This window comes from Acartia tonsa, chromosome 7, assembly GCF_053477335.1.
Source record: "Acartia tonsa isolate MP-2025a chromosome 7, ASM5347733v1, whole genome shotgun sequence".
In the NCBI taxonomy this organism is placed as follows: Eukaryota; Metazoa; Arthropoda; class Copepoda; order Calanoida; family Acartiidae; genus Acartia; species Acartia tonsa.
Genome location: NC_137266.1, coordinates 28,097,096 through 28,169,184, shown reverse-complemented (window position 1 = coordinate 28,169,184; position 72,089 = coordinate 28,097,096). Strand labels below are relative to the sequence as shown.

The window sequence follows — 72,089 nt, the reverse complement described above, 5'->3', positions numbered from 1 at the left end:
CGTAAATTTAGGCATATTAGAATTGTCATATCAATTTTAAACTTTTCATGGTGATTCCTGTAATAGTTCGGTACGATTTAGAAAGCTTAGCAACTCTATAATCGTTGCCAGAATGTCCGTACGTCCATTTTAAACACTTTAATTCTTAACTTTAAAAAAAAAGGTCGTGATTTAATTGTTCGATTGGCGTACTGAAAAACAAATCAACATGTTTAAAATGGACATACGGACATTTTGGTAATGATTATAGAGTTGCTACGCTTTCTAAATCGTACCGAACTACTAAAGGAATCCCCATGCAAAATTTGAAATCGATAGGACAATTCTAACATGCCTAAATTAACGGAAAAAGCAATCCGTTACGGACGTACGGACGGACCGACCCTAATTATAGAAAAGCTTCGCTTTTAAAAAGCTAAAAAGAAAGTAAGCTAACTAACATTGACAATTAACAAGTACGTAGTTTTATACAGTGCCTATAACATCATAATGACCTTCCAGTGGTCAATTAGAATGTTTACTGGCCTGTCTTTGGTAATTTAATCTTTTTATTGGCCTATCACTGGCCATCTGTATTGTATGACGTCATTTTTTTTAGAGGCACTATAAAGAGGTTTAACAAATTCTAAAATAATCAATCTAAAAATAGCAAAATTAAAAGCATTAAAGAACAAGTCAATTAAAAAACTAGGGACAATCTGGGAAAGTTTAGTTTGCCTAACAAAAAAATATCTAGGTATGCCTAATTTTCCCCCTAGAAATACCATGCCTAATGGTTTAGAAAAAAAAAGCTGGTTGTCATACATAACAGCAGAGTAATTAAATGTATTTTCATAAAAGTGCAGCTTCTATATTGCTTTAAGATTTATCTATTTATCTCTCTTGAAAGTTATAATAATCTAATCTAAACAGTTACCCAAAGTTTAATGAACTCTTTCTTTTATTTATTGGCTCAAAAACTTTTAGTAAATTATGAATGGTTGGTTCCTATTAGCATGCAGTTTCTAAACTTTCCAATTGAAATTTTCTACAGAAGTGGTAATTCTATAAATCATTAATAGGGATGTAAATCAATTTATCGTCCATTGTTTTATTCCTTCAGATACTTAATTCTTAATCCATCTACGCTTTTTCTTAATTTTATTTATTTTTGTATAAACAAAAATTCAGGCCTATACCTAAAGCTACTTAACATTACATAAGTCGGTTTTTAAAGACATTTTCACAGCAATTTACTGCATGACATCTATCTATATCTTACTACAATTAAATGGTAAACTTATTGATTTAAATGTCTTAAGCACTGTCCAAAAAAGTTTGTTATCTATGACATTAAAGTTCCATGTAAAATTCTTTAAAACTTGTTTTTATTTTCGTTTAATAAGCCAGACATTTTACTTCAAGGTTTGAAAATAAAGTATGTAAAATAATACACACACCTGTAGAGTCCAGTAACACTCGCAAAAACACAAACTTTAAAATTCATATTTATTGATTACTGAATTTGCAATGATATAAACTTTATCGTTATTGCATTACAGATTATTACTTTTTTGTATATGAAAAATGTCCTTTTTTATTTATTACCGACTTTCATGCTTTTTTGTATACAGACATTCGAAAAGCAGTGAATAGTTTATCGTAACTATGTTTTACTTTGTCTTACCGCCGTATTCAAATTAGTAGAACAGCTTCTTTTAAATTAGAGTAGATATTTACGTCTGTTTGTTGGTAGAAACAAAATCAACAGTTAACACTTCTTTTTATTATAGTTTTACCACTGTAAAATAATTTACTGTTCTTATTAGGATAATCTACTATATAAATATAGCGTGTAAATGAGTCAGAATGACCGTAAGCTTCCGAAAATTTGATTGAGTAGATTTTGACAAAATTCAATTATATCTTTAATATTAATCATAATATTTTTTTCTTTTTAAGTTTGTTTCTATTTAGCTTCTTATAGACACGACTGGTTTTGTTTTGTCTTAATACTGTAGTCTTGTTATTGCTGCTCTTCTTATTTCATTTTTTTCTACTCCCCTAAAACAAAATCTCTTATTTTCATGTTTTTCAATTCATAACAACAAATCTCACAATCTCTATCTCTATCAATATTCTTTCTTTCTAAATCTTAGATATGTATGATTAAGTTTCTCCCTTTAACATAATCTTGATTATTTATCTCACCCTCTTATTCTTCACATCATGATTAAATAACCCTTTATATGCATGGATTGGAATCTAATTTATTAAGAATGATTCCCCATAAAATTTTTTAAAAACAGTAATTAGTCAGGAAAGGCGGGGACTTCAGATTTTAATTATACTTGTACTTAAAGTTCTATAAACTAATTGGCTTGGAATCTTTGAGTAATTTCACAAAGCATTGTTTGGTTTATTCAAACTAGAAGTGTCCAAACTTTCAAACCAATAATTTTACCAAGCAGTTGGGGTTCATTTGATATTTAGGGGATATATACAATTTATCGTTCATTAATCCTAAATATACATAGGAAGAGCTGAAGAAAAAAGTAAATTTAAGTTTAATGACCGTCAAAATAAATTATTACTGAGGCAAAAATAAACCTTCCGTAGATTAAAATTAATATAAATTAAACAAGATTAAAATCTATTAAAATAAGTCCCTGTCTCTAACATCTGATTTGTATGATTAAGATTAAGTACATGAGAACATCATACTTATTATTTATTAACTACATAACATTTATTGTGCCTCAGTAGAGTTCTCAAATTACAGCATAATTATTTATGATAGAATGGATATAGTTATTTAAAACTATCATGATTAATAAACTACTATGAATTGAACAAATATACTTAAGAGTATTTTAGGTAATTTTCACATAGGTCCTGTGATGGTTTAAGACTATTTTGTTTTCAGATTAAAGTCTTGGGATGGTTAAAGGTTTTTCACCCTCCATTAACTTTCAAATACAAAGTCCCTAGATGGCAGGCGGGAGCGTAGTCTCTAGTATAAAAAAAACACAAAGTCCTATATTTTAGAATATAATACTTAAACAACAGAAAGTCAAGTAATAACGAACGAAGCTTCTTAAACAATATTTACAATGACAATTTTACTGTAGAATAGCGGGGCTATGGAATGACTAATTCAACCAAACTGACTTTATTTAAGGTGGAAAAAAATTTTACTGAACTAATGGAACATCATTCATGCCTAAAAGTAGACAAAGAGAGGAATAAATTGTTGGAAAGAGAGAGAGAGATAAAGAGAGAGAGAGAGAGAGAGAGAGAGTGAGAGAGAGAGAGAGAGAGAGAGAGAGAGAGAGAGAGAGAGAGAGAGAGAGAGAGGAGAGAGAGATAAAGAGAGAGAGAGAGAGAGACAGACAGAGAGAAAAAGTGAAATTAAGAAGAAAGAAAGAGAGAAAATTAAGATTTGAAAGGACACTCTTTATATGATTGATTTCTTTAAGATTTGAAATAAAATCACTCTGTAATTTTGTAAGCTTAACTTACAAGCAATCAACAAAGACAATTCATTCCATAAGTAACACAGAAAGAAAAAAAATACATCAAATAAAAAGATCAATTTGTCTCCTATATATTAATATTTACTAATTTTTTGTAGCTTCGCTATTTAAAAATAAGTATAGAGGTTCAATTTCAAGTAATTGTGTTAACAAAAACTTTATAAACATTTTAAAACCATTGAGTGTCCTTTTGAGTACATACAAGGGACATTATTTGTTAACTAGATTGACAATAAGATACTGAATTGGAGGGAGGGAGGAAGGGGGAGATGAGATACAGAATCACATATAATCTATTATTCCATTCATCTAAGTAACTTCAAAATATGAGGTGAATAGTTGGGTGGGAGGGGGGGGGGGTATACAAAAGTCATGTAAGTAATCTCAAATCATTGGAGGGGTACTTTAGGCTAGGCATATATCAATGGGAGGAGAGTGGGGCGGGAGGGTCATATACCATTGAGTGTGTGTTACTTTAAGACTTGGGGTCAGGTCATCTAATACCATGCATAAAGGTTATGTTCGCTGTTAAAATTTTATACTGTAATTATATCATTTTAGGAATGTTTTTAATAAAGGCATGATTAGAATAGGTAGATATTTTTAAAATTATTTAGGAGTTGCTTTTAATGCCTAATAAAAAATGACGTCATACAATACAAATGACCAAATGATACAAATGTAATTGACCATTAGTAGAATGTATACTGGCCTATTATTGGTCATTTGTATTGTATGAGGTCATTTCTTATTAGGCACTATAAGCTGCTTGATTAATTAGTAAAGATGGCTGATCCATTATCAAACATATTTTCAACGTGTTCCTTAAATCCCTGTGAAAGGAATGCAAAAAAAATACTGGAGAAAATGAGCTTGATTTACTAGCTGAAAAAAACGTCAATTGGACTCTTTTATGTAAAGACGATGTCTATTATATCCAAGGAGCGTAGCTGTTATACATTTTAAAAAATTCGTGCGTCGGAATATTGCTTTTCTGTTTTAAGGTTAGTAATGTACATATTTAGGTCCCATGTTTATTTCCTTGTGATTTACTAGTAACTACGCCCCTCTGGGCACTAGAAGTTGAGGTTGGGGAGGGGAATCGTGAGTGGGAGTCCAACCCTCAAGTTAAATTTTGGTATTAGAAGGGAAAACAATATTTTTTTTTCTTGGGAGGGTAGTTGTACCCTCCCCCAAATTAATTTTAAACCTTCCCAGGACCTATGAGAATATTTACTATAAAGGTGAACCATATCGGTTCAGCTGTCAGCATGATCTTTCGGTGCAGACAGACAAAAATCCTGTACTTTTATATAAGGTTAAATCAACAAATGAAATGTATGAATAAAAACTTTTTTTTAAAGCTCTACTCATTATGAATAATCTCATTCTTGCTAATAGAATCTTTGAGAAAACAAAATGATATTTGCTTCGCTACTTCTGGATAATATTCTTCTTGTGATCTAGAATCTATGAAAAACATCTTGTTTTCAAAGTTCTCAGGATTAAATCATTGAAACTTTTGATAAGATATGATCCGGTATTCGCATTCAAAAATAGAAATATAATAAGTAAGGAAGAAAGAATAGAAAACTGGATAAAAAGACATAAAAAGATAAAGAAGATCAATTCAAAAGGAAAAAGGTTAAAAATAAAATGTCTATAAAAATTAAAAGTTTTGAAATATTATGTTTTATCCTTCGAATTCTAACATATAAAAATAACTTATAAATGTATGTGTTTTAGATATTTTTCTTAAATTGTAAATGTTTATTGAGATATGGCAGAAAAAAAGAATACATACAAATCTCACATGATTAAAATTATTGAAAATAATTCCCTATTCCCAACATACACAATAACATAACCGATACACTTAACTTTTAAATCAGATTAAAAAGAAATTCAAAGAAAGAGAAGTGTATTTTGAAAAAATTAAAACTTTTTTAATGTGCCAATTTTTAGTTTAAGAACGACTATTGTTTTAATGTTTTCCGCCAGTTAAAAATTGTGATTTACTTGTCCAAATATATTGCTAATTTACATAAAAACGTGCAAAATTATGCAAAATAGTTTTATCTTGAAATAATGGAATAATCCTATCTTAAACGACCAAGCTAATATTGCTTGATTCACTCCTACAAGAGAAAAAAGGAATTGTAAGTGAATGTTAAAATCGAATATATCTTTATATCTTAGAATAGTGTATTTAAAAAAAAAATTAGGTTGAAAAACATACTAACTTTATGTTATGTTATGCCGTGTCCTAGTATGAAATCAGCCATTTAAATCAATGTGTTTTTGACACTTTAAAACGTGTTGTCTGATGGAAAATTTCTGATTTACTGATTTTATGAGAGATAGATTTTAAAGAGAAATTGTAGGGTAGCGATCAATTCATTTTAAGCAGGAATAGTTCAATAGAAAAAAGTTATTAGATATGGCTCTATAATTTAATAAGTATTAAATATTTTATTACGCATAGGACAAATTAAATAATCTTTAGCTTCTGAAAGACAAAATAACAAGGATGACAACATTCACAAAGCGAAGCTCCTAAAGCAAATGGTAGAACAAACGAACAAGAACACTTTAGTGTCAAAACTTAATTAAGATATGAAAACAATATTGCAAATTGCAATCAACTTGAGAATTTTCACTATAATAAATGGGGTATTCCATTAAAGTAATATATATAGAGTGATAAATAGCTATGAAACCATTTTCTTTTTTCAAAGACCTATGAAATTGCAGAAAGTTGTTTATCAGAAGAAATTTTGCTTTCTCACTTAGCTGCTAGAAAGCTCATAAGCTGTCATTGGAATAAGGTTTGAAGGAACTTTACTAATTAATCAAAATCACCAAACATTTTGGTATAAGGATTTGGGGGACCTTTATTATTAATTAAAGTCACGTGACCTAATGTGCAAGAGTTAAAACAATTAAATCAAAAGATTTAGTGTAAAATTATTTTTAAATAAGACTATAAGAATAAGATATTGTTATCAACGACAAAAAATAAATGTTTTGCCTAGTTTTTGTAAAAAATTAGAGCATATTTATCATTTAAAATCAATGCTATCTTTTCAAATGTGTTTCCATTGATTTGTTTGTGTTTTGTAAGCAAAGCCTGTTTTATTATTATTTGTACTGTGTTATAAATACTATAGTACATTCTAACAAGGATGATTTTATCAAGTGTAGCAACATTTAACAAATATGTCTTTCAAAAATCAGTTGAAACTGTATTTAGCAATTTACAGATTTTTCTGATTTTCAGGAATTTAAAATAATTACATTTATTTGGTAGCTGTAAAAGCAGAGTATAGCATGTATAGTGTCATAAATGAGCTACAATTTAAAATAATTCACATATATTTATCAGGACGTAAAATCCTTTCATAAAAGGCAAATACAGATTAATTTTAATTACAAATTCATTGAAAAAAAATCCGGACTGACTAATGAATAGACAAAGTGAATTATAGAGTAGCTTCGCTACTAAATATAACATATAAACAGACCTGTGCACTGGTTCAGTTCACATTGCTACGGACAGTTAAAACATTTAGGAAAGTTGTAAGGAAGAAAGTTATCTATATAGTACTAAGATTAAGATTTAAAAGCCTCCTCAAAAAAGATATATATTTTTAAAAACAAATTAAATCTATAATGCTGTTAACATAAACTTTTATATTGTTATTATAAAAAATGGTATAATAATGTCTACTTTCCGAAATGATTGTACTCAAGACAGCTTGTAATGAAATTATTATCCAGATTTTTACAATTTTATAATTTTTTGACAATGTCAAAATTGTTTTTTTTTACTTTATTAATTTTAAGATATATGCATTATTTCTAAAGGACAAACACAAATACATAATAAATTTTGTAGTTATGGCATTGTTTCTAAAAATGAAAAACCCTGTATAAAACTCAGTCATTTTTCGGTCTAAGCTGTCAAATTTCTTGAGCAATGAGATTGTGTTGATAGGTCTTTGCGATAGTTCTATATAGTCATGTACCCTTGCTCCCTCTATTCTCTAACTTTGTTGGTATTCCTGTCCAGTTTTTTGTTTAGGAATGAATATTTCTTATTCCTAAACAAAAAACTGGACAGGAATATCATTCTCATTTAAACAAAAACTCTTTTTATGCTAGTAAAATGTGGTTTAATTTTGGTTTTTAAATTTCATTTATTTCCCTGGTATAATTTTTCTTTCTTTTAGTAATTAATAAAAATTCTAAAATCTTCCAAAAAAAATAAAAAATCTTCTAAAAATGATACCCGGGATATAAATGATCATACCCGGGAAATAAATGAATATTTACATCTACTATTTAAGGGGTCGTTTATATGGGAATGAAAATTTCTTTTTTCTTGCAGAAACTAAATCTAAATAAAAAAGCAAATAAGGATAAGAAGAGTTTTTATTATCATTATTAATAAAATCTTTACATATTATATGCGTCATATTCATATGAAATATATTTCCTTCATTCATTCAGGAATAGAGGAATGGGTCAATTAAAGATAAAAATCTGAAAAACTATTATCTTAACAAGAAGTGTCTATATAAAATGACAACATACAATACAAATGACCCAATGATAGGCCAGTATACATTTTAATTGACCAATGGTAAAATGTATACTTACCTAACATTGATCTAATATGTATGACGTCATCTAATTATCAAATTCTCAAATAGTCGCCTTAATAAAGAAAACCTTGTCTTAAATTTTATTTGTGCTCCACCTTTAGTTGGAAGTAAATGGTAGGAGAATATTAATTAAACTGCCATTGACCAATCTTTGTTTCCCTGATTTTATTGCAGTAATATTTAATAATTTCTGACATATTAAAAATTAATAATTTCTGTAATAAAAGATGTAACATATCCATATAACATTTATTAGATTACAAGGATTATCGTGTCCATTAGTAGCACAGCAATAACAATAGAATAACATTATACATATATGACAAGAATAGTATACTATAAAACGATAAAAAGTCTTGATAAAATAATCAGAATATGACCAAAAGGATCGCACCAAAAAGCATATAACATCTTTTTCTACAAAAAAAAACAGTAAACTGTAAAAATGTTAAAATATTCAGTATGTTTAATGATTAAGATTTATGTGAATATATTAGCGAGTCTTTGCTATGAATTACTAATTTTACTGTAAATGTTATCAGGTTGACTACTGACTGAACCACAGACATGTAAATGTACACATTTTTAAATATTTGTATATAATTCGGATTTTAAAAAAGTTTATAAAAAAGTTATAAACAGACGGATAAATTATTACAAAACTTCTTAACACTTTATTATAGAAATGCTATGCTGCCTCTAAGTATTTTGCGTAATTTGGATATGAATCATTTGTACGATCGTTTTATTCATGCTTAAGGCTGAGAATATTAAATCTTATTAGAGAGTTCTGATATTTCTTACAGTTATACTTTTCAAATAGAACTTGATCTAGCGGATATAACTGACATATAGAGAACCTACGTTTTTTAGTTTATAGAAAGATGCCTAAAAAGCAGAATAGACACCTCGATTTAATTAAGATTAATCTTTTTAAGGTAAAAATATTACCAGAAAATCTGCTTTTTATTATTCTCATATTTTAGCTTCTTTTTCAATAATCAAGGATAACAACATCCAAAAAAGTAAATAACATAAGGGGCTTTTAAAAGTAGAAAAATCAACGTTTGATTTAATTAAGATTAATCTTTTTAAGATAAAAGTAGTACTTGGAAAACTGCTTTTGATTATTCTTATATTTTAGCTTCTTTTTCAATAATCAAGGATAATAACACCCAAAATATTATATACATGACACCCGATTGGTGGGGGTAATCACACTTCCCCCCCACCCTCCAATCCCACTTTCCTTCAAAGGCGGCATTTTATAAAAATATTTTGAAGCCTAAAGATTTAGGTTTTTATTATGGATCAACAAATATAAATACCTTTATTTACCAATTAATTGATGTTCTGTACAAACTGACCCTGATTATAGAAAATCTTCGCCTTAAAGAATCATGCCTTAAAAGAAATTATCTGTAAAAATATAATCTCCTTTTATAAATTGATCAAAGAAATAGCGTTAATTCATTAAAACTAATTCTTCTATCTATAATACAAAGTAGAACGATGTCTGTCTGTTTGTTTGTCTGTCTGTTTGTTTGTAGCGAAGAATCTCGCTAACCGCTGAACCGATCGGGTTCTCCTTTACAGGGTAGCTTCTCATCCCTTACTAATTCTCCAAGGAAATGTTCACAAGAAACTTGGTAATGCCAACCTCATATAGAAGACGAGTAAATAAATATTATCAGACTTAGTTACTAAATGTTTAAAATACGCTCAGTAGTTAAAGAATCATCATAAAAACTTTATAGTTGTATCTATCTTATATACAAACGAAATTAAGACTTTAATGACAAATGGAGAAATTTATATTTTTACAATAGTAGCTAAGCATATGTATTATCAACAACAATTTTATTCTTGGTATCACAATATTGACAATGTAGATTGCTGTGTTGCTATATTGGGTCAATCTTTTGCTGTTTTTGAGAACTACCTATCAAAGACTTTGTCTATCTTCTGAATATCTTAATTGGGTGAAACGTTCTAATTATGTTTTGTCTAGATTCCTAGTTAATAGTGTGCACACGATTCACCAAATAAATTTATGCTAATTACTAATTATTTCTTATGAAAAGTCATTTAAAACACGCGACTGTTGTGTAACACGTAGTATCTGCTAGTTGGGATGTAATTGGTTCGAATCTCTGCCCATTACTAAAGGGGGGAAGCCTTGGTCCTTATAAACAAATCTATAAATGTCTTGCATATCTTGTTATCCGTCCCGAAAGGTATTAATCAGATATAATTTTTTTAAAAGCCTGACGAAGTAAATTAATTGATCAAATGTTTCCTGTACTCTAGCCTCTTGGTTTTCTATAGCCTTGTGCTCTCTCTGTGTTTCTTATGCTAATGGTGTTTTAAAGGTATTATTGGCTGAAACTCATAAACACTATAAGCGTGGTTAGTTAATTTATCCACTTAAACCCGATACATGAAAAGGTAGATAATTTTAACGGCTATACAAATTACACTATATTATAGGTAGCACATCTACTATATAATTAAATTATAGTTTGTTAGACCAAACGTATATACAAATCAAACTTTATTACAAAATAACATTTTCGCCCTTAGCCTCTACGGGATTTGCACTCACAATCAAACAGTGGCGTGCAGTACAGAGGGGTGTCAACATCCCCCGTAAAATTAAAATTGGAAAGCTTCTTTCCTTTTCCCTACAATCAAACTTGTAAAAATCAACTAAGATTTTAAGCATTATAAAATGAGCAGTACAAATAAATCAAACTTATTTAAAACTTTTAAAAGTATCTCTAAATAGACTAATTCTATAAGTATTTGGCTATTTTGAGATATTAATGAACACATACACAAACATTTAACTACATTAGTAAAAAAGGATAAACATCTGTCTAGAAGGGAACAGACAATGGAATTTAAATAATCCAAATACTTAATGGCCCTAATAATAAATTTTTAGGTTTGAATATTTGGGTCAAGACTTTCATACAATTTTCTATCCCTGCGAATTTTTGGGAAACGCTTAGTGACAATAATCGGTCAATGACTGAAAAAAGAATCCCAAACAAAAATTGCTGAAATGGCAATAAATTTTATTTTTGGGTCCTTTCAAGGATTAAAGGATAGGTCAATGAAATAATAATATTTCCCTTAAAAAAATATTAATACTTGAATTGTTAATGTATTTTAAACCAACTTCCAAATTCCTAGAGTTGAATTTATATTGACTCAACATTTGAAAAACTATTATTAATTTTCTGTTGTCATTTCCCTGTTTCCCTGATACCTATCTAGATTTGTAGTTCCAGGGGCTTAGAGGCAAGTGCATCAGGACAGAAATAAGTTTATGCTATTTCATAACAATAATGTTCTTTTTTTTCATGAAACATAGCTTTTACCCCTTCTGTAGATTAAAATTATTGGAAGAAAAGTTTGGACACTGAATGTTGGCATCAACTAATCAAGTTTTGATAAATTTACCCAAATTTTTAATCTAACGAATGCGAGATCGTGTTTGGAAAACTTTAGAGACAAGTAAGTATTAATTGGAGTACTATTTATATATGGAAGGTGGTGGGACCCTGTTCCAATTTACTGGACCTATAAGAAGCTACATTGTTAAGGAGAACCTATTGTTTCAGCAGTTAGCGAGATCCTTCGATACAGACAGACAGACATGCTGTTACTTTCATAAGGTAGTAGGTAATTAGAAAATTCGATTGAGTTCTACTGAACCCAACTGAACCTAACACATCCCAACATTTTATGTAAATTAAAAGTCAATAGTAGTCAGAATATGTAAGAAATGCGCCTTTTAATAAGGGCAAACAGTGAAATAGTAGACACAAGAAGAGAAATTAAGGGATAGGACAATGGAAGTTTTATCTCTTTTCAAATGTTGAATATACAAAATGATGACTGCTGTTTTCTTGTTAGAAATGTCTTTTAAAATCATTTGTACATATAATAACGTCATTCTGATAATTTATCGACAATTCAAATGTCATTAGCATTTCATGTCAGCCATTACCATTCATTCAATGTCTAATAGTCGACACGAACGATGAATTTAAGATATGTGCCTTTTTTGGGGGGAGGACAAAACTATTCTCAATTGTACTATCCATGTAACCGTGAAGGAATCTCCTAGATTGACAGAAAGATATACAACTAAAGATGGATGGCTAGGAAAAGTGGTTAGGATAGGTTAATAGATAGATACGTAAATATACATGTATTTATTTACTTTGTATGCTTCCTATAAGCTGCTCCTCTAGCCTCTAGAGACTTCGGTCCATGAGTTAAGAAATGAGGGAAATAAACAACATATTTTAGGTGTTTGGGTGTCTAACTCTCCACAAGAAAATAGCTTAAAACCACAACAAGACCAGTATCTATATTCCCTGAAAAGCATAAACATGTCGGTCCAGCGGTTTCCGAGATCTTAAGCTTGAGATAGACGGACAGGTGGACGCACAGCCAGACATGTATTGTTCTACTTTGTATTTTAGACACCTAGCTCTTGGCTTGCCACGAGGGGGTTTCACTCAAAAGCTAAAGGTTTTTTAGCTAAATTAATTGCAATTATAATTAGATTGGTTAAGTGGATTACACAATCTCTCGGGACACAATTTAGTTTTAATATAAGTTATCTACAACATCATGATGCGCCTCTAGTCTTCATGGAGCCATTATTTCTCTTGGAAGGTTTGACCTATTCAACCCTAAAAAAAAACAGAGAACATGCTTCCCAGCTTATACATGTTATCATTCTTGTTTTTTCTTTTGTGTCTTTATTTTCATTTCTTCAATAATCTTTTTATAACTACCTTTTTATTTTATCCTCAAAAAAGGTTTGATTATTACTGTAAAACATATCTATTTGGCAAGTTTATATAATCTTACATACCTGATTAATTATCTGTGGCGAAGATTTATATATATAGGATTGCTGTTGGTTCATTCCTTTACAAAAATAACAGGAGGTCTGTCTATACAGAAGGATCTCTTTTTACTTTATCCACAAAAAAAGGCTAGATTATTATTGTAAAACATTTTATTTTGGCAATTGTATAGAATCTTACATACCTCATTAATTATCTGAAGCGTAGATAATTTTGATTATGTTTTGTATGTTAGTTCATCTCTGTCTGTCTTTCAGTACAGAAGGATCTCACTAACCGCTGAACTAATATCGTTATCCTTTACAATGTAGCTTCTAATAAGTCCTGGGACGGTTTATAAATATTTTTAGGAAGGGAAACTCCACCCTCCAAAGAGATATCGCCCTGAAAAATTCCTCCCACCCAAAATTTTTTTTATTTAAATTTTTTCATCTTCTAAAATTGAAAATGAGGAGTCCGGGGGGATTAAAATAATTATATGAGCTATTTCGATGTTAATTATTTTGATACATAATACTAGAATCATATATCTACTAAAAGAGACACAAATAAATAGTTTTTAATATTTACAGTTATGTCTTTATCTACTTATTTCTTTAATGTAAAACAATATGCAAGAATATAAATGTATTTTAAAAATAGAATATTAAATTGTTTGGCTATAATTTTAAATAAATAGAACGATTCCACTATATTCCTGAAATGCATTTACAAACGTATATAGAGGTGTATTAATGTTTCTAAAGTTGTAGGATTCAGTGATGTTACAGTTGCATAAAATAAATCCCTGTGCTGCTAAGTCAGATTAGGAAATGTCCCATGGCCATAATCAAGTGCAATTATTGTATCAAAAGGTTGGGATTCATAGTATCATGGGTTCTGTTTTATAGGATGTTTCTTATATAATTTTTATTTTATGGGGAAAAGAGTTGATAACACTAGACAAAGAAACAGCCAATGTAATAGTTATTTATCGCACCAAATTATAGACAGCTCTCAGCTTATATTAGAACAAAAAAATATAAGCTAAACACTGGTATTAATCTCATGATTTTTATTTTAATATTAATGAAAAATTGTCTGTAATACGGTGCTATACATCTTGATTTATTAGTATGGGCTTGGTTTCTAATCCAGCGGATATTAATCGGTTTCAAAGCCATACTAGAAGAAGTTCACTCTCACTCCGAAGGAAGAGTAGAGAGCTAATTTATTTTTGGTTATAATCAAGGCTGGTCAATTTATTGTCGAATAACTTTTTTTACGAATAGCATAGATATAAAATTCATACTTATTTTTACTCTGTGTTCGAATTTCCTAGTATATATTTGGAAGACAATATTTTCATAGGAATGGCTTGAAAGAACAGGTATAAGTCTGCCTGTCTATATAATAATCCTGCAGACTTAAGACTAGACAATATGAGAATATAGAAAAAGGAAAATATAAATAATAATGCATTCTAGAAGGATATTTTTAGTGACACTGATTCTTTATAATAACACTTGTCCGTTTGTTCATTTGTTTGTATGTCATATTTAACTCCGTGTTTTCTTATTTTATGTTCGCTAATTATGGTTTAATTTGTCCTTGTTTTCGTTTATTTTCATAAAATATTTTATATTTGTGACTGAATGATTTATTCAAAACTAAAAGTACAACTGTAATAAATCTACCAAAATGTATAGGTTTTTTTATGATTATGTACGCTTTGGCATGACAATGCTAGATATGTGACGGCAGTTCAACTTGGAATTCTAAAATATTTGATCTATGCACAGTGGTGTAAAATTTTGCAAAACATCTCAAATAGAAATGCTAACGGTATTTATCGCATCGTAAATATAGACAGCTTTCTGCGGATATCAGAATTAAAAATCATAAGATTAAAACCTGTTTTGATAGCCCCGATTGTTATACAATGCTATACATGATTTTTCAGTTTGGCTGTAAACCAGTTCTAATCCAGTGGATATTGAATATTTGGCATTACCCCTTTGAAGAATTTTGCCAATTTTGAGGGAGGGGGTTGAGGTAAAACACACTTTATCCCTCTTCCCCAACCCTGCCATTCAAAGATTTAACTTTATTTATTCTGCACCAATAGAAGCAGACAAAGTGTAGTTTGGTATTGGCACTACTTAAAAACTAACTAGATTTTAAAAAGCAAATATCCTTATTGAAAATGTCTCAAACATTTATTGATGTGATTTAATTTTAAACTTTCAAGTAATTTCAACAATTTCTGTATTGGAAGTTTGCATAATGAAGTGGCTAAATGCATGAATGATTTATTTCAAAAACATGAAAGGAAAACATTAGATTTCAATATAATGTTTTGCTCCACAAATGGCAAGCATGGCAGTTTTTCCTTAGAAATAAGATACAATTTTTATGAAAAATAAACAAATAACTTTTTTCTCTAGTTTTGAATTGCCCCTTAAAAACAGTAAAATCTTTTGGGAAATGAGCTCAAATGATTAATATTGTAGTTGAAAAAGGAACCCAGTATTAGTGTCGGACTGATTATGACGTAACAAAAAAAATAGCCAATGAGAGGCCACTATGAATTTTACCATTGGTCAATAATGTCCTCTCATTGGCTAATTTTTTTTGTTACGTCATAATCAGTCGGACACTATTACTGGGTTCTTGAAAAAGTTAAAAAAGCTAAAAGTGTTTACATTGTGTATTACTTTCAATATAAGACTTTTTATTGGTGGCAAAGCTACTCTATAATTCACTTTGTCTGTCTATTGATCAAGCTCTTCACATAAGTCTGTAACATCATGGGGGAAATATGATTTTCTTGGTTGCTATTCAAGAAAGACAGCTCATTTTTTAAAGAATATTCCCTACACCAATGAGCATCCAGTATATAATTTACTTGGTCATTCAGTCTGTCAGTCATAATACAAAATTATACATATTTAAGCATATAAATGCACATATGAAAGGTTTTATGAATTTTGGAATAATTTTTTTCATGATTTATGATCACATGCACATCTAAAAATCTGCTCTAAAACTAATTTGTCTGTATTTTTAGTAACAATTATTTCATGCTCTAATACTGATTTAGTTTTTCATCCTTGATTTTTAACTCAATTGGCTTTGTTTGTTAAAAATCAAATATCTCGTATACTAAACATGAAATGGCAAACACTAGTTATTTTTGTTTTATTTTGCATCTAAATGAACCATTGTGTTTAACAACAAGCGCTCTTTGAGTGTGCACCATAGCAAATTGCAACCTTTTCAGACCTAAAATTGATTGGGGGGAAGAGAACCTTAAAAAAGTTTTTTGGACACATTAACAATTGTTTAGTATTGATTAACGCAGATTGTGTTCTATAGCTGGCTCTCACCATGCATAATTTAGCTTCTTAACGGTTTGTAAACATTTTTTTAATAAAAGAGGGAAAGTTAGGGAAATAATAAATAAGATAGATTACCTTAACTAAATATTTTTCAAAGCAAAGCTTTTCTATAATAAGGGTCGGTCCATCCATCCGTCTGTACGTAACGAATATCTCTTATCGTTAACTTTTTAGGCATGTTAGAATTGTCCTATTCATTTAAGACTCTCTTTAAAATAAAGGGTATATAAGATTTAAACATTTTTACTTAAAGTAAAATAATGTACACAGTGGCATGCACAGAATTTTGTAAGGGGGGGGGGGGGGGCAGGGGGGTTCTCCTTTTTGCATTCAAATAAAATTAGAATGTCACGCATATAGTAAGAATTGATGGAAGATTAAAACGGGAAACATCAATATCTATTTTGTAATAAAATATTGTGTTACTAATTTTTAATAAGTAATAAAATCAGTTGTTCAGTCAATTTAGCAATTTTATCAGTGCTTAAACAGATATAACCATCTGTAATGCACAATTAAGACTTCAAGCTTCAAGGAGAGCAACGTGCAATCAAGGGCCCGGTTGGCTCGTTTTGATATCATGAGAGTATTGCTGAAAAACGAAGTTAATAATTATTGTCCTTTTTAAGACATACAGATCACTTTTAATTTCATTGAAAGACCACTAATCCATTTGTATGCTTTTGGGATCTAAAGCAACAAAAAAATGTAAAGATAAACGCAAGAACATCTTACTATTTTGAAAGAACATAAAATTATTGGTTTGTTAACCCGATGCTATCTTTATATTGGGATCATCTTCTACTTTCAAATGTTACATTTAAGATGCAACTTATAAAATGAATATTTTTGAGCGTTATGATGTAAAAAGCGTAGCAACTATATGACTAGGTAATATCCATACGTCAAGCTTTCTTACTACCTTTAAAGAAAGATTACGTGTATTATATGCTATTTTACATTATTTATTGATCTTTAAACTAGTTGCTTCTACCCTAGTCTCTAGGGGAAGGCGGAATGTTAAAGAAAATAGCCTTGAACCATACAAAGACATTTATTGGGCTTCGGACAACATCTTCCGACATCTTTAGCAACAGACAAAAAACCTTACATCTTTGTATTATAGGATTGTCTAGTGACTACATATTCACTTTAGATTTTCATCTAGAAAGTTGTTTGTTTCTTATTGCTACTCAAGGATAAATTCAGGACGAAGACAGGTTTATCTAGTATTGTCTTTTCCCTTCCTGAAAAAATATTTTACCATTGAATCCCTAAAAGCCCGACCATGTATACAATAAACCTAAGCCTGTAAAATTCGCTATCTCTTGATTAAATCTCGGTTTTACATAATAAACATTGAGGTATTTGAACACACTGCTGTGTATTTAAGTAGCTAATTCATTAGATTTTGAAAGGTATATGATTGTATAACAGATCTTTACAAATTTTTATTTCTTGTTTAAATATCAGGCATTAAACAAAAGTTACTTATTATTATCACATTATTAATCTAACTGCTAACTATGTTTTTTACTATAACTCTTTACAGGGAAAGCTTACTAAGCTGTTATGGTAGAAAAACCGCTAAAGCAGACACTAATTATTTGATATTACACAATAAAAAAAATATTCCTTGAACCGTATTATTTCATATCTTTGCTAGAGTTTCTGCTTTTAAATATGCTGTTACTTAAGATAGACAGCTGCGTCCCTACCGTATTATGGAAAGTTTTCCCCGGATATTAAATTTAAAAATTGTAAGAAAAAAACAGTTTTGGTGCCGAAGGCATTTGTACCATTTTTAACGTCTTTAAATGTTTTTTCATGTCCCCCCCCCCCCCCTATTTAACCTCCACCTTTTTTTTAATTTTCATTTTTGCTTCATTAAATGTGCACCCATAAAAGACTATTTCACAGTTTGAATTGAAAATTGAACAATCAACGTTTTATTTATACTGCTCTTTCAGTTTATTTTCTTGATAACAAAAAACAGATAATTAAATGAGCCTCAGTTAGATTGAATTTTTCTTTTAAAGCTCTTAAACCGCTGCATTTACGTTGTATATAAACATGTTTGAACCGTCAATAAAGAATCAAATCAACCTAATTTTGATAAATGCTCAATTAATAGTTTTCCAGACCAATTAAAAAGTTGTCAGCTTAATATTTTCTTTCATTAAAATATCTACAAAAACATCAGTAAACAAGTGAACGCCGCTACTTGTTGTGTTTAGTTATCCTTGTTTTCAAACAGTTAACTATAAACTATTTGACATTTTCCAAGAAAGTCTGTTTCATATCCAAAACGTTGAAAAGTATTTAACAGTTAGGAATTTGCGTTGATTACAGTGATACATTCTTATATTCCTATAATTTAAAGTAGTAAGGCTCTCTGTTTGTCAGTAAAGATCTCACTAAACCACTGAACTTTTAAGTTCTTCAGTATAGTTAGGCCTAAAAGATCTCGCTTACAACTTAATTTTTTGAGTTCTTTAGTAAAGAGGACCTGAATTGATTATTTTGATATCATTTTGTTTTCATCCTTTCTTCTCTAGAGCTCGGGGGAAGAAGAAAAATTTACCCGATTTGTAAAAACAAATATGTTTTATTGGACAGGAGGAGGGAGAGGGGGGAAATACCAAACAATTGTATATAAAAATTATCTACTGCCTTCTAATATGAGAAACATATTATAACATTTTTAAAAAACCTTTTGAACCACATTTTGGGTGGGGTGTATTATTGAATCATATTGCTTTTGTTATAAAAATTTCAAATAAAATAGTTAAAATAATAATTTAGCTATGTCAAGTCTTTTAGAACCTTTTAGTGTAGATGCTACTCTGTAACTTAATTTGTTTAACATTTAATTTTGTAACTTATTCTGGTACTTTTTAGTTTGGCTTCGAAACCGCTGGATAATAACCGGTTCTCGACCATACAATATAATCATGTATTGCAAGCAATTTTCCACGAATAAAATCATAAAACTAATACCAATTTTGTTAGCCCCTCAGGGATAAAAAATGGTTTTAATCTTTTAATTTTATATTTTAATATATGTGGAAAGCTGTCTGTAATACGATGCGACAAAAATTATTCTTGGTTACCATTTTCAATTTGGACTTTGTTCGTCTGTATATACCTTATATGATTATGTGCTGTGCTGCGAATTGATGTTGCCATCCTTGTTTTAATTATATCTGCTATTCAAAACAATTTTTTTGTGATATTGTTAGAACTCTGGATTTCTTTATATTTAGCGTGAAATTGATTTTAAATCAATTTTCATCTTTTGTCTTTTGTAGTGCGATATTTTCAAGGATAGTAGGATGGGCCAATGGCTAGTAAATGAATCTTCCCCTCAAAGTATGTGAGTTAAGTATTATTTATGTCATTTTTTGATGGGGGGGGGGGGGGATAGTATTTTTTATTTTTAAAATCATTCTAGCATTGTCCCCTTCCTGCCTAGTTATTGCACTTCTTCCTTTACACCCTCAAAAATATTTTTACAATTTGTTCTTTTGTTTCAAATTTATTGTTTTATCTTGTAATTATAATTTCAAAACAGTGCTTCTCTATAATTACTACGTTTACCCGTCTGGTCGTAAGCAAAGTTTAAGAGGAAACGTAAAATTCTCTGCTGCTATTAGAGATACATAAACCCCATAAACTATCTTCTTTTGTATTTTATTTCTGTGACTTTGTTAGAAGCAAAGGAGCTACTTAACACTTATAAATAACTTTATTTTAACATCCTTAGTAGGAGATAAAACTCCACCCTCCCCCCCCCAAAAAAAATCATGTAAATAGCTATAGCTAATACAAAGCTATTATTAAAATTATAAAAAAGTAGAAAATATCAAAATTTCCCTATATATTTGATAAAAAAAGAATAATTGTCCAAAAAATGTTTTATCAACAAAAAAGATCATCCATACATCTGTTTATCTCATAATAAATCACAATAAAACCATTTGGTAACCAAAAACACAAAAAGAAAAAAAACAAGGAATAATTTATCCCAAAAAGTGAAAGACTTTATTTTAAAAAGTCTACCCTCAAATTTGAATTTTATTTTGAGGAAAAAATATTAAAATACTTTTTTGTGTTTTTTTTTTCTTGGGGTGATTTAACGTGAGAGGGTTGAAGGTATAAACCACTCCTGGACCTATAATAGCTTCATTTTAAAGTCAAGCGGTTACCCAGATCATTAACTACACACAGAATGAAAAAAACTTTTTTTTACATTTTTTGATGTAAGGACAAGCTAAAACTAAAGATTTAAGTATAAAAATACATTAAAGGGATACTGGTTTTCCAAAAATCCTTGTGATCAATTGATATGATCCATAGATTAGTTACCAAACTAATATCAATGCAAGGAATTAGGGATAGGATGACGAATTTAAAAAATCTTCCTCAAACCTTACCGCTGAAATATTTCTATGGTGGATATTGGGGAAAAGTATTGATTAACTTTTGAGTAAGAATTATTTTATCGTCATTGACCTCTCCCACCCTGTGCATCACTGTGATATCAATACGTGTTAATCCATTTAATGGCTTTTAAAGCAAAGGGAATATTTTAAGCGGTTAGCTACTCTAAAAGTCATCCTTTTTGTATCCTTCGCATAGTCTTTTTTTTTAGTTTTGGATGTACTTTAATTTTTCGCCCCTTGTCCCTGTTAATACAGTAGGCGTTCAGTTGATTTTAATAGTCTATTTCGTGTATATGGCTTTAATAAAAGTTGTCTTAGCTGACATAATTTTGACATAACCAAGTTTTTACGAATTTCTGACTAGATACTCATGTAGAAATTTGACATTGTAACTACACACTTTGACAGGGTATACAGTTAGGACTTTCAATCTAATGTCGTGCAATTAAAAGTATAATTTTAAAAGATTCTCGTCGCATTGTAGAACTTTTGAAGAAGTCAACCCTCTACTTATAAGTTTAAATAATAAGAAAGGAGGGAACAAAAATGGTTTAATTATATCAAAGCTTACCAACTACTAAAGACAGAATTTTACACACAAGGCTCTATGGACAAGATACTTACGCAACTTATTGTCTATTATCCTATTTTTTTAATCCCTCGAACTATAAAAGGAACTTTTACTTACAGTTATAAAGTTATGTTTATTTTTCAAAGAAAAAAGAAATAAGTAAATATATCTCCTTAGTTTCAGACTATTTCAATATTTTTATACAAACATAATAATGTTTTGAAATATGTATCACTATATATGTATCTAATTATACAATAAGTATTAGAAAGCTGAACCAATACCATAGTAACTTAAAATTGGGTTTTAATAAAAATAATAAGGCAAAAAATATAAATATATTGATTAGTTTGTAGAGAAAGCTTGTAATTGTAGTTGGCGGAAAAAATACGCAAATCTATAAAAATGTTTTATATGTGAAACAAATTAATCTTGTATTCATAAAAGTAAAACGATTATATTTAGCTTTTTATGTTATTATTTAAGGAAGTTATATAGTGAAGGGGGGGGTGGGGCGGGGGGGGGGGGGCATTAAAAAAAACACACCCTAAACAAAAAATAATAAAAAGATGGATGTATATAATTTCTGCAGTATCCACAAAAATATTAAATATCGTACTATATAAAGTAGTAAGTAATTTTTGTCTGTAGATTAAGATTTCAATCTACTAAGCTAGTAAACCGATACTATAATTTAGGAAAGCTTCACATAGGTTCTGGGATGGTTAGGGCTATTTTAATTATTATTGAACCTTGGGATGGTTTTAGGCTATTATTCTGCCCCTTTCTTCAACCTATGAATTTAGAGTCCCTAGTTGCTAGGGACACAGCTGCTAGTACTAAGTAAAATTAGTAAAGGAGAAAACAATTTTTCATTTCAATAAACTTCGTCTATGGCAAATAGTTAAATTTAGGGGCGAAGCATCTATTATTAGCAAAATATTAGACAACATAATTAATAAAAAATTATATTCTAATGACAGATAAACATGCGAGAACCAAGTGAATTATTGATAATTTCAAGCAGAGCAAGGAAGGCCAAAGCAGCAATAGGTACTGCATCTATCTATCTATCTATCTAACCCACGATCGTGGCTCAACATGTAGCGTATCCGCTCGTCGAAGGGAAGGTGATAGGTTAGAATTTCGTTCCGAGACCGCGTCATAACTGAAGACGTTAAAATTGGTTCCTACTGCTGCTATGTCAGGTGCGCGACATAAATAGTTAGAGTAGGGGAATGCCTTAACCCATAAACAGGCGAAACTCATCAACCATGCACAGTTAGGACTTTTCAGACAAAGGTCGTGCAATCAAAGGATTGGTTGTCTGATGAATGTTACTTAACCTAATATCCACCATTGGGCGTTAGAGTATTCAATCCCATTACAAGCGAATGATGCCCTTGGGTTCTCTAAATGATAACTTGAAAACGAAGAAGAATCCCGCCCCAAAAAGGTAATTGGTAATCTATCTTTCTAACTATCCATCTAGATTCCTTGCTACCTGGAGTATTAATGTTGAAATACAGCTATGAGAGTTGTAGCCTCCAAGATATTTGGGGCCTGATTCAAGAAAAAGCTGGAGCAAGAAAGTTTCAAAATATTGCCTTTCTACTGCATGGCTCTGAAAAGGTAAATAATTAACTTAGATTTTTTATTCTGGGTTAAATAACAGATCTAATGCATGATGGTTCTCCTTTACAGAACATATAAACCCAGGGAAGGTTTGTAAGTATGTTATGGGAAGTGCAAAACGAAATAGAAATTATCTTATAAAATAGCTGTATGTTTTATTGTTTTTAGGAGTTATTTTTGACGGAAATTGGAGCGAAAAGAATAAACTTACAGGTAAAACTTCATTTTTATAGCTGTGTATACAAAATCTGACTCATACAGTTTTTAATAAAAAAATGAAACAATATTTCTTTAGACTTTAGTATCAGATAAACAAGTACAAAACTTTTTTGGTGTTTTATCCAGGTAAATTTATTTACATAAAATAACAAAATTCTACCCAAAAATTCAATAATAATTCAGAAAAATACTTATTTCCAAAAATATGTACATTCTTGAAAATTAAATTTTCATTCCTAATATTTTCTAATTTTAGAGATATATTGACTGATGAAAGTAGGATAGATTTTCTTGGCTGCTACGCTGCAGGTATTGTAATTAATTTCAAATACAACACATTTTATTTGTCAGTTAAGGTCTTGCTAACTACTGAACCGATTTAAATTCTCAATTTTAGAATCTTCACATAGGCTACATTTTTGCTATTTATTTGTACGTTTAAGTAATTGTGCTTTTCAGAGAAGCTTTATTATTATTTCTTCACTAATAATTTCAGATCATGTGGACGGTGGTTTGATTGCTAGAGAGCTACAACTTATTGTACAATGTCAAGTTGGAGTTCATAGGTATGATCTATAGAATCAAATTTGCTATCTGTCTATCTACTTGAAACCATTTTGAAACAGAAATATCTATCAATGTATCTATTTATGTATCTATAGATTAATCTATTGATGTTTCTATCAATGTATCTATTAATGTATTTATTAATGTATCTATCGATGTATCTATCAATGTATCTATCAATGTATCTATCAATGTATCTATCAATGTATCTATCAATGTATCTATCAATGTATCTATCAATGTATCTATCAATGTATCTATCAATGTATCTATCAATGTATCTATCAATGTATCTATTGATATATCTATCAATGTTTCTATTAATGTATCTATCAATGTATATATCGATGTATCTATCGATGTATATATCAATGTATCTATTGATATATCTATCGATGTAGCTATCGGTTTATCTATCGATGTATCTATCAATGTATCTATTGATGTATCTATTGATGTATCTATTAATGTATCTTTCAATGTATCTATCAATGTATCTATATGTATCTATCAATGTATCTATAGTTGTATCTATCAATGAACCTATCAATGTATCTATCAATGTATCTATCAATTTATCTATCAATTCATTGATCAAAGTATCTATCAATTTATTGATCATAGCATCTATAAATTCATCTATTAATGTATCTTTTGATTTATCTATCGCTCTATCTTTCTATCAATGTATTGTTATTTATCTATCTCCATACATATCCATGTATTTATTTATCTAATATTATATCTATCTATCTGATTAATAAATTTTTTAAAAATCCTCTAAAACATTTGTAAAAAATTTGTTTTACTTTTAAGTATCTGATTATCTATATATCTATCTAGAACCCTTATTGGAGCAGAGATAGATAAAGAAGAGAAGATATGTGTTGGCCATCTTTTCTTTGATCCTGATAAATTGGCTACAAATGAAAATGACCTTCTCAAGGTAAGGGACAAGAAATTAGATTAGAATTCAGGGATACGTCAATGGAAGATTTATCTGATGTTGTTCTATTCCTATAAATATAAAAGCCTACATAGAACAAAACAGACATGAAATTGATATAGGTAATCTTTTTATGCTTTAAATTTGTAAATATGTCAGTTTCTTAATTAAAGTAAAACAACAATAAAGGGGGAATGGGTTAAATAACTGTCCCCACCCAGTGGACCCTTTGCCGACTTTCAATTGAGTCTTTGAATATCAGCCAATAGCGTCGGGAATATTAACACAGCCAAGTCGCTACAAAAGAGCAGAAAGTAATTTGCTAGCAGTATAGAAAGGTCTCCAACCCTGGATCCAGGTAGTTATCGAAATTATAAATCTATACTATTACTCATACTTTATTGCTTTTTCACATTTAACATTGTTTGTTACTGTGTAATAGTTTACTTTTATTGTTTACGCCTAAAACATGATATTGCTGCACTTTTTATGGAAATAATTGTGTTTGTTGTACTTGTATTTGTTACGCCTTTCCGGATGCAATCACCCTTGTATAATATAATAATCTGATAAATAAAAACTATTATTTTGTTCCACATAGAAAACTAGAGTTGGGCTCGCTATAATTATCTCGCTATTGGCTAGGTTTATTCAATGTTTTATTTACTTTTTTTTGGTTATCTGAATTCTGACTATTAACCCTATTCTATCATTATCTTCTCCCTGACGATTTCTTTCTTTAAACTATTTCAGGATTTTAATATTTTTTATTTCAAATTATCGCCCTGAAAGGGTTAAAATGTTTAGTTAACTGATAAATTTTAGTTCAATATCTGACCACATTACGTATGTATCGCTAGTATAAAATTATTTTAAAACTAAGTTTTCTTTTATTTACTACATTATAATTTTAAATTTTCTGTTTTATGGATAGAAATTTAATACTTCAATATAATTCAAATAGCAACATGAAATAAAAATAATGAATTTATTCTTCATACAGTAAAATAATGGGTCTTATTGTTCTGGTCAATGAGATTTTATTACGGATAATTGGAGCACTATGAGTTTTAAACATATATTGCTTGGAAAACTTGAGCTCATATATAGACATTTATTTCCTATTTAGATCTGTCATTGATCTTGATGCAATAAAGTAGGCTGTTTTGTAAATGTTAAAAATTGGAAGATTTCATTAAACAAAAGTTCCCGCAAATATAAGTATTAAATAATCAAATTTACTGCATATATTTTCTTTTTTATTTCTTTACATCTATGGATGTTTAATGTATATAGTAGGGTTCTCTAGCACTTTATGTTAGATTAAAAAAGTATGCGGAGTGCTGCGGTTATATTTTTCAAACTATTATTATCCATATTTAGACATGCCATTTGCATTTAAGCGTGCCAAAAAAGAGTGGTATTTAAATTCAAAGATCGTTAAATGAACTAAAATTATTACCTATATCAATAGAAAACCTTTCGAAATTGGGTTTTTCACATTAATCTTAATTAGAAATAAGATAATATAAAGTAGCTGCGCTACTAAATATCACAGTAGAGCATATAATTGAATGTATTGGTCATATTTTCTACAGTAATACAATTATTTTCATACTTATTGGACTAAATTGTACATAATTGTATAGGAATAGATAGATTAAAGGATGGCTAGATGGGGTGATCACTAGAATTTTCGAACGTATAGAAATTTCGTACGAAAGTTTTTTCGTCGTGATCTATTCATGATAGTTCAAATAATATGATACGCAAATAGATCAAAAATATCTAAATAATGTACCAAAGTAAATTGCAATTTTCATTAAAGAATAAATGATACTGTCAATCATAGATGGATAGAAAGATAGATACGTTAATTAAATTAAATGTATAAGTGTAGTGTAGATGAATAATCCTGACAACTACCTGCCCAAGTGGCAGAGACCCTTCCCTCTGCTACCAAATTGCTTCTTTTCTTTTGTAGGGTTTTGGCTGTGTTTATATTTCCGACGATATTAGCTGATTTCAAAGACCCAATACAAAATCTGTACGTACAGGGTACCCGCCCTGAGAAAAGAATTACATATAGCTAATGCCCTCTCTATTCTTTTACTTTAATGGTAATATGATAAGTAGAAATGTATTTAGATGGAAAGATGATCGAGAGTCAAATATGAGCTAGAGGCGTAGCCAATATTTGGAAATACAATGATATAAATAATTGTAGGACAGAACTGACCATAATAGTACAAAGCCTTTTCTTAACAATAAACAATCGAAAATATTTATATTGGAATAACATTCATTTTTATGATTATTCTTATTTCTACTATACATATGTTTCGTGTAGAATTATCACTACATATATCTTTACATTTATAAATCTATAATAAATACCTAATTTAAATAACTGGGTTTTTTTCACTCTATTCTATTTATCAATTTATCCACTATTATATTAATGCGTCTATTAATTCATAAATTCATCAATCTACCCATACATTTATCCATCAATCTATCCATTATTATATCCACCAATCTACCTACCCATAAATTTATCCACCTACTTATACATCAATCTATCCATCAATCTATACCTTAATCTATCCATCAATCCATACATCAATCTAACTATCAATCTAACCAGTAACCATCAATCTATTAATTTCTTATTGCATTCATCTACCAGTCAATGTTTTTATTTATTCATTTATCAGGCAATCTATCATTCTATTAATCAATCTATCCATCCATCTATTTAATAATCTATCCAATATACTATGTTTCTATCTGTCCATCTAGGTAAACAAGGACAAAGTGAAAAAGTTGGCAGGCTATGAAAAGCTAAGAACTGTCGGCAAAGGTGCTTTTGGAGCGGCTGTGCTATTCAGGTTATTAAAGAATTGAGTAAAAAATACATATCATTTTGAAAATAACTTTTTCTAAATGTCAAAACTCTTATTGTATTGGATATACTGCTATAAGTAAAAAATGGCATATTATAGTACTATAAAAAGTACTCTGTGTGCAAAGTTGAGTTATTGCTCATGGATTGGGTATGTTGACTGATCTCTAACAATCCTTCACAGGCACTCTCAGTTAAGAATTAGTAGCAAAATAAATTTTTTAGATTTGATTTTTAAATTTTTTAGGAAAAAAGATGACGGATTATTAGTTATAATAAAGGTATAGTATTATTTTATTATTTTTTTCTTCGGCATGGACATTTAATATAAAGATACTCGATATATTCATTCATGATTGAACATGTTAGCAATGTCAAAACTTCTTACACATTCAATTTAAACGTGGACTGAAGGCTTTAAGGCAATAGTAAAAGGGATAATGGATGACATTTGTTACATTTAGGAAATAAATATGATGGATCTAAATGCTGGCGAAAGACAAATGGCTCTGAATGAGGTATACATTTATTTTCAATGAGCAGCTATTCTATATCTATGGCTTTTCTTATCCAAACTTTTAAACTTTTTGTATTAGTATTTGTATTCATATATCTTTCTTTGCTTTTAAAAATCTATCTCAAATATCCAAGGAGGGTAAATACTTGTCCCCAAAGTTCTTAAAGTACGTTCACTCATTCATTGGCTAAAATTGTTGGTTTCTTTGATTAAATTTTGATTGAGTCGCACAAACTACGAGTGTTCAAACCTTTCCCCTTATAATTTCAATCTATAAATTTATTAATCCATAGGTTCGAGTGCTAGCAACACTGGACCATCCGAATATTATTGGTTACTATGACAGCTTTGAGAAAGATGGAGTTCTTATGATAGGTAAATAATTCCCTGTTTGAAATGTTGACATTCTGTAGATGTCCGTTTTTAATGGATTTTGTAGACTAAATGGGAATATATATGAAACTAGTCATAATTTTCTAACAATAGCCAAAAACATTCCCAAGAGACAAATATATAATTTCACTAAATTAAAGAACGAGTTGCATTATCTTTATAAACAAAATACATACATAATGACATCCTGTTACTTTAGTATAATTGAAATCAATGTGCAAATTTGCTTCAACAAGTATTGGTTCAAGAAAAGAACACTATAAAATTTTGTTTTAGAAATGGAATTTGCAGATGGGGGAAATCTGGCTGAATTATTGGCCAAGAAAACATCCAGGTAGGACTGTGTTGGTTGGGTTGATTTACCCTCCTTAAAAAAGTATTTTTATTAAACTTGCCAATAAAGCTTCCCTGAAAGATCTAGTTAAATCTTTTGATATTGCGAGACTTATACTTCCAGCCAAATATGAATTATTATTGGCTATTATATTCTTTAGCATATATACATTTTTAATCGAATCTAACTTTACTCTAATTAATATGGCATGTGTCCTACTTTAATACAACCTTTTAATAAATATACCAACCACCCATTGAATCAAATTCTATTTTTCACTTTTCAAAATCATCTTTCTTAGGATGGAAGAATATGAGATATTGGATATTTTCAGGAAACAATCAAATCAAATTTACTAAGAAAAAAAAACATACCAAAATATAAATACAGACGCTGCCCTATTTATTTTGTAGCAATTTAGTATAGGAAGTTGGGGTCAAAATAGCTATAAAATTTCTTGTTTGAAGTTTACCTTCTTATAAAATCAACAATTGAACCATAAAATCATAGTGAGGGATGTACCTTATACATGAAAAAGTTTATTACAATAGTTTTTTTTTACTTATTGATTGATTGCTCACTAGTCAAATGTGCTCCGCAATAAGATACATGCATGATAACAACGTTCTACACAGGTAAGATTATCTATCTACAATCTATCAATCCAGGGATCTAAAGGGATAACACAGTGGCTGATAAATTTATGCACATTACTGATGATTGATGATACACAAAATTACCCCTCCCCTTCACATAAAAATTTTACTCCTAAGTTTAGAGTTTAATAAGAAAACTCAAAAATCAACCTACAGACTTTCTGTAAATGAATGTGTTGATTATAGAATTGGTACGCTCCATAAAATATACCGAACTGTTACAGGAATTATTTCGTTAAGTTTAAAAACATTGTTGCTTTCCGTTACGAACGGTTAGAGCTATTCGTTAAGAACGAGCAGAGAGACGGACTGACGACCGTAAATCTAGAAAGACTTTTTTTTTTTTAGAGACCTGAAAACTGCCAACATTTTCCTGACCAAAGATAGTCTTGTAAAGGTTGGAGACTTTGGTATATCAAAAATGCTTTCAACTAGACAAGGTTTATATAATTTACACTAAAACAAGGAAGGCAAGATATATAAAAGCAAAGCTCTGAAATCAAACAGTAATACAAACGAACATGAACACTTCAAGAGTCATATCTTAACAAGCAGACTTTTAATTTAAAACTGTAAAGATTGTTGCAAACTGCATAAATACAGGATTCTGTTTAAGAACATACTTAAATCTTTTAAGATTAAATTTTTTAGAAGATGATTATTTTAGATTAGGTTCTGTTTAGTAAAGGTTCTACAGGACTAACTAAGAAATATGCTTTAAAATTAAAAATAGGGGGGAATTGGTTAGGTAGTCAAAAAATAGGTTTTTTTTGTGAAAGCTTCAAAAATGTTTTTTTTTCTGATTTAGGATATGCATAAATTATTTTCTAAATATTTAAGGTTATGCCAATACTGTCCTTGGAACACCTTATTACATCAGTCCGGAGATGTGTGAGGGAAAGGTAAAACGAACAGGTTGAGATATCCCCCCCCCCCTTATCTATTAAGAACCCGTTAAGGACCCGAACTGTTGGGGTTAACTAGTGGCCTTTAGGGGGAGTAAGGGGCAATTTATCTCGGGTGGGTTGAAACTGTGGAGGAGAACCATTTCAGCCCAGAAGTCTGCGAAATCTTAAGCTACAGACAGCCAAACATCCTGTTATTTTTTATATAATAATTTATCTCTTTTTATATTACTAGTTGATTTAGCTTAGCCTTATTAAGGAAAAACCTTTAAAGGTTAACTACATATTTACCCTCTGGTAAGCATTTGGGGTTGTTATGTTGAAAAAGATACATCCCTCTTAAAATGTCAAAATCGAGAGGTAGCGTCAAATTTTTATTATGCTTCGAATCTATACATCTATCTAAAAAAAATAATTATCTATTAATATATTTTTGCTAGATTTATGATGAGAAATCAGACGTTTGGGCCATGGGATGCATCCTGTATGAAATGGCTTGTCTTCAAAGAACTTTTGAGGTAATCTTTGTCCTGTTCTACATATTGTTATGCTTTTTTAATGGAATATTCGTGGGTATTATGACAAGAGAAAAGTTCTCGTCAATTTAGGTTGCTAACATTACTATTGGTCAGTTTGTTCATCCAGTAAGAGGAGAGGGGATGGGATCGTTTTTTTACCAGCTACAAATTTCACTCTATTAGAGTACATTATAATCTTGTGTAAGATCAAATTAATAATACATTCATTCCTATTTTAGGGAGTAATGCATTTGTTTGTCCTTTAAAATCTCTATAGCCAATGAATCGATTGAGTTCTCAATTTTAGGCAAGCTAGGTAAAGGGATGGGTTTAGGTTATTTTATTTTTTCAGTTTTTCTTTTGCTCTAATCAAGCCGAACTTTAATTTTACATGATAACAGCAGATAATATTTAAATGAAGAATATTTCTTTATATAATGTATAAATAAATGTACAAGGATGTCTGTCTGTCTCCGGAGTCTATTGTGTGTCTTTACTTTAAGATATATATCTAAGAACCTCGCAAGAAAAATACCCTCTCTTGAAATTTTTTGGTTTTGTTTTAAAACTAAAATTGAAAGTAGAGGATCGAATGCCCTTTGGGGCCTCTAGGGGCGTATTCACTCATAAGACTTTAGTAGAGTACAAAAAAGGAAAAAACTACATAAGATAAAACAAAGTATTGTAACATTATTAGAAAGACATATGATCATTATAGATTACAAGTCTTGGATAAAAGCCTGATCTTTAAAACATATTTATCTTCTCAAATATAAAGACAATCCTGAAAAGTAATGCAATTTTAAAAGTTAACAGATAATTTCGCGGTATATATTGGAGAATAATAAAAAAGTGCACGGTTTTTTAAGGATTTGGCCTAAACCTATGTTATTAATATATATTACACTGCACTGTAAAGAATTTTTCCTATTTCCCAAGGTTAAATCATTTAGAAGTCTATATAACAGTGAGACCTACTGATGGATTACTTCGTATTGGAAGAGAAATAATATTTAAATAATGACCTTATACTTTTTATTATATGCTCTACTAAAACAAAAATCTTACATGAGAACTATCACTACTTCATTTTTAATAACTAATTGTAATTCAAACATTAATGTACCAAGGATATTAGTTGACTCCGTCATAACCAGAGATGGAAAAATTAAATTTTCATGTCAATGCTTAGACAATGCCTTGATTCAAAACGCATTACCATGCAACGTTAGATTTTCTACATAAAGATTGCTTTAAGAGCTGTCATAGTTAATTTTACGACTTTATTGAACGTCCCATTGATTAAATATGCTCTCCTATTACACAGTTGTTCATACATGTATCTAACTATATAATACATTTCCTTCCGTGTCTAGAGATTCTTATTTTATAAATGGATTTTTTCTTTAGTCTGTCTATTTCCTTTTTTTATATAAAAGAATAAACTTTTAACAAGCCTAACAAAATAAATCACTGTAAGTTACCCTATTGAGGGGGGGGGGGGGGCATATAGTTGTTTGCAAATTACAGTTATTCATTTTGACTTATACATAAGTTTTCTGTATGGCTAAGTGAATTATCTATTTGGAGGATTATTTAAGTACCAACTCACAAGTATTTAAATATCAAGTTAATTTTGCTTTATAAATTGTTTCATGTACAATCTCTTTATCTAAACTCAGGGTTCAAATCTGCCAGCCCTTGTGAATAAGATTATGAAAGGACAGTTTGCCCCAATCAGGGGTCCCTATACACCCCTCTTTAAACAGGTAAATTTCAGATTTGTTGCTCAAGATCCTTGAAAGAAAAATGCACTTAATTCACTTGGGAAGTTTTTTATAAGTTCTAAGTGTGGTTATTATTTAAGCGCGGTTTTCAAACATATACCAAAAGCAAATAAGAAAGCCTAATAGTACAGACTATACTTTTATTTTTAGCTAATAAGCTAAAGCTGTTAAAGAGATTTAAAGTAACATATTTATATACTAAAAATGTAATGTCTGACCTTGTTTTAGCTTGTTAGGGATTTATTACAACGAGATCCTGAATTTCGTCCATCAGCCTCTGAAGTTTTACTTTCAAAGCTACCATCTTTGATGATTCAACAAGAAAATAGGTAAATGCAAAAGATGCTCCATCCATTCTTATGTTGATGTCTACTATTAAAATTATCCATCTATTCTACTATCTATCTATATATCTACCCAAGTGTCTTTCCATCTATCAATCCATTATCTAAACATTTATCTATTTATCTATCTATCCATTTATTCAGCCTTGTATCTACTATATATTTTTCTATCAATATCTCCATCCACATTTCTATCCATTTATCTTTTCATCTATCTATTTATCTATCCATCCATAGATCTATCTATCCCTCTATCTATCCATTTGATTCTATGAAGGTATTTTGATGACATGGACCTGATAGATAATGAGAATGGCAGCCAACAAAAATTAAGAAGTAGCAGACCGTTACGATCTGTTCTTTACTATATGAAGGTGATATCGGATACGCCCCTAGAGGCATGTAGGAGTATTTGATGTAGTGATAGAGGAAGTCGACCCTCGACTTTTCATTTTTTTTGAGATAAAGAGGTGAGAGAAAATCATCCATTGGGTGGAGGAATTTTCTCAGGGACTCTTACTCTTGGGAGGGTCCCAATATGAACCATTGATTATATAATTACTAATTGCATTGCCCTTAGCCTCTAAGGAGGATGGGAGAGGTAGGAAAATAGCCTAAACCACACAAGACAACTATAAAGCTACCATAAAAAGAACTACTAAATTTAATTATTTGCGAGATCTTAATAGACATTTTTATTTTTATTTTATCCTATTCTATACTTATACTTTGTATAGTGTATAATTGATTGCATATAAAGCATATTTCCACATATCCTAGGCAAATTAGTATGAAGGAATAATATGTATATTCTGTAATATAGATTGACAAGTTGGCAGCAAGGCAAAGTACAACAATCCCATTAATTAACAAACATTTCCTTTTTCATGCATAATCTTTTCTTGAACAAATCCTAATATAAAGTAATATGAAGTTTATCTTTCTGTAACTATAACTACATATAACTCTACAATTATCTTTACAAGTAAATTTTTAGGAATAATTTTGTTTTCTTGTATTTTAAAAGTTATATTACCTACAGTTTTCAACTTTTTATGTATTAAAAAATTCAAGTACAACACTTTTTTGCCTCTTTATTTAAAATTGAAAAATACAAATGTACTTTACAAAAGCTTCATTAAGTCTTTAGCATCAAGTGTATTATGAATTTTTTTTTCAAACTTAGAATAAATATCAAATTAAACCTGATTAAATCTGATTTATAGCAAAGAAAATTTCTATGAACTTTAAAATATGGGAATTAGGGAATGGTAAAGCAATAAAAAGGTACTTGATATTATTTTGCCTTTAACAACAGTTCACCTTAAAGATCATTTTTAACCATTTAGGCATGTGAATCTTCTATCAATCTAACACCCATTGACCTACCTCCTAGGTAATACTAAATACTTTTAGAACATAAAAATATTTAGTTTGAAATAAATAAATTGCATTTGAAATATTATCTTTTGTATGTTATAATTGTGATTTTTCAGATCAATAATTCAGCAAGTATCTGTGAGTGACACCCACATTATTGCTCTCACCCTTGATGGATTTGCTTATACTTGGGGAGAAGGCAAGAAGGGTCAACTGGGCCATGGTGAACTAGGTTAGTGATATATTAATGCATATTTTATTTATCATTTAGTAGACCAATTGTTTTCATAAAGTAGGTTATTAGTTAAAAGGTTAGTTAATTAAATGAATATTTATGGATTGATTGATAGATATAAACAATAAAAACGTTTCAATTTAATTTATTGAGAGGAAAGATTAATAACAAGATATTAAGGTTAGTTATTTTGATAGTTTAGAATACATATCTTTAATGATTGATCTAAATCTAGAGAACTGGAGATCCAAACCATTGGCAGTAGAAGCACTGAAAGGAAAGGCAATAACCAAAGTAGCAGCTGGCACTGGTTTCTCTATTTTTGCCAGGTATAAACATTTTGTGCTTTCCCTCAAAGTTCCTATCAAGCACTGATAATCCCCTATCCCTTATTTGAGAAATATATTGAAGTAAGAGAAGGGTGGGGGTCGTTTATTCCTACAAATAGCCCATGTTCAGGCATGCCTTCTGCCCGAAACCTGTGGGGCTTCCAAGTACTCAAAATAAGCTAACCTAGCCTGATCAAAAAACAAACAAAAAGATCCCCTATTTTAAAAGTAATGGGTGGAATTTCTGTGCTCAACCTGGCACTTATGAAAAATTGCAATAAATTTAATAACATCATTGTAATTTATGCATTCTGCTTTTCTGCTTGGTTGGTCCTCTTTCATCACTAATTTCTAACAATAAATTAGTGTTATCAATAACCTCACATAGATATGAAATCTTAAAATAGATTTTAGATTTTTCTATCCAGTGACAATGGTATTGTGATGACTTGTGGAGATGGATCTTTTGGAGTTCTGGGTCATGGAGATTGGAACAGTTTATCAAAACCTAAACTTATTGAACAACTGCTTAGGTAATTATATTTATTTGCAGTTGATTATAAACTTATGCAATCCAACCATTTGTGTCACTTGTGTTTCACTTAAGGGTACATTTCTGCTAAATGTAACAAGATGGCTACCCTGCCTAAACTTTTATTGAAATTCATTAATCATCCATAAATTATAAATAGATGCAGTACTAATCCACGATTTCTCTCATCTAGTGTTGATGTGGTAGCTATTGCAAGTGGATCAGAACATGCTGTAGTAGTAGGTGGCCAGGTATAAATCATCATTAGTGATGACATTTTGATTTATCATTTTCTTTAATGCCTACTCATCTTTCAAATAGTAAAATTATGCTTAGAAGATCTATTAGTTTGATGACAAAAATATCTAAATATCAACTTTTAAATCCATGAATTGAAGAATTATCAATAATGTCCAGGGGGATGTATATTCCTGGGGTAGAGGATCTACAGGCAGATTGGGTCATGGATCTGAGGAAGATGTTTGTGCTCCAAAGGGTAATATTATTTTACTTTTTGACTTACTAGCGGCTGCGCCCCTAGGTTTCAAAATTAAATTAAAATTATTAATCTACTTTTTTGAATTTTGTAGAAGTTGTGTTAAATACCGAAGAAATCTACATTACTGATGTAAGATGTGGTGGTGATGGTACTATTCTTATTTCAAATGAAGGAGATTTGTATGCTTGTGGCAGCAATAAGGTAATGACAAATGATTTTGGATAAGGCTACGTTGATATTTTTCTTAAAAGTGTCCAAGGAGATTGAAAGGTACTTAAACAAAACTGTTCTATGCACTTATTTGAAACAAATTTTCCATGTTGATAGATTATTCTTAAAATGCAACTTACTTCTTTACTTGTTCATAAGAACATGCAATCGTATATACATCGTAATGTACTAAAGACTGGAAGAAATATATTAAGTAATTTCAATACAGGTTTTAATTTTACTCTAAAGTCACTTTATTTTAAAATCTTCTGTTCAGTTCAATAAGCTTGGACTAGATGAAGCCAAAGGTTGGTTCTTCAGTGGAGAAGTAGAAAATTCTTTGATACCAAAAAGGTGAACAGTAACTTATTTAACCCAATCCCTTAGGGTAAAAGTGGGGAGGGGAGAATACAGGCCCTCTTCTATTATTCCTATGTCTAAATATATATGTAAGAGAAAGAAGTTTATTATTAGGAGACTTTTCAAGTCTAGTAATTGTAACTAGAAATTTAAACTTTTCTATTATCACCACCCTGGCGGCAGCCCCAAGATGCCTGCAAACCTTACAGTTCCAAATGAAAATGTATCCCAAAAACAAATTTGTAATCATCTAACTAAGTCTAAAATAGAAGCTCAGAAATGGCAAATGTTTAGAAGAAGGATTTTGGTATGAAAATGTAAAATATATGTAAATATATTTAATCAAAAATAATCTTAATTGCAAATGATACTTTTTTCTAGAGTTACAGCAGTAAAGCACAAAGTATATGATGCTTCATTGGGACCCTGCCACACGATTATTCTCACAGATGTATGTATTTTCCTTTTTTTTATTAACTAATTATACTACTCGTGGCTACGCCTCTAGGGGCACTTGAGGTGGAATATCTTGATTTACTCAAATGTAAACCTGTTTGGATGACTTAACATTTTTTTGAAAAGAGGGATTTTCATATTTTGGTCAGGGTTAGACTTACATTTGATTTTTAAAATTTTGAAAGGCTTACATTTAGCTGAAGGGTTGCTGCTGAGCCCTCATCAATACACTGTTATTAATATTTTAGATGGGACAAATGATAACATTTGGAAGAAACTCTGAGGGTCAGTTGGGTAGAGGACATACCAAGTCAACAAGAAGCCTGGATCAAGTCAAGGGAATGCAGGTAATATAACCTTTGATTTGTTTTAATTGTAAATGAATTTGCTAGATGCCAGGAAGGTAGCCCTATCAAAACTAGTAGAATTTTATAAATACAATTTTAATGGTTTAAGTAAACTATTGGGCATTACATAAAAGTTACAAAGGATTATAGATGTGAAAGAGTGTCTTGAATAAAATATAAATCAAGGCTGACATATTATAAGCATGCTATTATAAATGTCGACCATTGGCATCAATAAAAAATGGTCAGGGCTGATACTTCACTAATATAACAATATTCTAATAATATTATGACTACAACCTTATGTTTCTATACATCAACTATAAATACAGTTTTATAACATTTATGAATGGATCTGTTCCCAAACCGCTTTATTAACTAAAACGTTCAACTTCTGCTGCTTTTAGCCTATACTAAAGATTTCTTTAATTATATATTTTTATGTTTCAGCTTAGGATTGGTGCAACTGTTAGTTGTGGCTCTACCTATACACTAATATGTAGTGTTGACAATGTTTTGTACTTTTGGGGTACAAGAAATATTTCTCCTGATAGCAGACCAACTACCCAGGTATAAAATTGAATAAGAGCGTATCACCTCTTTTGACTGCATTCCCTATAATTTTAAAGTCTTGTTCTAAACTTTTGGGGCCTAATATAAATCAAAATTGTAAAATTCAAAATAATTATAAAATATTATCGGAGAAACTTTCACAACAATTTTATATAGTTACATTTAAAAGGTAAAATATTACAAATATATTTTGCAGAAGTAAAATAAATTGCAAAATACTTTACCCCACTTAATTTTCCAAGAACAAAAGGGTGATAATACTAAGTAACTTTTTCCCCTTTCATAGGGAAAAGTGAGGAATTGTAATAAGATGGAAAATTTCTGATAGACAAAGTACTTTTTAATTTCCAGCACACATTTTAAAAGTTTAAAATTGAACATATTTATTTATATTGAAACAATTAAAACAGTTGAAAATCTATCCGTTTCCCATGGAAAAAAGCTTTTTGAACAATTTGCTAAAATATAAAAAAAGTGTTGAAGTTATCAAATTGATTCCTTGAATTATTTCAAAGCATAAAGGGCTATTTTCAAGAGTTGTATTTTAAAAGTTTATATATGTGTACTTTAGTTCAAATCAGTTCATAAAAATTAAATTTAGTCTGTGTTTTACCATGTAAAAAAATATTTGTTAAACATTTTGTAATGAAAAATAAGGAAAAATACAGTTTCACATATTTTAAAGTTGCTCATTGTACAGCAGTGTAGAGCACATGGTTTTGTCAGGAGGATATAAAACTTGAGGGTGTGAAAAATATGGGAAGAAAGATGTGCCCAAGTTAACTTTAAGGGTGCGTTGCCACCAACTTCTGCAAGCTTTTATGATATAAAGCATAACAATTAACATTTTTTTAATTTATCCATCTCATGGAACTATCCCTTTCACAAACTTTTTACTTATCCATTAGTACGATTAGTTCCATAGAAATTGAGATCAAATTTAAGTTTTTTCAATTGAAAAATATGATAGGAATTTTAAGCAAATCTTATTTTTAAGAAAATAAAATTTGTTTGTCATTTAAGAGTTATATGGGATCTAGAGAGATATTGAAAAGACAAACAGTGTAGAGCAGCCAAACCAATTTAAATTTAAATAGTTTAAATCTATGTTTTTCTAAATGTCTAAATTATTTATTCTTTTTTAGGATGCCTTCAAAGTCTCATTTAAAGACGCAGACAATGGTTTGATGGTAAGCATTTGTGTTTACAGCCCATAAATGGAAATGTATTCAATTCTGGATAATAAAGTAGTCGGCTACATGTCTGTCTGTTTGGCAAGTTATATTCCAAAACTTTTCAAAGCTTTCCTAATAAGCATAACAATTTATCTAGAAAATGGTATTTTGGTTTAGTATTTAAAAATGGTTGTCTATGTCAATGAATGCAATAAATTAATTGTAAGTGTCTCATTTTATATCCCTTTCCTAAACCCTATTTTTGTATGCATAGTTACTATATAACTAGGAAATGTAAGTCAGGCATCAAATACAAAAGAAGGCCAATTATTTAAAATACCCGCTTATTAAAAATTTTGTAAAATGATTGCCTAAATTAAGTATCTGTAAAAAATGTTATATTCATTATTGGCTAACTTTTTCTCTATTTGTGATATTCAACACTTAGCTGTTCTCTTTAAGCCCAAATTGTTCTAGCTTTTATTGCTGCGATGCTTAGTGGCAAAATTGTCCTTATTATTTAATTGACAACACACTGAACATGTAGCAGACACATATTTTGTTACAACCCCGTCCACATAATCGATATATATTCACATGGATGTTGAAACAGATTTTCATGGACTCTAATAAAGTGATATTCCCAGCTGTCTAAATTAACAATATCCCTCCCCTCCCGCCTCAATACAACTCATTTACCCCATTCCTTTCTAATGGATGAATAATAGACCAATAAATGAGAACCATTTTAGCAACCTAGATTATATGACAATTTTTCCCCTGTCAATATATCCACGTATACTATATCCATTAAACCCATTGAAGTTGATCATATTTGGTAGAAAATCAATTTTATTAGTACACTTAACACTAAGCATCATTTTCCCCTCTATTACAATATGTACACTATTCTGTTAGGGACGTCAAACATCTTTAACAAACGAAAAATATGGATATACATACAATGGTAACATAAAGAGAATCCTATAATATAAAGTAGTGAGGTTTTTTGTTCAGTTTTTTAGCCTTAACCCCCCCCCCCCCCCTCCTACACATTCTTTAATATATTGGGCGATGTTAATGAAATAAAAGAGGAAGTTAAGAACTTTATCCTAAAATAGAATGTTTAGTAGACAATCTCCTTTTTTAGCAAATTGATGGGGTATATTGTCTGCAGGGAAAAGTAATTCCCCTTCTCCCCGGGCCCCCCCCCCCCCAAAAAAAAGCTCTTGGGATAGATCTAACCTAATACCAATACACTTAATTTAATTTGATTTAATCCTAAATATATTGTTTTAAAACTAAAAGTGCTTCCTAACTGTTTGAACACCTCCTCTAATTTTCCCCTGCTCTCTTAAAATCTCTTGAAAACTCTGAGACACTTGAGAATATATTAAAAATGCTACATTTACACAAACGTACTTTAAGATAATGTATAAAATTACATTTTTATAATGTTAACATATATATCATATGATATATGATTGAATGTTTTCTGAATTATTTGATCTTATTCTTGTCTTAGAGTTTTGATGAGGGATATATTAATGAAAGTTTATAATTTCTCTCCATCCAGATTAAGCAATTTTAAAGCAATAAATTTACAGTAGATAACATTGGATAATAGATGAGTTTATTTTTCATTTTCATATCCACAAATCATATTTTCCTTCAAAGTCCTTTTTTGAATTTCTAATCCAATTTTTAACATCTTTTTTAAGGAGTCAAGTAAATCATTTATGGGACAGACTCACCACTCTTACTCTATGTCTGGTCATTTTTCCAGGTAAAGTTTTTCTTAAAATATTTATCACAATTCCAGAAAGGCTCCTGAAAATTCGTGTTCCAGGGGGCGAGGAGCCTATTTGACCCCAAGGTTATCTAGAAAACAGTACGATATATAAAAACACCTAATTATAGAATTATAGAAAGGAAGATTGATATCAATTTTAACTCTGTTCTTAAAGTTCTGTTTTACAATAAAAAGTATAATAATTTGGTAATGCTTCCTAAATTTTTTTCAATTAATCAGGTTAAAAAAAGCCCATCCGTATTTGATATAGACTTTTTGATTTATTATAAGCTGTTTAATGATAGCTAGTCGGTCAAGTTAGTTGTAATTCAGGACGCAATTAGAGTATTTTAGACCTTAGTAAAACATTTGACCATTTAATCAACTTATTTTTAAGTAAGATGAAAAAAAATTTATTTTAATATGTAAATTAAACATAAACTTAAATATTGTAGGGGAGAAAAGTTGGTATTAAAGGATGTGGTTCTAGATCCCTTAGAAATTCTTGCATTCTATGCTTCCCCTGCTCAGGTAAGCATGTAAGATCTCTAAACTTTAGTACTAGAATTTTTAGGGAAGATTTATAATAGTATTTGTCTTACAACAACCTTATATTGAAATACTCCAAAAGATTTAAATTGTTCAAAAAAAAATTCAAATACCATAAACTTATTTTAGATTTCACAATATATCTAACTAATTTTATTATTTGTTTTAGCTTGAAAGAGGTCACACTACAGCATTGGATAGTATACATTGTCAGGTTAGAAATTTAATCATAATTATTATTTACGAGTAAATTTGGAATTGAAGGGGAACAAAATAACAATAGTAGCATTTTGACCTAAACTAAAATCATTGTTTTGACTGAAATGATTAAGGCAAAATTTTGATAAAAAAATTTCTATAATATTTCTATATTTTTTATTTCTAGGGGGCACTTTACTTTAGGAGGGGGGGGGGGCATTTTTAAACCACATTTTGATAGTTTAATTTCCCACCTTATCAATTTTAGAATCAGAATATATTCTTGAGTGTCAAGACAACATGTCCTCTGGCCAAAGTAGGTCCTGATGAACAAAATCAGGTAACAAATCCACTAAAACAGTTGATCTGTCCATCCACCAATTGCATGGTTATTTTTGGTTCGGCGTGTTACACTTGATGAGTCCAAAAGGAAGGGAAGTTTACCGTATTATACATTTTGGAGTTTTAACACCCCCATCATTCACGCCACTGCACTGATTGGGTTTTAGCTTATGCTACACCATAGAAAATTCGAACTTACCTTTTCTGGTATGCCTGGTGCATGACATCAAAAAAGAAAATGTAGAGAGAATCAACAATATATGGATAGGATGTTTAATGATTATTTAATCATTTTTTAGAAAATAAACCTTTGGAATGTTTTGAATATTGTCAGGAAAAATTTTGTTAATTTAAACATCATTGTTTAATTAAGGGTTAAAAACTTAAAATCATAGACAGAGATTATCACAATTCATTATCATGCAATGAACTTACTTACAAAGGTCTTGCTATCAACGAGTTTCTTCAATGATTGGTGTTGCTTGGCTAAATAATGTTTTCAAAACTTTGTTTGAAGGGAAGTCCTGTTCTTGACATGGATGAGAATGAAGATATACCTGAAGAAAATCAAGAAGAACTTGATCAAGATTCAAGTGATTCTCAACAAGATTTTGGTAAATGATTTGTTATTTCTTAATAATTCTTTGCAAAGTGTAAAAATAGTGAATTAGATGCCAAAAATAGTTTTCTATTTAGAACATTTAAATTAAAATTGACATTGATACTAAGGGGAATTCAGAATATTAGAGTAGCTTTGCTACTAAAAGTAAAGGGTTGAAAAAAAGAGTCACATTGATGAAATGATTAAATTAAAATAGGATGAAAAGAGATTATGAATTAATAATGATTTGAGTAGAAAATAGGGAAAACATTACATCATTGAATTTTAATAAGAAAAAAAAGTAAATTATTTTGCAAACAAATATTATATCAATTTAAAGACATCTCATTAAAAACCTATTTGATATTGTCTTGTTTATAAATTGCCTAAAAACTGTTAAATGACTTTTGACTTGATTTTTCATATCATTCTTAATTTGTTATAGAGTTACTGCACTTCTAAAAAGGAATATGCAAGCAGCTACTTTAAAGCATAAGTTTAAAATTTGCTATCATAATTTTCATTTTATATCCATAATATTTCCAATTTATGATACAGTTTTCAACAATATTAAATTCTACACTCCAGACAAATTTAGAGGATTAAACAAAATACAAAATTCTTCTAAATAAACAAAACTTCATTTATACAAAAGAATTTTTCTCAACAATTTAGCAAGATTTTGAAATTAGAACTTTTAGTTTTTATATTATATTTTATTGCTCTTATGAACTTGACTGTTCTTAATAATGTGCAAAAAGACAAAATCTTTGACTTAATACTTCTACCTTTTTTTAAGAAACGTCCTTCATTCCTGAGTGGTTAAAAGCTGAGTTAGAGGTAAAACATTTCAATGACCTATTGAATTCCTTAGAATACTATTTTAAAGTTTTTGTTGTTGAGTTATTTGAGGGATTTCAGGCAAAAAATCTGTTCCCATGAAAAGGGCTTAACTATCTTTTCTCAAAAATAAAACAAGTAAGCAGCAATGTCTAAAAAAATTGAATATTTGAACCACCAACTGAAATTCTCCTTCAAATTATCCAAATTTTAGTCAAAGTTGTATTGATATCTAATTTTGATTATTTTTTAGGATGCAAAAGAATCCTCACATCACAAGGTATCTTCAATAACTTCTATAAAAAAGTCACAATAAATATAGAAACAATGAAACACTTTTAGAGACACTGCTCAACTCATTATAGTTGAAAGTAAGTGTCTATTCTTTCTAAATTTAAATTAATCCTTCTAATATTTGCATATCAGAGAGAATTTATTAGCAGCAGTAATTAATTTGCAAGTGAACCATTTGTAGCTATCCCACCATAAACACACAATAAACACAAGACATTAGCTTTAATACGAGTAGGAGAAATGTATTGCCCCATACATGTAGGCAAAAATTTTTTTTCTATACACATTACTTAAAGAAAAAGGTCCTAATAATGAGAAACAAAATAAATCTTGTGCAGATAAAAATTATTGGTGGAAAAGTTTGGATACTTTTTGTTTTACCAACCAATATAAAAATAAAGTTATTAAAATTCAAAAGCTAACAAATGAGTGAACATATTCATAAAACATAAGTTACTTACTTAACTTAATTTACAGTCCACTATTCTCTCTAGTATACATGGTCCACAAGATTGATAATATATTTTGCAATAGTGTCTGAAAGAAGAATTAACTGAAATTAATCTCTCATCCAATTTGTCTGTTAAATTTTGATAAAAATTGCATAATATACAGGGTCAAGGTATAGGTTTTAATTATAGTAATATGACTTATACTCAAAAAACTAGATTGAAGAGTCCATGAGAATGTTATTCTGTATCATGCGAAAGAACAGATAATTCTTATATTAAATTCACTCTTGTTAAAATTATCATATGGATTTGAAACCTGTACCTTTCAACAGTATGTTTTTTGTCTTGCTCTATTAATTTAACAAAAAGTATCTTTTAGTATACATATGAAAATGCAAAATATTAGACTTTAAAGTGTTTCATCAAAACATAAATTTAATTCTTCATAACAGAACATTGAAGGAATTTTTTCTTCCTTTAATAATATAACATCTTTATTATTTTATCTTATTTTGGACAAATTATTTTATGTGTTGAACTAAATAAACAATTTTTCGCAATGTATGATACACAAGATATAACAGACATCAGACTTTAAGTTTGTTAATTTGATATTCATCAAAAATGCCTTATTGTTGAAACTTTGCACAATGTTTCTTTTGCAAAAACAAGAATGAAATATTAAAATTCTGCCATCAAAATAAAGTTAATATTAAAAGGTTTTAGTCAGATAACCTTTAAAAAATGGCTGTCTATGTCTTATTTCTTTTTTGCCATAGAAATTAAATCTCATAGAATAGACAGACACACAAATACAGAATCTGTGCAAAATATTTACAAAAAAGTAATTTGTCTAATTTGTAAATAGTAACAAAATGCAATAATTTTCTCATGTCATTATATATGTAGATTGTAAGATTTAAAAATAAGAATTGGGATAAAATATTGAATAATTGTTTTATTTCCTAGCACGGAGATAGAAGGAGAAAACGAAGGAAACGCTCCAAACACAAAAGTTCCAGATCAAAGGTTTGTCAATTATTTCTCTGCTTTGACAAGAGCATTTGATAGAGGTCAACACACAATTTTTGGTTGTAATACAACTATTATATAAAATGCAATTTTACACATATTTGGCATATTAGATAAAAGTTTTAATATTTATTTTTTTAATATTAATATGTAAAGAAACCTTGTACTTTTAATTTTTTTTATCCCTTTAACATTTCTTTATTTTTTATGATATTGGAGCATTAAGCATTATAATGTACTATCATCATTAAAACCTTCTATTTAGGATTCAAGAAGACATGCAGATGATGAACCAAGGTTTTTTTTTAAAATCTTAAACCAAGGATAATTATGACCATAATCAGCAAAGCACAACATTATCTTGATATAAATGAGAAGAGTTTTCTCGGGGCTAATCTTTAAGGGAGAGGAAGTGTTATATCTTCCCTCCAAATAGCATCAAACCAATTTTAAACTTAGAAGACATACATACATCAAATAACTTAACATATAGATTTCTTCTTAATGGACCTAATGCCACGAAACCTAAAACCTAAAAAAATGCATGTATAACTTTTGTCCATACAGGCATATGGAAAGTAACCAGTTTTTGTTGTTTAATTGGAATAATTATTTATTTCAGAGTTGTTCATGAGCACCAACCTATACATAAACCTCGACCAAAAGTTGAAGAAATTAATCATCCCAATTTTGTGAGTCAACCCAATCAGGGTAATAAAGAGGTTTGTATTTTATAATGGATATAGAATACGTGGATATTGAATTTTTGTCGACAATCTAGGTTCCTAATATAATCAGATATATGTCAATACGATGCTTCAAAGTCATACAAACAATACAATCGTCAATGTAGGTTCCTAATATAGTCAGGTATAGGTCAATACGATCCTCCATGGAAATACAAACTATAAAAATAATCAAATAATCATTGACTTCTGTAAATTTCTGAGATATTGTACATTATACAAATCCACTGTAATTTGATTATTTTAGAAAGCACTTGAGAACAAAATGATGCAAAAGCTGGAGAAGCAATATGAAAGAAGACAACAGGTTAATATTGGAAAAGCTACGCTACAATTTGTTTGCATTTCCGCCATTTCCTTCAATGATTGGTATACTATATATGATTAATATCAATAAGGGGGACTGCCATTTGTACATTGCGCAAAAGTACGGTAGATGTATTTTTACCTATCGAAAAGTATGGATGTATTTATGGCAAGTTAAATTTTAGCCGTATAAATGACAAAATATTGAAACCTTCGGCAAAAGTACATCTAACATATTAATTATACTCTCAATAATACAACCGTAATTGGCAAAAATAAATCTTTCTAATCTAAAAACATGGCGAATTTCAATTAATAAAAACCGTCAAAGATATACATTATTTAGGGCTTCGCTACTTATGTCAAAAATGTCCCCAATGTTCATGATAGTTTATTGATTTTAAATTATTTTCAAAACTGCTCATTTTATAGGAGATTTTGTTAGAAGCCGAGTTAGCCGTGAGAGCGAGAGAGGAAGTTTTAAACCAAGAAGTTCTAAGACTAAGGTAATGATCTTTATATATAAGAGAATAGAAGATAAATCTATGTACATCCACTCTTATAATAATCAAATTAGCTAATCAAGATTTGATAAAAATCACAAAGTTTTTAAGTCAACATTTACAAAACTTTGTGAATCAATGTAATTGTCAGTCCACTGTACCCTTCCTCCCTGAATAATTGTAGAATCATTAAAAGTTACGCATACCGTTTTGCAAATCTAGGCCTAGATTTAGCGACTCATTTTTGAATATTTAAACAAAATAAAGATTCAACACTTATATTTACATAAATCTTAGTATTGTTTACTGTATCTAAAAATTGTACGTTTTAAGTTCATTGAAAAAAATACCCTTAATAAATATATATTTATTGACAAAAAAGTGCAATTTATGTCAAATTAACGTAAATGTTTGATTCATGCTAAGTTCAAAGCTTTTAAAGTTTCTAGGAAAAGTAAAAAGTAATTTCCATGAAGAATACTAAAATTAAGAATCCAAGCTTTTTTTCCATCTTAATGATGTAAAGGCAATCTTATTGATCACAAAAAATTCTACAATTTATTGAGCAAAGCAAAAACATGCGAAGAGAGGGTATCAAAACCCCCATTAAAATTAAAATATGCAAGGCCTACTTTTCTTTTTTCACTCAGTGCATGCTAATGGTTCCTGTCTATTTTGCTACAGGAAAACTTTGGGTTTAATGATTTTTTTTGTAATTTATAATTTTATTCTAACAACCCTATATTCTTAACCCTTTACAGTCGGGCCCCTTCCCGCACCTTAATCAGTCGGGGTGGGGGCGTTCAACGCCCCCCCTTATTATCTCAGTTCCTATTAGAGCTAGAGGGCTAAATTTTTTTGTGCAAGTCCCCTGTTTGATAATGAATTTCCGACCTTTCATAAGTCTAAGTCAATTTTCGCTTCCTTCACCCTTTTATTTAACAACCTTTGTTTTTAGGTCCTTTTTTACTTAAAAATTTCAAACGGCTGTAATTTTCTTATTTTTGAAGCTAGAAGAAAAATTTTTTTCCAGAAAATGTTTATCTTTATGTAAATTTTACATTAGAAATATCAAAATATAAATTTCAGCGGCCGCAGCTGTACTTGGCAGCTGCCAGCCGCCGCAGTCGGCGGTCGGCAGGAAAACGGCGGCGGATCTTCATGAAATTTTAATACGTTATGTAGACATGTAAGAAAAGCTTAAGTTTATTCTATTCTATTTCAATCTGCATGTTTAGCTTATAACTTAAAAGTGTAGTTTAAAAGCAAAATATATCTATTGCTCTTAAAACTTAATTGATTGATTATGAAACCCATATAATTGATTAAATAAAAATATTCCATTTAATTTGTAAAATTAAATTTGATAGTGATAGCTTTATACTAAACTTTTCAAAGATCCTAGAAATTATAGGTGCATCCACTATAAAATTATAAAAATATTCCCAAAAGAACAGTTATAAAAATACCACTGTCACATTTAAAATTTTATTCGCTTTGTTTATTATAATCAGATGATTTATACAAATTGTAATGTTTTAAACCCTTTACAGACCTACATATTATACAAATTATGAGTTGTTGCAGCTACTCTGGTTGAGATCCGTCAGTGCACCTTGCCTTTTAAGTAAAACTGCTTAAAATTTGACTATGATTCCTACAGTTTTATCATTTTTAGTTGTTTATTTATAGGAACTGCAAAATATTTCATATTACTTGTTCTTTGCGCTACTTTAGGACTTACTTGTCCTTGCTAATTTAAAAAGTAATTTTACATAACAGTGAAATGTTTATAGAATTGAAGAGGTTCTTGGGAATCCAGCTTAATTTTGTAACAAGCTATGAAAGATGTACTGCCAGTTATTAAATGTTTTAGAAAGCTTTATATTGATCCAAAGATCATTTTAGATTTTATCCCCAAAGGGAAAACACAAAGCTAAATTAAAGGATTAAAATAAAACAAGAAAAATATATAATATGCAAAAGTTGCGAAGCACAGAATTAAATAAAGTAAAGGAATACGAACACTAAACTATAGCTGATTATTAGCAAGGAAAATTTTTTATTTATTTATGGGCAGAGGGTAAACTCTCTTTGTTGCTTTAACACCTACTTATTTTTGAATAAAAATTCAACATAAGGGGATGGGGAATAATTTTTTTCTTAGGCTAACCCCTGTGGGGGGCCCTAACTTTGTGGGGCTACCCAGTACCCAAAATAACCAAACTTAACTTGACCAACCAACAATCTCTACAAAACAATTCAGAAATCAATCTGAATTAGCATTAGAGTCCATTCTATTTTAGTTACTCGTGAGAAAGACAGACATAGAGAGTCAGAGAAGAGTCATGATTATAAAAAAAACTACAATTTGTATAAATCATGTAGTTATAATAAACAAGGCGAATCAAATTTGAAATGTGACGTGTATTTTATTGATAGTAGGGGGTGGGGGTGAAGGGGCTACACATACACCCCAAATGAATTTTTGTATTTTATTTAGTGTTCTTTAGGGAATATAGAAATATTATTTACATTCTTTAGAAGCGAAGCTACTCTATTTGTCTTAAAGCTATTTAAATAATCGTTCAAGAGCTACTTTGGTTGCTTTTTTCTTTTCCCCTCCGTCCTATATTTTTACCCCGGGGTTGAAATTTACATTTGGAGTGGAGTGTTAATCCCCACTAACCTAAAAAAACAATTTCGATGAAAATGACAAAAAATTAGCAAACATTTTCAGTGGCTTCGAAGGATTGGGAGAGTATTGTATGGGGGGGGGGGGAAAGGGGAGTTATTTCGATATTTTTTAGTGGTTTGAAAGGTTTCCCTTTTAAACCCCCCACTTTTGAACGTCCCTACTATTAATAATTTTATTTTTTGTATGAATATTTGTTTGAAAGTGCTTTTTACGAGTTTATATGAAAGGGGTGAAATAAAAGAGTATATAGTTATAGACCAATATGTATATGTTTTGTGTAGTTGTCGAACTTTGGCATAATAGAAGGTTTTAAATGGTATTAAAGATGATAAAACAAACGGCACAGTTAAATACTTTCTTAAGGTCTATGTTCGATTATAAATCGCGACTGTTTATTGGCTATGGCATTTACACACCAACTCAGTAAAAGTATGTAAAACGGATTATTTAAGGCCACAAAATCAAGATTCTAATTGACAATGATCAAAGCATCTAGCATAACTCTATTAGAAGAATATGGGGAGTGGGAGGGCAAGAGGTTAATTTATAGCCTTGGGACCATCACATAATAGTCAGGGTTTTATAATAGGGTTGATTATTAAGAGGTTAATTTATCACAAAATTGTCAGGGTTGTATAATGGAGAAGATTAATAAGAGGTTAATTAATAACCTTGGGACCATCATATAATAGTCAAGGTTATATGATAAGGTAGATTTTTAATATATTAACCTATTGCCTTGGGACCATCAAATAATAGACAGTGTAAATTATTTGGAGACTGACTTAGAGCCTTGGGACCTTGGAAAGTTGTGTATCCACCCCCCTGACAATAAAACAACACTCCTTTTGTTGTAAGTATTTCGCCTTCTTAATCTGTTGTCTCTGATTCCCCCCCTTAATCTTACAAACCTCGCGATTTCGGTTTCAGGGATCCATCACATAACAGTCAGGATAATGCAATAGGGTAGATTATTTGGAGGTAAAGAAATAAAGTTTTTTAGCCAATAGATCATTTTAGGTTTTTTTATCGCTCGTTAATGTACTTAACCCTTTACAGTCGGGCCCCTTGCCGCACCTTAATCATCCCTGTTTGATAATGAATTTCCGACTTTTAATAAGTCTAAGTCAATTTTCGCTTCCTTCATCTTTTATTTAACAATCTTTGTTTTTAGGTCTTTTTTTACTTAAAAATTTCAAACGGCTGTAACTTTTTTATTTGAAGCTAGAAGAACAATTTTTTTCCAGAAAATGTTTATCTTTATGTAAATTTTACATTAGAAATATCAAAATAAAAATTTCAGGGCAGCAGCTGTACTTGGCAGCTGCCAGCCGCCGCAGTCGGCGGTCGGCAAGAAAACGGCGGCGGATCTTTATGAAATTTTAATACATTATGTAGACATGTAAAAAAAGCTTAAGTTTAAAATTTGAAGTCTCTAAGTCAAAAATTGCGGCCACAGGAGCCTTTTAAAGATTTCTGGAGACCTGGAGGATCAGGACCTGCAGGATCATACCTGGAACCTGAAAGTGACTTGAACACCTGTATTTCATATAAGGATGTACTACTAGAGGATTTTTTAGTATTTTTGTATGATAAAATGCTTTGTTTTAGTCAAAAAAATATTTTTGCTCTTTACCTGGATGACCCTGCCAGGTTTGCTGGCATCCTGTGCCCGCCAGGATGGAGATATTCAAAAAATTCCAACTCTCAGTTATGTGTCATACCCATACTTAAAAAGTCAAGCAGTTTGGGCTCTTCATCTTTCACACACAGAAAATGAGATAGAAAAAACCGGATGGGGGGGCGTTCAACGCCCCCCCCCCCCCCCCCCGACCGTTAAGGGTTAATGACACTCTAACAATCACAATTCATTTTTCATTTTCAGGAACCGTTGAAAGAAGAACGTAAGCCGACATTCAACTTTTGATTTTAGTTTCGAAAAGAACTCTTTATAAATTTGATGGGGTGTTTTTTTTTTAAAGGGTGATTATTCTTAGGAGAGTGTAGGTACCAAACCCTAAAATTGGTATATACCTTTGCTGTAGAACTATGAGGTACAGATAGACAGACACACATCCATTTTTTTTTATATAAGTATAATAAAATGCACTTGATGGAACTACCCCTGTCAAAATTTGCTTTGTTGTCATACAATCTTGTTTGTCAATTTTTATTTTCATTGGGTGTCAGTTTTTAAATAATATTTATCTACAACCTTTCCTCCAGTCAAAAGTTAAATTATCTTAAAATATATTGATTTCTTTGTCCTCTCTGTACTGAAATTTCGTCCGACTGATTATGTTCTTGTGTACCTAAAGATTTTTAAATTTAATTCAATATTTCAAATAATTATCCAAAATTTAGTTGGTGGGCTGCCCCACTTTCCACTAAAAGAGAAAGGGGGTGGACACAACCAACTAAAATTTTGGATCATGGAAAGAAAACAAAGTCATTCCTAAATTAGGACAGAAGTCACCTTCCTAGGAAGGACATAAGTAGCCTTCCTTAAGTGAGAATTTGTTAGATGAAGGGCATAACATGCCTCCCTTAACAAAGATTTTGCAAGATTGAGGACATAAGTAGCCTCCCTTCACCTCAAAAACCTAGCTTTTTGATCCTTCACATAGCAAAATCTTGCATAAAATTGTTTTTTGGTCCATTACATAGCAAAATATTGGAAAACTTAGCTTTTCTGTCCTTCACATAGCTAATTCTTGCAAAACATAGCAAATTCTTGCAAAAAATAGCAAATTCTTACAAAACATAGCAAATTCTTGCAAAACATAGCAAATTCTTACAAAACATAGCAAATTCTTACAAAACATAGCAAATTCTTGCAAAACATAACAAATTCTTGGAAAACTTAGCTTTTCTGTCCTTCACAAAGCTAATTCTTGCAAAACATAGCAAATTCTTACAAAACATAGCAAATTCTTGCAAAACATTGCAAATTCTTACAAAACATAGCAAATTCTTGCAAAACATAGCAAATTCTTACAAAACATAGCAAATTCTTAGAAAACTTAGCTTTTCTGTCCTTCACATAGCAAATTCTTGCAAAACATAGCAAATTCTTGCAAAACATAGCAAATTCTTGCAAAACATAGCAAATTCTTGCAAAACATAGCAAATTCTTGCAAAACATAGCAAATTCTTGCAAAACATGGCAAATTCTTGCAAAACATAGCAAATTCTTGGAAAACTTAGCTTTTCTGTCCTTCACGTAGCTAATTCTTGCAAAACATAGCAAATTCTTACAAAATATAGCAAATTCTTGCAAAACATTGCAAATTCTTACAAAACATAGCAAATTCTTGCAAAACATAGCAAATTCTTGCAAAACATAGCAAATTCTTAGAAAGCTTAGCTTTTCTGTCCTTCACATAGCTAATTCTTGCAAAACATAGCAAATTCTTACAAAATATAGCAAATTCTTGCAAAACATAGCAAATTCTTGGAAAACTTAGCTTTTCTGTCCTTCACATAGCTAATTCTTGCAAATCATAGCAAATTCTTACAAAACATAGCAAATTCTTGCAAAACATTGCAAATTCTTACAAAACATAGCAAATTCTTGCAAAACATAGCAAATTCTTACAAAACATAGCAAATTCTTGCAAAACATAGCAAATTCTTACAAAACATAGCAAATTCTTGGAAAACTTAGAATTTGCTATGTTTTGTAAGAATTTGCAATGTTTTGCAAGAATTTGCTATGTTTTGCAAGAATTTGCTATGTTTTGCAAGAATTTGCTATGTTTTGCAAGAAATTGCTATGTTTTGTAAGAATTTGCTATGTTTTGCAAGAATTAGCTATGTGAAGGACAGAAAAGCTAAGTTTTCCAAGAATTTGCTATGTTTTGCAAGAATTTGCTATGTTTTGCAAGAATTTGCTATGTTTTGCAAGATGAAGGACATAAGCAGCCTTCCTAATGTAAGAATTTGTCAGACAAAGGACATAAGTCACCTCCCTTAAGTTAGATTTTGTTAGATGAAGGACAGAAGTAGCCTTCCTTAGATCAATTTCCAGTGACTTCTGTCCTAATTAGGAATGACTTTGTTTTCTTTCCATGATCCAGAATTTTTAATGTTTCTTGGTATCTCAACGTTAATTAATACGTAAAAAAAAGAAAATAAAAATACATTTTGTAATTGAAAGGTTTAAGTTGTGCCACCTCTCTGAAATAAAAAGCCTCTGTCTTTACATCTGTTTGTCTGTCAGTCACACAGAGTAGCTCATTATCACCTTGGAAGTAGAAAAAAATAAGATGAGTACAGAAAAAAGAAAGTTTTTTTTTATGAAACTGAAAATGATTTGTAAAAATATTAAATGAGGAAAGTTTAAATGTTTAAAGTTAAATTCTGCACACAATTTTTAATGTCCAATTTACTTTCTGCAAGGAATATCCTATTTGAGTTGTTATGAGATGTTAACCACCCAACCCCTTCAAGCATGTAAAAAAAATTTTCATGTTAAAAAGTTTTAACCAACAGGACGCTCTATCCAGGTACCTGTGTTTTCTGGTGCCAGGTATGCATCTCAACGGTCATTCTGAAGTCAACAAGTTAGAAATGAGAAACACAACCCCTTAAGGGTCGGAGTTGGGGGATCCATACAATCCCACCTCCCCCCCTCCCCTAAAGACAAAAAGGTTAAGGTTGAATATGCCAGAAGGCAGCCACTGTATAATCTTGTTAGTCTGTCACTCATAATAGAAAATAGTTATTTCTATTTGTATTCCTAGCCAATGGTGAAAACATCCACAGTATACAACTTCTTTAAGAACATAAAGAAATACAGTCACAAATCTTGGAATATTAGTACTTGAAACTATTTTTGTTCTTTATTTTTTGTATCATGAAAAGGGAAAAAAGAAGGTTAGAAACATAATGTGTTTTTCTTTTCAAGACTAAATTATAAAACCTTTTCCATTTTTATTACAAAATCTTATTTTTCTCTCTTTAAATAGATATACTCTTTTAAATCAAGGAAAAAGACATTATATAGTAGCACATCCAAAGTCATGCTTTAAATTTTTGTTAAGAAGAATAACTTTGAAGTGTAATACGTAGGGATATTTGTGATAATCAGAATCAATATCAAACGAACGTATGGACGGTCTAGTGAACGGTCATACGGACTGGCCTAGGAAATTATTGAATGTAATTTGAGTGCAAAACGAAAATGGAAAATGACTTTTCAAAATTGCTGCAAAGGTTTCACTAAATTTATAGTTCTAATCTCAAACATTTTGGATTCTTTTATTTTATTTCATCTAACTCTAATTCATTTAGAAATGAAAGGGATTGAATTAGTTATACAAATGTATATAGGAAATTTAAAGTACAGTTAATTAGATAGATACATGTATAGAAAAACAGAAACAAATGGATTAATAGAAATCTAGTTTGATGAACATACACATATAGATAGATATGTAGTTAGAAAATTTTATATGACACTGAACGGATGTTATTTCTATTTTAGTCTGTTTAGGTTTTGAAAAATATGTTACAAATTTCACAGAAAACTCATATTTGGTATACCTCCAGACAAAAGAATAAAAACAAGGATATTATTTCCTAAAATCATAGAAGCGAAACAAATATGATAAATCATTTACAATTTAGGGAAGAGTTACAAGAACAACGAAGAAAGAAGGCAGAACTAATAGAGGTAAATTTGCATTTTTATGTTTTTTCGTCCACCCGTTCCAGTTTAATTACCTGACGAAGACAATAAACTTTGGATCTTATCAGATCACAAAACAAATGAACATCAGCAACGATATTGCTTTAAAAAATAGGCTGCCTAATCCTATTATAGATGTACCTATACTTTTCGACGTTAATTATATTCTTAAAAATTATGCTTAATTGTCCAAGGATTCCCAAACAATACATACTAATTGCAGACATACCACTAGGAAACGAAAGGATATATATATTTTTTTTAGGACCAATCGAACAAGAAGTTTTCTGGTTCAAACAAATGTATTGTAATGTAAACTTTATATCCAAAAGAGGCGCAACCATAATCATCGGATAAAATTAATATTGTGCTCTAAAGTAGACAGACGAATAAATATTTAAAAAGTATAGTTCTGATTGTCCAATATATTGTGTACCTACAAATTTAAATAGATCTATGTGTAAAGAAATAAAATTTATTTGATTCTAATGTAATTTAAAGTATGATAAATAAATATGTATGTAATCAAATATGAAATATAATTTCTTAATATCTAATTGTATTAGTTTAATCTAAATAGACAGAGATAAAAATAATCTAAAATAAACATGTAACGACAGTTTAAACGAAAGCCCCGTCACTGTAAGGAATTTCATACGAAGGTCCTTAAATATCGACCCTTCTAATTTTAATATTTGAAAGAATATGAAAAAAAAATTGAGTGGGAATTTTTGTTCCAGAGCCGATTAATCTTTTGAGGATGGTGATAACCTCCCCGAAATAGGTTTGTGCCTTCCCAGGACCTGTTACTTTCATATAAGGTTACCATGTCCTGGCTTAATCTCGATGTCTGCAACAATTATAACTTTCAAACTTCGCAGACTAAATTTGTACTCAAGGTTGGATATTCGCAAAAGTTGTCTGCATTTTAAGAACTAGCCGTATGTGCTAATGAGAATTTTTTCCTTTAATAAGGATTAATGTTGATCTGTTTCTTTTTATATGTCTGTAAACTGTAACGCTCTCTTTATCATTTTTTACTCCTCGTTAAATTTCTTTTATTCTTAACAGTGCAGTGGTTGTGCTAATATTATCTAGGGAATCTGTGTAGAAAGGATAAGGAAGAACAGAAGAATATCTCAAATTGAGCTTCCAAAAATGGAAAACCAGATTTTTTACACATCGCGCTAAAAAAGACATTTAATTTCTAATTTAATGGTCCTTGTGTTAAGTTTAACTGATTAGATCCAAGAAAGTTGTATTCCTAAACCATTATTTCAAGGTTATGAATTTAGTATTAAGGAAATACATGGATGACAACTTCCTTAACATCGAATTATAAAAGTAATCGGATGTTTGTCTATCAGTCTGTCTATGTGAGCTTGAGATATCGCTAGCCACTGCACCAATATGATTCATCTTTACAGTGAAGCTTCTTATAGGTCCAGGAAGGTGTGTAACTATTTAGGCGGAAGCTGCCTCTAACATCCCAAGATAAATTACCTTTGGAAAAAATACCACTCTTTTTTCATAGTGTATTCAAGTTATCTAGGGATTGATCTACACAGAATTTTGTTTAGACTTCGAATATTGAATGCATTGTTTCTCTAAATTTATCTCTGTTCGTTTATCTTTCCTTTTTAATTGAGCCTCGCTTTTATAGATGTTGTAATCCTTGTTTAATAAGTATCCAGTCATATTCCAATTTAGGCGCTAAGACAAACAAACAAAGCTGGTGACACGTAAGGCTTGATATTAAATTTACGTTCTGACAAAAAACTTTTAGCATTAAGAATAACAACATTCATTACATTTTAATGAAAACTTTTCATTTTTATAGTAGTTTTAAATAGAAAAAAGAATGAATATAAATATGTATGTTTATTTTTAATCAAATGTTCTTTTCATCGTATGTAAATACATTTTGTTAACAAAATACATGCCAGAAAAAGATAAATTACGTGAATATTTATAAAGTTGTGAAGCTTCTCTACAATAGTTATAATAGCATTTAAGTTGATTCTTAATCAAAAATAATGAATCAGCCGACTCATATTTCTTCTTTTCATTTGCTTTTGGTTTTATATTCATTTAGAATGAAACTCATGATTTTTTATGAACCTTTACTTGTTATTTTGTGTTAAAAATCTTTTTTCTTCAATTTTTCAAGTAAAAAAGATTTTTACTTATTCTTTTAAAAACAGGTATTAATTTCATGATTTTTATTTCAATATTAGTTGAAAACTGTTTGCAATACGATGCTATATTTGATTTTTCAGTGTGGCTAAGAACCGGTTCTAAACCAGCGGATTAAAAGCCATACTGACAAAATATAATATTAGTATGCATTATTTCTTCTTTCTGTTCTATTGTTTATTGCATAAAAGTATTACAAGATCAAAAGGGATAAAACGTTGCATCTAAACGTCGGTTATTTTTATGTTTTTCAATATGAAATATGTTTGAAGTAGCGCGGCTACGTTATACTTAGGACATCTCCATCTATTCTTCCTTCTTGTAATATCAAATTTAAAATAAATGCTTCACAAAACTAGTACCTAACATAATACTTTTGACGGTTTAGTAGATATAAAAGGTTAAAATCAAGGAGGAAAGGGACATTGGGCTCTTTTTTTTTACACTAGTCTCTAAAGTTTTCTAATAACGTTTTCTTTTTGTTGGCTTTACAACTTCGGGGACTTTCATTGAATTTTGATAGGCTGTTTCAGTAAGTTGAGTGTCCAAACCACCAATAGTAATTTACAGAAGGTAAGTTTGTGCATTATCATTAGGGATGTATATTAATTTAACAGCCATTGTCTTATTCCTTTATAACCTTAGTTAAGATTAAGATACATCATAGTATAACAAAGGATACATCCTTTCGCAGGCCTTTAATATTGTGGTGAAGAAGGGGGTGTAGATTAATTTATCTGCTATTATCTTCTCCCTTCTCATATTACATGTATGTATATATATAAAATTTCTTTGTTAGATGTTCAGATAAAAATATATCCAATTTTCAATACAAGGATGGTTTTATCCATATACTAGAATCTTAAGGGATAGGACAATAAACTATAAATCAATGTACGTCCTCAGTTATGATAAACAAGATTACCCCTATATCAATATACTAGCGGCTACGCCCCTAGAGGCCTCTAGTGGCACTTTGAATGCTTTTTAAAATTTAAATATCTAATTAGAGAAATAATTGGTTTATGTTTCGTTGAAGTCTCTTTTTCGGGATGGGTAATTTTTTTTCTAGGGGCGATTTCTCTTGAGAGGGTGGTGATACCCTCCCCCAAAATAGTTAAAAACCTTCCCGGGAACTATGAGAAGGTACCCTGGTATGTCTAATTGGTAATCTTTGGTAATAAATCTAATATATGTTCACTTTTGCATTTTTGTTTTTTAAAATCACTCGTAAAAGACAGAAGTACAGTCAAACAAACATAAATTATAGCTACGATATTTTAACTGAACAGTATACAATTACAAAATTCATACATAAATATAAAAGAATAATTTTTGAAAGGATTTGTCACAAAAAATGGAGCGTAGCAATTCATTGAATGTTTATAACACTAGTCCCCAAAGTTTTTTTTGATAATATTTCCTTATTTGTTGGCTTAAAAACTTTGTGGACTTTTTAAAATCTTAATTGGTTGGTTCATTAAGTTGAGTGTCCAAACGTTTCAAACACTAATTGTAATATACGGAATGGATAATTTTAGTTATCATCATTGGGGATGTATATTAATTGTATTACACAGATTGCTAATACACATGAACATATGTTTAAACAAAGTTACATATAATTTCAATCTACAGCTACTACAATAAATCTATAAATATAGATGTATAACCAGACAACTACATAACTACATGGATCCCCTTGTTGAGAACCTTTTTCGTCTGCTAGAAAATTGCTTTCTGCTCTATTGTAGCCACTTGGCTGTGTTAATATTCACAACGATATTGGTTGATTTTAATAGACACAATCGAAAGTCGACACTGGTTTCTCGGAGTGAAAACATACCCCATCTATTGTTTTGCTGTAATGCTACTAATTCAAAACTAGATTTAATTACTTGAATTAAATGTCTATTTTTCTGGAGAATCCCCACAACAAGCATCAGTAACCTTATTTTAAAAAAAAAGTAAATCAAGTTGGTCTCATACATGTTTATATTAGATAGCGGCCGAGAAAATAATAAAATTATTTCAAAAAAAATTCTTAGATACATATTTGGTAAAAGTATTTTCTATTCCGAAAAAAATAGCAAACCGTAATATAAAAAAACATCATTGGTTGAAATGAATGAACACTGTTCAGATTGCTTCTACTACTACACATTAGCTGCTCAAATCAATATTTGCCCTAATTAAATGTACATTGGATAAACTCTGCCATTTTCATGCGTTTCTATGTTTAAGCAAACAAATTGTTAGATCCTTGTACGATCTCGGAAACGTCGCAATTTTTTTAGGAAGTTTAGCTTCTGTTCAAGTGCTGTTTTTGTAGGGATGTGTGTTCGACTCTAAACATATCATCTCATTTCTTCAATGTAAGGTTTTATTTAGAGCCAAGCCTTTGAATGTATTAAAGTTTGCTTTTTTTAAATAAATTTTATGGTACTTGAATGGACACTACACTTACAGAACTAAGGCTTTTAAATCGCTAGTTTGAGGAAGACAAAGGGGGGGGGGGTATAAGGTGGTAGGTCAGGGATCTAAAGGGATAAGACAATGGCCGAAAAAAATTGAATCAAATCCCCAATGATGATACACGAAATTACCCCTTCTATAGATTACAATAAGTGGTTGGAACTTTTGGAAAGTCAACTCAATTAACCAACCAATCAAAATTCAATAAAAGTCTCCAAAGTCTTAACCAAACGAATAAGAAATTGTTATTATAAAACTTTGGGAACTAATACAATTAACCCATTGTCCCCTCCCTTCCTGCTTCGTAGATGCTTATGTGTTTAATGATTATAAACAAATCGATCCAAACAAGTCCAAACAAACAACATTTGTTCAATTTATCTATCTATCTATCTTATTATTAACCAACATGTTAATTGTTAACTAGACTAGGGACTGCCCCCGGCCTAGCATCAACTTAAAATAATTCCAAGATTTAAAAAATCTTAAACATAAGATAGCTTAAAACAATCTCGGGATCTATGTAAAGCTTCCCTAATATTAAGAACTCTATTGGTTCCGTTCAGTAATACAAAAACAAATTAATACTTTATATAATAGGATAAGTCAGTGAATATTTAAGAAAATCATTTTGGATAAAATCCGTTTTGAATTTTAATCTTTTTATGATATGGTTGCTTCATCCAGTTGTATAAAGTAGTTGATTGTGATCCGATTCAGTTCTTCACTTTTGTAATAGTGTTTACATTTAAGTTTAGATTGTTTTTAAACCTTTTATCCCTTCCTTCCCTTCACGAGCATAGCAGATAGATACTAGGGCTACAGTAGTAATTAAAAATACCACTAGAGTCTTAAGAATTTAATGCTTAATGTTTGCCATGATGTAGAGGAAATTATCAGACAAATATGAAATAATAAAATGTTTCATTGATTAGTCACTTTTTAAAATGATAAAAGTCAAGGAGGGTGGGGACATTGGACTATTAAAGTTTTATGATCACGTTCCTTTATTTGTTGGCTTAAAATCTTTGGGTTAGTTTATTGAATCCTTAGCTGTATAGCTGATTTATTTGTCGCCTGTACTATGACTATATTGAATTAAAATTATCTTTTATAATAATTAAACTAACTTAATATCTATTTTCTAACCCATTTAAAAAAAAGTATCTTTCTATCTAAATATTTGTTTTGAAAATCTTGGGTAAACCACACACCTAAAAGATAATTAAAATGAAACCAAAACACATTAGAAACAAATTAACTTTGTTTGTAAAAGGTTATTACAAATAATTTAATTACTTATGTAGACCAAGTGTAATATGTTGGGATTTGTTTCGTGAAAAAAAACAAGGACGATTACACCCTAAATAACGAAGCTGTTTAAAGTTATAATCTTGACATAAAGAGATAAAATTAAATATAAATAGAAGAAATAAAGAATGAGAATAAGTAAGTTATAGATAAAGAGAAAGAATAGTTAGAAGGAATGGGAGTAAAAAAAACCTGACCTCATACAGGTAAGTATTATGACAACCAAACTCAGCTGTTCATCAACTTGGTCTTGGTTTTATTGTACTTTCAATGATATACTAGGTTATCCTTTTTGTTAAGCCTACTGTCAGAAAGAAAGATAATTTGATAAATAATAAAGTAAGATAATGATAGAGAGCCCTATTACAAAAGAACTAATTGTACAGTAGCCCCTATACTATAAAGAGATAAATGAAGAAGTTAATTAGATAGTAGCTGCATCTCTAAAACTCATATTAGCTTGTAGGTCGAGAATGTTACTTTTTGAGTGCTTTCTCCTTTTACTTATTGTGTTTAAGCCAGGCCAGGGTTAAACAGACAAATAAAGTTTCAATTCAAAAGCATACAGAAGGGCGTGTAGAGGGGTCTATTCGACCGCTTTCTGGCAGATTTAAGAAGGATGGATACGCCTTCTGGATCAAAGATCTTAAAGTAAAGGCTGAATCTTTGGTAAAATTTTCAGGGAAGGTTTATATTTGTCCTATCCTACTATATTTAATTTTGTAAAGATCTCGTAGTCAAATTATTAAGTGCGCCTATAAATATCATAATTTAGATTTTTATACATATGTGTCTCATTGTATCTTTTTTTATTTAATGTTATTTATGAAACCACACTTCACCTTTAATTCGAGAAGGATAATCTTTCCAATAGTTATGCCCCCCTTTATTCTTGGTTTTGGTGCACATCTAAACATTTTGTTCCGCTACCGAAAATTGTTTTGAGAATGCTCAACAGACTAGAATCATGTTAGATGTTTATTCAATGTGTAAAAAAAATACTAAGGGCCTCCAAAATTTTTGATGTTTGATCAAGAAAATTTTTACGTACAAGAATGATCAATAAGCATTGTTTTCCTTACTTTGAATATCCTTACATAATGTAAAGAACAATTGATACACATTTTTGTAAGCTTTAAATATAAAAATTCTTATATTGTAAAATTATTATTACAATCAGGGCGTAGGACAGCGGCATACACAGAGATACATCATTAGGGGTTGAAAGAAGTGGAAGGCAGGCCTTCCCTATGAAAAATTAACTACCTTACCCTTTATTCATATTTAATGATACTCATGTATATCATACAAACAGATAAATAAAGTAATGTTAAAAATTGACTTAAAGAATAATTTTTTTATTTTTATCATTACTGTTGTAATTTGTATTCATTAAAGCTGTTTTAATTGATGAAAACATTGACAAACTAAAACAGATTCTTTTGCAGAAATGGTTTTGGTTAAACACCAGTAGTTGCCTTATTACCTAGCTAACTAAACAGGGTGTAAAGATATACATGAAAAAAAAACTTTATATTCTAGATAAAAAGGGTAATGCTCTTGTAGATAATATTTTTTCTTTATTTTTTAATATAACCGATAAGAAAAATACATCAAATTTGTCTTTTGCTTAAAACTTAAAATGATCTTTTTTTGAGTATCTCTGACTGCCAGAGGGTGTAAAAAATTTGTAAAAACGTGTTGGTATATTATATCACAATGTTTCTACAAAATTGCAATATGTAATATATATTCTGAACAGCCAATCATTTAGATATTCTAGGGTCATATTCTATTATATTTAGTAGTAACACTTTTCTAAAAATCTCGGCAACTACTAAACCGATTGAGTTCTCCGTTTAAGAGAAGCCAAGCATATAATTGGTTTTATGCTACTTTATAATTTCAGAAAATCTGTTAAAACAATGAGAATACTTAACATGATTTTTATTTTACGTACTTATTTTCATTGATTTGCTACTCTTCTAAAATTGGCAAAACTGTATAAGCACCAAATATTTGTCGGTATTCTTTCAAAGGGGGTATTGAGGCGAAAAACTTTAGGTTTTTCAATACAGATTAATTATCCTTTAACCCTTACAGATCGGGCCCCTATTCCCACCTTAATAGATCGGGGGGGGGGGGGGTCATATTGACCCCCCCCCTCTATCTCGGCTTCTGTTACAGATAAAGACGTAAAATTTTTTTCTGGTGGTTTATGTGTATTTTTAGAGAAAATTACTTTTTCTAGTCATAGCGGTCAGGCCGCTCCTTAGCCGCTTTTTAGCGGCCAGCCGCTAAATTTTAAAACAGCTGTAGAGCGGCCAATTTTGCAGCTAGGATGACCACATTTTAGGACAAACTTTTATTTTTCATAACAAAAAAATTACTTTTTCTGATCATCGCCAAAAAACGGCAAATAACGGAAACCGCCATTTTCGGCGGTTACGGCGGTAAAACGGCGGTTCTCGGCGCCAATTAATATTTTTATCTGTTTATTATTACTCAAGGATTAACCAAAAAAATTTATAGGTCTCTAGCTGTAATAGAAGCCACGATATTCATGATATATGTCTGTAGTAAAAGCCGGACATAAATCGGTCATAAAGTCGGTCAGGGTGCGGTCAAACGGTCATAACACCACTTTTCTCATAAGGTCATTGATATCTCAGTATTCACCAAAAAAAAATTAGGTTTCTACCTTATATACAAAGTCATAATGTAGAAATTAAGATTTATTTAGAATTTTTTTTTAATTTTGGTGCTACCCAACCGACTTTGACCGGACACCACGACCGACACAGACCAGATATCCTAATAAAATCAACTCTTGCCGACGTATAATTACTAAACTTAAAGTGATCGCGAATTTAATTTTTCAAAATGCATTTTTGTTTACCTTTTCGTATTTTTAAAGTAATTTTCAAAGTATAATGCCTTAAAAGTTCAACTAAGTTAGAAAAAAATCAGTTTAAAATGCAAAGAGTATTTCCACATGAAAATAATGTTAAAATCTGTGCAAGAATTAAATTATGAAATAATAAGCTATTTCTTCGCTCACAGATAAAAACAAAAAAAACAATACTTAGGAAATATTTTTATAATACATCTCTAATAATATTTGTCTTCGAACTTTCTTTAAAATGTAATGAAAAAGTTTGGTTTATTTTATAAAATTATTGACCGAATTTCGGTATGCTTGAGCTGGTATAAAGACAATAGAAAAAGTGTTTAATTCTATAGAAAGAATGATATTTAAGAATTAAATTGTTTAAAAAGTAAAAATGTATTTTATTTGCTATATACTTCAGCAAAAAATTCAATCATTTTATTAAAGTTTTTCCATAAAAACAAACATTATTTTTTTTGTTCCAATGAAAAGTTATTGTAATTTGTCACACACACACACACACACACACACACACACGCACACACACACACATACCTTACATATCTTGCCACACACACGCACACACACACTATCGTAGTATAACACACACACACACTTAACGCACCACCCACGAACCCACTTGCTACATAAATAACCAGGGAATTAGAGGCATAAGACAATGGCCGATAAATTAATGGATATTTTCAATGAAAATATACACAAAATTACCCATTTTGTAAACAATATTTGGTGGTTTAAACATTTGGACACTCAAAGTAATAAACCAACCAATTAAAATTCTATGAAAGTCCCCAAAGTTAATTAGCCAACTAACAAAATGTCATTAACTTTGGGAACTAATGTAATAAAAAGCCAAATATCCATTTTCTCCCTGCATACAATTACGTACAGAAGGGTTGTACAGAAGGGTAGTTTTAAATGAAAAGATTTAACAATATCCTAATTTCAATGATGTGTCTACTAGATATTTAAAATATTAACTATTCTAAACCCTAAACGTATCGTATTTCGAGAAAATTTGGAAGGGAATTTAGAGATATGAAAATATTGAAATTGGGGAATATTAATTTACGTGTGCAAGAATTCTATTTCAAAAATAGGATATTTATTCCCCTCTCCCTTCGTTCAAAAATACATCCCTATTTCTATTTTTCTAAATATTCAAATTTCTTAATATTTATTTACGAAGTACTTCGTAAATAAATAGAAGATTTTGAAAAATAATAAATTTTTACGTTTTATATTTCTATTTCGAAATAAATCACGCAATCTTAAATTAAGTATGTTCGTTAAACAATTCCGAAATAAAATTTACTAGATATATTAGACTTTTAGGTTCTTTCTATGAAATTAATGTGATGACATAATTTCCTTACTCCAAAAAGTCTACCTGTTAAGAATACGACATTTTAGACGTCTTACTTTTTTCATTGCTTTTTTTACAGGGTAAAATAAAAATTCTTCCTAATATTAAAAAAGGATAATTTTGCATTACGTAAAAAAAGTATATAACGATAATGAAATATATTAAAGTTAACTTATAATAGTTTGTAATTGTATTTGTAACAATATATTTATAGATTCCCTGTTATTTGATATCATCCATTTCCGGTGTATGCTGTTATATCAGGGATAAATATATACACAAAAATTCCTCCAACAAATTTTTATTATTTACCGTGGTCAAAACATATTAAAAAATCTTATTTTAAAAAATGTAAATATAACGAAATAAATTATATTGAAGTTTCTAATTACCCATGTACATTTCTACCTCGTGCACCTCGTGCACACACACATAGTTCTTCAGTCCTTATTTGAATTTCAGAGTGTATTGACACGTCATACTACGCGTTAGTTAGATACAAAGAAAAGTGAAAAATAATAAAAAATTTAATATTCAATGTGAAAACTTCAAATGGAATTATATTAATACAATAAAATAAAGTGATAAATATTATTTGCATAGTTATAAAAAAAAGAAGAAAGAAACAAAGTCAAGTGTCAACACAAGAAGATCTAATTCTGTACTGTCGTCCGAAAAAAATTATTGTAGTCTATTGTTTTGTGTGAATGTCATAAGAGTACATACACGTCAAAATAATAGGCTATGTTTTCTATTTCGGAAGGCAGTACACATAATCATTTACTGTATATTAAGGTAAGGATTTTGTAATAATTTGTAAATATAAAGTGAAAAGTCTGTTCGTTATAACTTAATTATTCTTATTTTGCCTTTTGGTAATTTCAATTTTAAACGCACAGATTTTATACTGTGAATAATTCGGCAAGCTCCATACTTTGTTTTTAATTATGTTTATTTTTTATTTTTTTATATCGTTCCAAAATTACAAAGTATCGGGTGTGTTTTATCGATAAGTCTTAGTCTTACCTAAAAATATTGAGTCCCTGTGTTCGAAAAGAATTTCCGTGCATTTTTTTACGTCGTTCAGAACGGCTCGGCTCCACATTAGTTAAAAGTGAGTTTTTACAGTAATAATATGATTTAACGGTCTATTTCCTTAAATTAAACTTAAAAACCATATGTTACCAAATATACACACATCCGCAGCCGTATTTCTAGATTCGGCTCCGCGTTTTTTTGCGTTGAAACTCGTTTTTAAATGTACGCTCATATTAAACCTGATTATCAAGCTGTTTTTAAACAAATTTACTTACAATTTTGCTTTGACTCTTATATATTCGCATTCTGATAATTCAGTTCTGACATTAATGTCCGTATTTTTTTTACATTTTAACAACAAATTTTTATGTGACCTAATTATCCGATTGGTCTGATTTTTGGTTTACTGATGTTTGAATGTACAATAATATAAGCGAAGCGGCAAGTACGCATTTTTATTTTTTTCCATCACCCTTTAATTGAAATTCAAATTTATTTTTGGATATTTAGTATTTACTTTCATTTGATGTCCAACTTATTTACTCTAGAACCTCGAGCAAGAGACCATCCACGCATAAAGACACAAGACAAGTATGATTTGAGTAATGTTTTTGGCTTCGCTACTTATTGATTATTCATCCTTGTTAAATTAAATAACAATACTGCAAAAAAAATAAATATATCAATAAACAGTTTTTTGGGTTTTATTACAACATTTATTTTATAATGGTAATGATACAGATATTTAAAAAACACAAAATTATTTCATTAAATTATTTGTTTTACTTTTACTTCTACTTTATTTCTTTCCAACATAATTAATATGATAAACATATTTACAAAAATTATTTCACTTTTCCAGTTCCTTGGTTGCTGTCTTCTTGGTAACTTTTACCTGTCTATCCCAAAATGCTTGGGACTTCTTGGGGACTAGCTTGTTCATCTTCAAGAACATGATGGCGTGGATGGTGTCTTTCTCTAGGTTATAGCGCCTCGATGAGTAAACTAATTTGAGGTGTGAGAAAATTCTCTCACACCTCGCATTAGAAACAGGTAAGTTGTTGAAGTTGGTCATCAAACTGACAAGTCCAGGTGGATAACATATCTGCTCTGCAACATGTTCATACCTGGCAGTAAGCATCCTGTGGCTTGCGGTCATTGCTCCTTGTTTGTACAGTTTCTGGCGTTCTTCAACATCGAAATTCTTGGACTTAGATTTTTTGACTTTCGCAATTTCCTCCTTTATCTTAGCGACTTCACGTTGGTAACCGTATGTCAAGGCATGCAACTTGGATTCTTCTATATTATTCCAATCCTTCAGCCCAGCTTTCAGGTGTTTCTTCATGACGTCCAGGGGATCCTTCTGTTTGTCACGTTGTTCTTTCTTTTTCTTCTTGGCTGCTGCTTGAGCCTGAATTTCTTTGAACTCTTGTTGTTTGTTCCATAACATCTTTTGGATGGGTGTCATCATGCCTGTAATACATAAATATAATTAATAAAAATGATAATTGAATTATTTAACTAATGTTATTATTATTATCTATTTTAATTAATATTGTATATCTTTACCTGTGGGAGGTGCAGTTTCTGGAGATTCGTACTCGTCAGCTTCGGAATCCTCATTGTCGGCATCCGCATTAGCACTACGCAGGTCGGCCTCTTCATCTGCCTTTTCTTCAGGACTTAGGTTGGCTCTCAGTGAGATTCGGTGTAGCCGTTCACCCAACAACCTACAATTTTTGGGTGCTTGTTGTAAGATTGTTTTTGCTTCATCCTGTGTCACCGTAAAGCTTTGTGTGCCACTCGCAATCATTTCCAAATGACTGCGTGACAGGGGGTGTAGGTAGAGACAGACTTGCCAGCCTGCATTAGTACGGACAATCTTGTTAACTCTCAGGTGAAGGAACTTGAATACACGTCTAGCGAATAAGTTGCCAGGCATACTTGTCCGTAGGGTAAAGAACACCGTATCCAGCATGGTGAACATCTGGACGATTGTGGCCTCATGGGCTTGTGCGGGAATTGTCAGCATGGTATCCACACACTCCAACACTTGCAGGACTTCTCTGAGGGCAAGAACCTGGTCAGGTGTTGGCCACAGATTGTCAAACTTCTTGTTGACTAAAATAAAAATTAAAAATTAAAAATTAATTCTATTGATATATACAGTTCTAATTTTTAATTAAGGGAACGAGAGAAGAAATAATTTATTTAGTTTAAATTTTAATAAACTTCTATTTGTTACCTTTCTCTTTTGTTTAATTAAGGGACAGAGAGAAATTTAAGTTGGTAATTTTGTTAGTTTTAAATTGTTGTTTAAATTATAATTAACTTTTTTGGGTTTACCTTTCTGATCCTGCACGGATTTTTTCACCTTCTGAAGTAGTTGTTTGTTGTCAAACAACTCTAAGAACCGCTTTATCATGTTCATTCTGGAGCTCCATCTCGTCTCCACGTATCTGGTAAGCATACGTTGTCCACTCTCTACCAAAATGCGACGCAGCTTCTTGTTATTCATAATTTTACTGACCAGCTTTGCCAGGTTAATTATGGTTCTGTTGTACCCCTTCCCTTTCTAAAAAAATATAATATTTGTTAATTTTCACGTTTTTGTATAATTTATTATTTAACTTTTTAAGTTACTGTATAAGTTATTTAGTTGGTTCTATTAATCATTTAATTAATTTACTTACAACTTTGGCAGCCTGCTTCAACGCCAACTCCACTTGGTGGTTGAGGCAAACGCCTCCCACTATTAGTCCACATTTTTGCTCATCACATATCATTGTTTTCTGGATGTTCTCTTCCATTAGTTTCCCGAAATTTGTGATTGCTGAAAAGAAATAATTTAATAAATTAATATAATTTAGTTAAATGCATTTCGTGAAACTACCCCTGTAAATCATTAAATGTAATTCATTGAATTTTTTGGGAATGAATTTAATTTAACTTTACTTACCCTCTCTTTGTTGTGGATCTTTGATGGCGATGGACCTGTAGAAAATCGCACTTGATATGCCGCCATCGCCTTGTCTTGTTCCTGCCAGGGTTTCTTCACCTCCATCCTGACCCTCACCTTCGGCTTCTACAACACCATCCTCAACCTCATCTAAATCTTCTATAACCATATCCAACGGGATTTCATCTTCACTATCAGCCTCAGGTGTGTCTTCCTTATCACTATCATCATCATCATCACTGACTTCCTCATCTTCATCCTCATGGTTCATGTAACTTGTATACTCTGTGGGGGTTTTCCCGTGCTCTTCATTGAGTATCTTGACGGACTAAAGAATGAAAAATAAATTAATGATTTACTTTCTAATGGTATTGTTTTAGAATATTAATTCTCGTATTCATTCAAATATTCATCTAAAAAAACTGGTTTTATCTTACAATTGTACATTTTACATCCGCGGAAAGCCATTTAAAATACGATGCGAGAAAAAACTATTAAATAGTTATGATTTTATAATTATAATTTATAATTTTTCATTACCTTTACACAGTTGGCAGCCGAGTCGGATGTGGAGCTGAGAAGTTGATAATGCTCAAGCCCAAACCTTTTCAACAGTTCTTCGAAATATTCGTAGATGCTGCGGCCGGAAGCATCGGGTTTAGGCATCTAAACATAAGTAATTAATCAAATTATCATTTAGGTATTTGTGGTCATTCTAAATTTCTAAGAATTAATTTTAAACTTATACCTGTTCACAGGCGAGCAACAATTCTTTGGGACCGTCTGCATCGGTATAGTTTGCAGTTACTGAAAAATTAGTAATTCTTTTATATTATTCATAATAGTTTACTTTACTTTATTTAATTCAGGTTATGTAGCTGCTGCAGTTGTAATTGCATTAATAAATAATAATAGTTTATTTATTTTATTTAGGTTACCTGCAATGAAGTCGGTGTGGTGAACATTGCCGAAGTCGAAGGAAAGGTGCAAACCTGCGGAAACAAAGATAATATTGATTATAATTATTTGTTATTTAAAATAATTAAATATTAACATTTTTTCCGCAGGTGTGCACCTTTCCTTCGATTTCGGCAATGTACACACCCGCGGAAGTAAAGATAATTTAAATTAATTATTTGTTATTTCTTTCAGATTTTGAAATTATTTAGTAATGTTTTAGTTTATAAATTATAATACTTAATAGTTAATAGTTATTAATACCTTTATTTTCTAAAATCTTCTTGAAGGATTCCATGTAATACTTGTGCTGCCCCTGCAGCCAGTTATGAAGCTGTTTGCTGGTGGGTGCATCCTGCTTCTTGCCTTTCTCAAGTAAACCGACCTGCTTGGCGATGAGATGGTCAAAGGCATTGGCATCCTTATCCTTAAAGCGAATTTTTTAAAGTTAGTATGTTTTTCAACCTATTTTTAAAAAATACACTATTCTAACTGACATGAAGATATATTTCGATTTTAGCAATCATTTTCAATTCATTTTGTTTAAAAAAATATAGGTATGAGACATTAGATAACAGCAAATATGATCAAAAATATTAAACATACATTTACCTTAAAGCGAAGGAAACTTTCATTATTAACCAGTTTTCCTGTTATGTGGCGCAGCGCTTCTAGGGCAGTGGTGTATATTTTGACTTCATGGATAACTTCAGCATCTGCCTGGGCCTGTTGAAACTTCCTCTGAAAGCTGGCCAGGTTCACTCCCTTCCTATACTCTCGGTAAACATCTCTGTGGTCATTGATCCAGTGATGGGTAAACCTCCTAAACAGGTAAGCAATTAATATTATTTTTTTTAGCAAAGCTACTCTATAATTCACCTTGTCCGTCAGTATATATTTTTAATCAATGTTTATGAATACTTAATACCAGTGTTCTGGAGCCGGAGCCGGGAGCCGGGAGCAGCAACATTTTTTGTGGAGCCGGATCCGGAGCCGTATTTTTTGTTAAAAACGGCTCCGGCTCCGGACTAGGTAAAAATGATTTTTTAAAGTAATATTATAATTTGGCAACGGTCTATTTCCATATAATAAACTGAAAAACTATTGTTACTTAACAAATAGACACACATCCTTCTACTTTTATATAGCTTTAATCAAATAAAAGCAAAATATTTTATATTATTTATCTTATTTTATCAAATTCAATAATGAAAAAAAATTGATATATTAATTTTAAGGTAGGAGCCGGAGCCGGAGCTGGAGCCGGAGCCGGGAGCCGTATTTCCAAATACGGCTCCCCGGAGCCGGAGCCGCATCAAAATTATACGGCTCCGGCACGTTGCGTTAATACATCATGTTATTTTATGTCAACTTAATATTATTACCTAAGAAGGTTAGTTTCTTGCAGTATAAATTTCTCTCTTGCTTTTGGATCTGTGGGGTATTCTTTCACGTGGTATGTGCCATCCCAGGTATTGAAGTGACAGTATTTGCACCCCCGCCCCCACGGGGTCTTATGCTTACCCTTTCCAGGGTAGT

The 72,089-nt window shown here is 30.3% G+C and overlaps 3 protein-coding genes across 3 annotated transcripts; 2 read left to right on the top strand and 1 right to left on the bottom strand.

Annotated features, from left to right (window-relative positions):
• The first annotated feature begins 22,455 nt into the window (after nucleotides 1–22,455).
• Nucleotides 22,456–29,345, top strand: LOC145324483 (uncharacterized). Its single transcript, XM_080167067.1, has 13 exons — nucleotides 22,456–22,523; nucleotides 22,963–23,102; nucleotides 23,274–23,318; nucleotides 23,401–23,450; nucleotides 23,581–23,633; nucleotides 23,821–23,890; nucleotides 24,735–24,837; nucleotides 27,640–27,728; nucleotides 27,990–28,023; nucleotides 28,207–28,260; nucleotides 28,553–28,634; nucleotides 28,929–28,986; nucleotides 29,288–29,345. Exons 1-13 carry the CDS (start codon nucleotides 22,460–22,462, stop codon nucleotides 29,343–29,345), a joined length of 900 nt encoding a protein of 299 aa, XP_080023193.1. The 5' UTR covers nucleotides 22,456–22,459.
• Nucleotides 29,346–29,574: 229 nt separating this feature from the next.
• Nucleotides 29,575–55,894, top strand: LOC145324482 (serine/threonine-protein kinase Nek8-like). Its single transcript, XM_080167066.1, has 33 exons — nucleotides 29,575–29,621; nucleotides 29,991–30,082; nucleotides 30,483–30,544; nucleotides 30,988–31,065; nucleotides 32,748–32,834; nucleotides 33,081–33,181; nucleotides 33,474–33,570; nucleotides 34,546–34,592; nucleotides 34,693–34,808; nucleotides 35,047–35,140; nucleotides 35,569–35,673; nucleotides 35,866–35,923; nucleotides 36,090–36,168; nucleotides 36,263–36,372; nucleotides 36,659–36,735; nucleotides 37,123–37,192; nucleotides 37,446–37,544; nucleotides 37,995–38,114; nucleotides 39,263–39,307; nucleotides 41,014–41,078; nucleotides 41,540–41,615; nucleotides 41,803–41,847; nucleotides 42,100–42,171; nucleotides 42,691–42,787; nucleotides 43,574–43,614; nucleotides 43,868–43,894; nucleotides 45,330–45,389; nucleotides 45,658–45,689; nucleotides 46,015–46,114; nucleotides 46,386–46,445; nucleotides 46,877–46,950; nucleotides 55,277–55,322; nucleotides 55,603–55,894. The coding sequence occupies exons 1-33, from the start codon at nucleotides 29,575–29,577 to the stop codon at nucleotides 55,651–55,653; spliced, it is 2,430 nt and encodes an 809-aa protein (XP_080023192.1). The 3' UTR covers nucleotides 55,654–55,894.
• An 11,433-nt stretch (nucleotides 55,895–67,327) lies between these two features.
• LOC145325195 (uncharacterized) lies at nucleotides 67,328–70,293 on the bottom strand. The gene is made up of 5 exons (XM_080168079.1): nucleotides 69,594–70,293; nucleotides 69,328–69,467; nucleotides 68,981–69,209; nucleotides 68,204–68,755; nucleotides 67,328–68,107 (listed from the first exon to the last, which is right to left on the bottom strand). The coding sequence occupies exons 1-5, from the start codon at nucleotides 69,862–69,864 to the stop codon at nucleotides 67,485–67,487; spliced, it is 1,815 nt and encodes a 604-aa protein (XP_080024205.1). The 5' UTR covers nucleotides 69,865–70,293; the 3' UTR covers nucleotides 67,328–67,484.
• Nucleotides 70,294–72,089: the final 1,796 nt, after the last annotated feature.

Coding starts and splice junctions, on each gene's coding strand:
- LOC145324483 (XM_080167067.1), top strand. CDS start 22,460: ATGCGAGAACCAAGTGAATTATTGATAATTTCAAGCAGAGCAAGGAAG. Junction 22,524..22,962: donor GAAGGCCAAAGCAGCAATAG/GTACTGCATCTA, acceptor CTATCCATCTAG/ATTCCTTGCTACCTGGAGTA. Junction 24,838..27,639: donor ATGAAAATGACCTTCTCAAG/GTAAGGGACAAG, acceptor CTGTCCATCTAG/GTAAACAAGGACAAAGTGAA.
- LOC145324482 (XM_080167066.1), top strand. CDS start 29,575: ATGTGCTCCGCAATAAGATACATGCATGATAACAACGTTCTACACAG. Junction 31,066..32,747: donor GTCTTCAAAGAACTTTTGAG/GTAATCTTTGTC, acceptor ATCTAAACTCAG/GGTTCAAATCTGCCAGCCCT. Junction 46,951..55,276: donor CAAGAAGTTCTAAGACTAAG/GTAATGATCTTT, acceptor TTTACAATTTAG/GGAAGAGTTACAAGAACAAC.
- LOC145325195 (XM_080168079.1), bottom strand. CDS start 69,864: ATGAACCATGAGGATGAAGATGAGGAAGTCAGTGATGATGATGATGAT. Junction 68,756..68,980: donor ATCCGTGCAGGATCAGAAAG/GTAAACCCAAAA, acceptor TTTTTATTTTAG/TCAACAAGAAGTTTGACAAT. Junction 68,108..68,203: donor AGAAACTGCACCTCCCACAG/GTAAAGATATAC, acceptor TATGTATTACAG/GCATGATGACACCCATCCAA.